The sequence below is a fragment of the Xiphophorus maculatus genome, chromosome 15, assembly GCF_002775205.1.
Source record: "Xiphophorus maculatus strain JP 163 A chromosome 15, X_maculatus-5.0-male, whole genome shotgun sequence".
Lineage (NCBI taxonomy): Eukaryota > Metazoa > Chordata > Actinopteri > Cyprinodontiformes > Poeciliidae > Xiphophorus > Xiphophorus maculatus.
The window spans coordinates 19,009,597-19,081,685 of NC_036457.1; the positions used below are offsets into that span (position 1 = coordinate 19,009,597).

The 72,089-nt window shown below is 40.5% G+C and overlaps 3 protein-coding genes and 1 non-coding gene across 4 annotated transcripts; 3 read left to right on the top strand and 1 right to left on the bottom strand.

The window, feature by feature from the left end:
• Positions 1-3,454: 3,454 nt before the first annotated feature.
• On the top strand, positions 3,455-22,042 carry LOC102224964 (potassium channel subfamily K member 13-like). The gene is made up of 4 exons (XM_005809926.2): positions 3,455-3,495; positions 3,626-4,073; positions 16,222-17,009; positions 21,850-22,042. Exons 2-4 carry the CDS (start codon positions 3,734-3,736, stop codon positions 22,006-22,008), a joined length of 1,287 nt encoding a protein of 428 aa, XP_005809983.1. The 5' UTR covers positions 3,455-3,495; positions 3,626-3,733; the 3' UTR covers positions 22,009-22,042.
• An 8,191-nt stretch (positions 22,043-30,233) lies between these two features.
• Positions 30,234-30,306, bottom strand: trnak-cuu. The gene has a single exon. It is a non-coding gene; the product is annotated as a tRNA-Lys (tRNA).
• A 73-nt stretch (positions 30,307-30,379) lies between these two features.
• psmc1 (proteasome 26S subunit, ATPase 1) lies at positions 30,380-37,820 on the top strand. Its single transcript, XM_023347193.1, has 11 exons — positions 30,380-30,429; positions 30,936-30,989; positions 31,502-31,598; positions 32,637-32,761; positions 32,848-33,033; positions 33,116-33,244; positions 33,482-33,578; positions 34,522-34,711; positions 35,315-35,466; positions 35,941-36,095; positions 37,480-37,820. Exons 1-11 carry the CDS (start codon positions 30,427-30,429, stop codon positions 37,612-37,614), a joined length of 1,323 nt encoding a protein of 440 aa, XP_023202961.1. The 5' UTR covers positions 30,380-30,426; the 3' UTR covers positions 37,615-37,820.
• A 3,911-nt stretch (positions 37,821-41,731) lies between these two features.
• Positions 41,732-60,654, top strand: calm1 (calmodulin 1). The gene is made up of 6 exons (XM_005809927.2): positions 41,732-41,879; positions 50,033-50,063; positions 50,765-50,908; positions 57,661-57,767; positions 57,929-58,064; positions 59,518-60,654. The coding sequence occupies exons 1-6, from the start codon at positions 41,877-41,879 to the stop codon at positions 59,544-59,546; spliced, it is 450 nt and encodes a 149-aa protein (XP_005809984.1). The 5' UTR covers positions 41,732-41,876; the 3' UTR covers positions 59,547-60,654.
• The last annotated feature ends 11,435 nt before the right edge of the window (positions 60,655-72,089 follow it).

Here is a 72,089-nt window from a genome sequence, read left to right on the forward strand (position 1 = left end):
CTGTGGTGGCGCAGGGGGTTAGCACGCCCCACGCTTGGAGGCCTTAGTCCTCGACTCGGACGTCGCGGGTTCGACTCCCGGTCCCAGCGGCCTTTGCCGCGTGTCTTCTCCTCGCCCTCTTTCCTGTCTGCCTACTGTCACAAAAAATACGAGCCACTAGCGCCGCAAAAAACTCTCTGGGGAAAAAAAAAAAAATTAAAGGTTTTAATGACGCATATTTCAAGCTAAACATTTTGTGAAGCTTTCGATTTTGTTTTCTGAGATACCTCAGAAACAAGTCGGCATTTTTGTCAGACCTTTTTTATTTACTTATTTTTTTGTGGCTTTTGTATCTTAAAACATCCAGGTTGGCCAAACTGATTCTCTGTGGTAAATATTTTCTTCCAGCAGCTGCACACGGAGTTGCTTTTTTTTTTTTTTTTGTAAAGTTCACACTACAATATAAGTGAACTTGTATGTAGTCAGTACCTGCTTTCAACAGGTACTGACCTCGCTGGTCAAGATGAGTAACAGAAGTCTAGAATGGAAACTTCTACGGCAAAAACTAGCAAAAAACCCCAAAAACAACTGAGAATAAGGAAAATAACCTTTTAGTTTGAGTACAGTGATTCAGTGGGGAGAAGTAAATGTTTTTGACAAAATTACCGGTGCCGTTTTCAATGGCTTCCCTACTGCTGCTGTTATTTTGTTTCGCCAACAACAACACCGCTAACATTTAGAGAGAGAGTGAGTTAGTCTCATCTGACTGAGGGAAGGATATTCAGTTAAGGCCCTGTGAGAGTTGAGCAAACTCCACATGTTTACTTTTGTTACAGTAGTTCAGGAAACACCCTTTGTTGTCTCAAAGGCTTTTAGATTTAGAAATCATACAATGGTTGTTATGGCGACCTGAAGCTGGCACTTTTTGCTCTAGTCCTCTAGCAGTTCCTTCTTTCCCATCCTTGTCGCTTTCCGTAAATGCAAGATTCTCATGGGTCCTCGTCCATTCTTGTCCGCGTCTTCATATAAACTTTTAATTATTTCTCTGGCCAAAGATTCGATCAAACATACACAAGTAGCTATTTTCTTCTGTATGTTCAACAAATATCTGCCTTACTAGGATGGCGTCTTAGAAGAATAATGCCGTGTCGTGTCACATTTACGAAAATGGAAATGAAAGTTACAGATTAGCTACTGATTAAAATTGACCAAACCCCCCTGATTGACCCAGAAAGAGAAATTAAAACCACTTAAATGCTTCAGATTCACTTTGCCGAAAGAGTGGGGTAGGTTTTGCTGAAAACGTTTCTTACTGTACAAGAAACTGACTTGAACACGTAGCAAACCATTAAATGAATTAGTTAGATAAGACGTTCGTTAACGTTTGGGTTCATTCAGTAAACATCAAGATGTTGTTGGTTTTTTTTTATCAGCGCCTCGGTTGTTTTGTTTTGTTTCTGCGTAATCCGACTGAAAAGCGGAACAGGCCTCGTCCTTTGGGATGCTTGTGTTTCAAACTCCTCTGACCTATCGACCTGACTCCATCATAAAAAAACCCAAAACAAAACAAAACAAAAAAAACCGCAGTGTCTTATCACCGCCCGCCGAGGGGAGTTCAAAGGTCACGATAAGCGCAACAATTATGCTGGGGAAGCTGGAAACGCCGCTTGAGGAAGTTTCACTTTGTGTGGAAACTCAAAGACCCGAGAGCCCTGCCGGTGCGTGTGTTAGCAGTGTGTGTGCGTGTGTGTGTGAGGGGAAAGATGAGGGCATGGGCTTAATCATGGTGCTTGTAAACAGGAGTGAAATGATGCAAAGTGCCTTCTTCCAGAGTTTGGCGAAAAGAAGAATCTAAATCTACGGATAAAAGTCAAATAAGGGAAAAGATACAACAGACCTGCTACTGTGGTTGCAAAATGTCTTAATTTCCCCGAGTGCCATGGAAACGGACATGCTGCCGACATAAACGATTAGCCTTCGTCTCCTCCGTTGATTGGCCGTTGTCAAAAGGCTTCTGTCGACTCACGCAATTTATTGAGACAAACACAAATATAAATGTTTCTTTATAAGTCTGGAATTCCAACACACAAAAAACGGTTTTTTGTTGATTTTTTTCGATTCATGCTCAACAGAATTTCTAATCCTTGTGCGTCTTCCTGTTTGTTTGTTTTTTTCCACGTCAGAAGCACAATCTTAGGCGTATTTTGTTGGGAATTTATGTGACAGAACAACACAACGCGTCACATGCTTGTAGACCAGAAGGAACATATGTTTCTGTTCTTCCTTTTTTTACTAAAACAAACAGATCAACTTTGTGCTGCCGCACCAGGCATTTCAGAAGAAGGATCTGACAAGAGATGCTCAAATCCTGGGAAGATGATTACTGGAATGCAACATAGGGAAGTCTGATACATAGCGTACACAGGAATCGACTAATTGCCAATCTGAGTTGAGTTGTGACTCTGAATCAGGAGTGATAAACACAAATCCATGCGACAAGTTTGAGATTTTTATCTCTAAACAAAATTTATTCTTGAACGAAAACCGAGTTTTATTTTTGTGTCCACGTCACAATTATGTCTTACTTTGTGTTGGTCACTAATATGCCGTAAAAAAAAAAGAAAGAAAGTACACCGACGTTTAAGTTGGTTTCATAAGATATGGAAAAAGTACTTTGGCAATTGTCACTTTTTGTTATTCACGACAAAAACACAAACTCCTACCAAGTTATTTTGGTTTAGTTTCTTGTGCAAATATCTTAAGACAAAACTAACTTATAAGTAAATTTTTAGCAAAATATAGAGGCTTGTTTTGAGTCGATAACGATGAAAATATACTTTATAACTAGACATTTTTCCTATTTTATAAGTGAAATAATCTGCCAGTGAAACAAGCACTTTTTCGTCAAAATTAAGAAATGATTGTCTTCTATCTTGCTGAAAAGCTACTTATAAGTTAGTTTTGTCTTATTAAGATATTTGCACAAGAAACTAAACCAAAATAACTTGGTAAGATTTTGTGGTTTTGCAGTGTTACAACAACTCCCCCAACTTAAGGACTTCAAATTTCAATCCACAACCTGAGGTAGAACTTGTTATCCATAAGTCCGTTGGCTCCTGGCTGTTTAGTCAGATCGTCCACGTTTCCAGAAATAGCTCTTTGGGTGCCTCTCTCTGATCCTGAATAATTTATTTCCGCGGTGACATTTGCTCACGCGGTCCCGGGGTGAAGATGCGGCGGTCATCTGAGCTCCGCAAAGGTCAAGTGTTATTGATCCCAAACACGCTCTATAATGTCGGAATCAAACCTCCAAAAGTTTGGCTCGGGTCAAACATGACGGAGGTGTTGCGTTCAGGCTCATTATCTTGTCTCTCTTTCGCGCGCGCCAGCTGAGCAGTAGGTGATCAGACTCTGGTGCGTAAAAGACGCGCTCCGGGGCGGGGACAGCTTTGGAGACGCATCGGTAGGAAAAAAAAAAAAACCAGAGCACAACAGCACGACGCGCTGCGTGTACAGGTTGTTTCTCTCATATCTTCTAACATTTTCTAATTCTGATCAGATCCAGACTCTGGAACTGCTGCAAACATCTCGCTTGTTTGACTTTCTTTTTTTTTTCTTTTTTTTTTTTGGAACCGGTTGTTGCCAGAAACGCAATGAAAGTCCACGGCGATGGACTTTTCCGTCTCCTCCGTGGAGCGCGTACGGTCCCCCACAGCCGCCGCCGCTCCTTCGCCGCGGTGACAACGGCAACATAATGGCATGCAGGAGCGGCTGCTGCTGCGGCTCCTCCAGCCCCATCAACGAGGACAACGCGCGGTTCTTGCTGCTGGCGCTCTTCATCGTCCTCTACCTGCTGTGCGGCGCCGCCGTCTTCTCGGCGCTGGAGCAGCCCAAGGAGCGGGAGGCGAAGGCGCGCTGGGCGCAGAGGTTCGAGCACTTCTCCCAGAAGCACAACCTGAGCAGGAGGGACCTGCGCGACTTCCTGAGGAGCTACGAGGAGGCGAACGTGGCGGGCATCCGCGTGGACACGGTCAGACCCCGGTGGGACTTCACGGGAGCGTTTTACTTCGTGGGGACCGTGGTGTCGACAATTGGTGAGGTTTTTTGCAGCAACCTGTCACGCACCGGCCGGTCGTTTCAGGTCAAACGCGTTGACCGAACCGTCTTTTGGGTCAATGTTTGTTTTTCACACTTTTCTTTTTCTTCTTGGGATAAGCACAAACTTATCCCAACTGTGAAATGTGCCGTCTCCTCTAAATTCAAAATGTAAATATGTAAAAAAGAAAAGGGGAAAAAAAGTAATATTTTCTCTCACTCTCTCTCGTTTCTGTTCATGGATTGAGCAAACAGAGAAGCACAGAGAAAAATCTGTTCGTATCCCTTCAGAACTGCACAACCAACAGCATTTTCACCGTATTTGCAGACCTGTCGCAATAAGCAATTAATCGATCAATCGCAAGATAAATTAATAATTTCCATTTAAATGGTTAACCGTTTTTTTTCTCTCCCTCTCTCAACTCTGCAATCATGGTGCTTTGGTCTCAACTAGCCTTTTTTAAGAACAATTTTGTTTACAGAATGAAACGTCATAAAAAAGATATTTGTTGTTTCTGTTGTTTATTTGTTTTAGATATTAATAAGCTTCCTGCTCATTGTAAGATTGCCCCTACCTTTAGTCTATTTAAAACAAGATTAAAAACCTCATTTGACACGACCTATTCTTAAATTTTTTAAATTCTATTCATTCACTATATTCAAAATTTTAATGTTTATTTTTAATCTGCTTGACTTTGTTTTAAATTTTCTTGTGCAGGCACTTTGAATTGTCTATGGCTGAAATGTGCTATATAAGTAAAGTTGCCTGGCCTTGCCATTTAAAATGTCTTCCAGTTCCAGTGATAAATGTTAATTAAAATTGTAAGTTTATTGATCTTTGAGCAATATTCTGCCACTAGCATTATTTTTACTTGAGAACTGTCTCAAAGCAACAATATCATCGTTTATCGCAATAACTTATTGCAAAATTAATTGTTGTTGCAGGTCCAAAAATGACTCAGCTGAAGTTTAAGTGGTTGAAGCAACTCAGATTTTTAGCTATAGCATGCAGCACAGACTTGTTCAAAAACAGTAAAACATTCCTTTAATTTGTGTTATAGTTTGTTCCTCGTTTATGCAAATTATGGAAATTATGCAAATTTCCTGTTGACATAATGAAATACTCACTTTTGGGATGTAAGGCGCAACTGATGTTGTGGAAATCTTGTGCCACCCCCCGCTTGCTGTGCCTCCCAGAGCAGGGAGCTATGTCATTCATTCGTTGACAAAGTTGTGCTGCAAATGTATTTTTTTAACTTTTCTCGTCACATTACTGGGGAGGAGAAAGCCTGGCACAGCTGACAGTGACTTGGAAATGAAAAGTCACTCTCATAAATTAATTCTTGTGTCATTAAATGCAGCAAAAGTATTAAAACATACACGAGTAATTCAATGGTTAACAATCAATCCGACATAAATCGACAGCTCTGAAGCATCTTGACTACTTGTCAAACTGTCAAATTTGTCAGAAAATAACAATATCAGTTATAATTGGTTATAATTTTGACTGTAAACGAGAGGATATTCTGGTTTGCTCACATTGGTAGTTCTTGCATTGGTCTCGACCAAAGTTCTGGGATTTTATTTTGCTTTTGGTAAACACACTGCTTCTCCTACTGTGAGGTTTCCAAAGCTTAGTGTAAGGCATTAAGTGGGAATTTGGTCTCGGCAGAGATGGGGCTGATCTGATCCAGCACTGGTATCGAATGTTTATTTCTGAATGCCTGCTATATCTTCTGTATTTCTGAATCTGATGTCTGGCTGATAGGGTGACTATCACTGACCAGATTATGCAGGTTAAACTGTCAGTCAGAAGCATTCTCACACACTCCAATAAACATAATAATCTCACCTTTTATTTTATTTTTTACATAAAATGATTGTTTTCATTGTATAGTGTTATGTACATTGAACAAATTACGTAAAGTTCAGACCTGCAGATGTCAGACTGGTGTCAGAGGGCGTACTCTGCCTGTTAGCATTAGCTTTGTAGCATATAGTTTGGTGTTGAAATGGTGAAAGCTTAAACTAAATGTTTTTAAAATGTGTTTTATGGAAACATTTCAAGCATTATAACCTACCTCAGATTGTTACAGTAATAATAACTGACATTAAAACTGTAGCTCTGAAGAGGAGCAACAAGGAGCGTTAGCTAACAGGAAAGCTAACCGTATAACAGAACTGCTTCCATATTCATTTTTTTTTTTTTTACATTTTAACCATTTTCTGCCACAGTACAATAAGTATGTTGCGACCAGTTGGAAGGCTTTCACACTAGTTATAAAAATTTACAATGTAGAAATTACATATGTAGACGTTTCTGTTACAGCTAGCCAATGCTAACTTCAGTAATTAGCAATAAAAGTTGTTAGAAACTGCAGCGTTACTGATCTTTTTTGTGCAACTTCACTCAATCTAATGTTCATACATGCTCTGATGAATAATTCATTCCCTGTAAAGAAAGATTCACCAGCCTCCCCTCCCGGCACAGTCCACAAAGGAATGCATTTTTTTTTCTACAACAGATTTCAAAAACACCAAGTTCCACACCGTTTCCAGAAATCTTTTCGTCCACATGGAAACGCAGAGAATGGCCCAGAGCAGTATTTACTCCCCCCAAACCAGAAGTGGTGCGATGCTGAGTAGATAATATGCGATTGTTGTTATGTATGACTCGTTTAGGGTTATAGATCAGATTAGATGTTGGGCTAATATACAGTATATAAGAGTTTTGGTTTTTTTTTATGTGTTTTTGCTGTCCACATTAGAATGAGAGGGCAAAATTCTCACTGTGGAACGTATTTAAACCTCTTCGTCATTCTCCCCCCCCCCAGAAAAACAGTGTTTTCCATGTAGACACAGGGGGGAAATGGCTAAAAACTATAACTTTTTGAAAAAAAGTTATAGTTTGGATTCTGTTCACACATTTATCAACTCTCTGCAATAATATACACTGTAACAAATGGCTGTAAAAACTACAGCATGAAAATACAGTAAGGTGGCTGGGTTTTGAAAATACAGCTCTTCACTGTGACCTGAAATGCCTATGGAAAGTATATGGGACGTGATTGGACCGCTGGATCATGTACGGAAATTTACGGCTGTACTGTAAACTTTTAATGTACAGTTAAATTGACAGTAAAATAAAGCAATTTTAAAATATACATGTATATGTTTTAAATTAGAAAAGCAAAACAGTTTTTGAGAGTTTGGTAAATTATGTTGCAAGTTCACATTTAAACTTTTTAAAGCTAGCAAAGGATGCAGTTTTATGAACTACTGTAAAATGACAACGTTTTGTAATTCTACTACAATTTAATTTAATGTAATTTTATTTTGGTAAAAATGTGATGAAATCACAGTAACCATGTTATATAATTACTGTGCTATTTTAAAGAAATTACAGTAACACTAATCAAATTACAGTAAGATAGTAATAAAAATTACAGAAAACCTGCAATAAAATTACAATAAAACTGTAATAGAATTACAGTAAGGCTACTGTAAAAAATTACCGTAAAGTTACTGTAATTTCTTTACCGTAAAAATCACAGTAACTTACTGGCAACCCTGCTGCCAGTAAGTTACTGTAAATTCTACAGCGACATTTTTTACAGTGTAGGAATGGGAGGATTCTTCTGAACCCTTTTTTTTTTAGCAATTAGCAAATAACACATGGGAAGATATATGTGCATAAATTTTGCAAGGCCTGTGTTCTGTTGTATATTGCTCCATACAGCAAAAGAACAATTACTACCCATAAAATGTGTTCTGTATTAGAAAACATTAATAGTGGGAGGTTTGTAAATAATATACTCATTGCCATAACGTTGTAGAAATACAACCGTTAGAATAAAATGATTAAAGTCCAGTCAAAGTAAAGTATCAGGTTTGACGTTGAAAAGAGGAGGGAACAGTCAGATTATGCTTAGATGTAATTTGTACGTGGAAACCAAAGTACAAAGACAGAGTCTGCTCCTGTTCTAACAGTCTCCATCCCGTAACGTGGTGGCGGCAGCGTCATGCTGTGGGGAGGCTTTTCTCAGCCTGGTTGATGGGAACATGGGAGGATGGAAAACCTGCTTAAGGCCGCAAAACGGATTCAAATACGCACCGCACTTTCCAGATTTTCAGACTTTGTAAGATGGTTGCATTCAGTCAGAGGGTTCTTCAAGAGTCGCTGTAGTACAGACTGCTAGAGGAGATCCTTCCTGCCCACAGCAATCAGCATTTAAAAACCTGGGCTAATACGAGTTACAGTAACATGTCGATTCCCTGTCTGATTAATCAAATATTTCTGGATCTGAAATTTATAAAGCAATTTGGTTATTTTGTATCGCAAAAACACTCATTGCTCATTCGTAATTTCAAGCTTTGGACAAAAAAAAAAAAGCCTGACATAGAAAAAAAACAGAATTCACAAAATCAAAGTTTTTCAATGCGCTCTCCACAGAATAGCTTTTATTTTATTTTATTTTCACAAAATGTGTTGCTCAACTCTCCAGGGACAGGGAAGAGTCGGCCTCTGGTGCACAGCGCTATCTCTCCTCAGCACACAGCAACAGTGGACAATAAGTACCATCACTAGTGCTTATTGTAGGGGTGTTATCACCCCGGCAGCTAAACGACATGTAAATTGGAACGACTTGATTCTAAATATAGAAGGGTTGGTGTTTCAGATGGACCCAAACAGCCCTGACAACAGGAACGGTCTGTGCGACTATTTGACATCGAGAGAGTTATGGAAATTTCTCAGGTTACTCGAAAAGAGGAACGTGGATCAAAGACGGCCGCAGAATGAACGCATTGTGAACAAGTTATTAAATCTTCTCTTTGGATATTACAGTCGGTAATTGACGGCCACACAGATCTATAAATAGGTGCACATGTACAGAAGTATGGAGGCATTTGTATTCAGAGTTCTGGGTGCGGACTGTAAAGACTGTAAGGGAAACCGAATGAAACATTTACCATTTAAAAAAAAAAAACAGACCAATTTCTCTTTTGTTTTCTTGTTTTTGTAATATCATCAGTGTGCTTCAGTATGAGACACACTAACAGTCGCCTTTACTGCATGAAGTAAAATGGACGCAGAATGAGAATTTGTCTGAACTGCATTTAGCCGCATTGCTTGGCAACAAAGTCTAAGTGAAGAAGACGAAACCAGAAGCAACTTTTGTGTTCAACAGAGTTAAGATTTACAAAAATAGATGCGGCCAAAAAGAGAAAAGTCTTGTCGGAGAATGTGTTTCTGATTTCCATCCAAATTGTGCAACTTTGATTTAAAAAAAAAAGTAAAAAAATATTTTTTTTCTTTTACACTTTATAAATAAAATACTGCAGGTTGAAGGCAGATTGTTTTTGGCACTTCGGTTAAGAAGAAGCTCGTTTTGCTTCTTCAAACAAGTATGTGTGACGAAGTATCTGCTGTCAGGTCAGTTATATTGTATCACGATTAATCTGGTAAATTGTTTCAGCCCTGCAGTATTGTACAAGGTAGTCTATTAGTATAATCTGGAATGGCACAGTGCAGTTTTCTAACTATACGCATCTTCCTTTGAGTTCTATTCTTTCACACTTTTCCTTTTACAAACACCGTCGTTATCCCAGAACTAAATTTCTACCTGAATTCAAAATGAAGAAAAGAGAAAGTTTCGTCATTTCTGTCCATCCATGAAATCCCCTTCAATAGCTCAGTAGCAGCCAACAAAGGAAGATAAGATAAGATAAGATAAGATAAGATTTATTGTCATTGTCATCAACCGATTACAACGAGATTGAGATACAACGAGATGGAAAAATGACGCATTTGTGTAAAATTCTCAGAACTGTCAGCCTCCGTCAGAGTCCTGGGTTCGCTGGTGTCGGTGTGAGACGGAGACAAAGCCCTAAAGTCCTTCAGATCTGCTCAACCCAACATAACTGTCACTATTGATCCTGTGTTGTCACAACATCTCCTCAGATTTGTGTCTCCATTTCGCTCCAGCGCCATGGTTGGAACAAATTTACGGTCAGCGTCAGACGGCGTGGCAGGACCTCTGATCGATAGCAGGCTCAGGGCGTGTATGAGGGAGAAATCCATGAAGTCATCACAATTTCTTCAGAGACATGTTGCGTCACACGGTGTGAACCCCACAGATTCATGTTGCTTAAGATGAGGAAAAAATCATTCTCTGATGAGTTCATCGGTTAATCCTTCAAACTTGTTCACGCGTTGCCGTTACAGCCCCATCGGAAAGGGATCAGCCGAGATGGATGTGCGAATATGTCTTGCACTAGGCCCAAACCGTCGCAGCCTTGGTTTTCGTCATGATTGGTGCTTTATTCAGCTACCTGTGACTTCTGTCAACTTTGACAAGCTCACATATTCACTCTTCAGAAAAGCATCTACTTTGGGTTTTGAACGTATACCAAGAAGTCCAAATTTGGCTTACGGTACATTTTAAAATGTTCCAACAGTCTCCATCCCGTAACATGGTGGTGGCAGCGTATTGTATTTACTACGACATTATCGGCATGATATTAGCATCGGCTGATGTTGGCTGAAAATTTTAATACCAAACATTGGCTATTCAGGTCAAAATAATTCATCGATATACAAGGTGCTGTTTTTATATGACAAACCAGTGACAATGATGCCTGCAGCACAGCACAACGTTATGACACCAAACTAATCTGATCACGGCGGGAGAGCAGGACCAAGTGAAAATGTCAGCGGTGTGGAAGTTCTTTAAAATGTCGGAAACTGATAGCAGAACCGCTATTTGCCTCGACTGCTCAGCATCGGTGATAGGAGGAGGAGAGACAACAAAGTTGATTAACCATCTCAAGAACCGCCGTGCCGACCATTACGATGAGTTCATGGTGGCCAACGAGAAAGTAAGAGAGCGGTTAACCAGGGAGACAAAAAAAACCTCACCAGCGGTCCATTCTACAAGCTTTAGATAAATATCAGTATTGGTATTGGTTATAGGCTAAATTAGTTTTAGTATATAGGCGAACCGAATATCGAACAAAGATCCAATATCGTGCATCTCTAATATTTATGGTTTAGGTTTCCAACTGTATTAAATGAGATGTAGGCTTCTGGATAATTACGTGACTGAAAAGCAATTGGATGCACTGGATTTTATTTAGTGATATCACAGTGAAGAGGGGCTGCCACTGTGATTTATCGGCCGGACGATTTCCTTAATTATTGGGATATCGGTGAGCGGTCGATTTTTACATGTGAAGCGGATCTTATCCACCGTTCTTATCTTCGTCTGCAAAGGTCTAAAAATCAACCTCTGTCCTCTTCTGCTCTCCCGTCAGAGAGGTTTGACTGACGGACCGGCCCACCAGGTCATATCTGCACGTTTACAGTCAACAACAGTCACCCCACTGTTGCCAATTCAGTAACTTTACTGCTATATTTAGCGACATTTCAGACAAAAAATATATACTGTATATAAAAAATTGGTATTGGCCAAAATCAGAATCGGCAGGTTAGGCTTTTTAAAAGATCGGTAATCGGCGATCCAGCCAGAAAACTGCAATCTGTGCACCACTGGCTGCCACACCCTTTATATGTGCCGCTTTTACTTCAGAATTATGCCCTGATAATGCATGTTGTTCTAATCACACAAAATCCCAGCAAAATAAGTTGAAATATGAGGTTTTAATGTGACAAAATCTGAAAGTGCTTTGGGAATACTTTCACGAGGAAGTGTATAAAGCATTTACATTAAGTTCTCAGTTAAAAAAAATAAAAAAGATGTTCTATGTGTGAACAGAGAACAAAATGCTTGTGGGGCTCAGACAGTGAAAGTAATGAGGCGCTCAGTATGTGACGGCAGAGTGGTCAATTTTATCTTTTATTCATTGTTCCTTCGTCTACTCTTTAATCCCACGTACCATTCTCACTTCGTTACTTTGATAAAGCCTTTTTAAAATAAACTGCCATATTGGATCTTCTCTAAAAGCACTGCATGCATCATGACAGGCTGATGTGCCATACAGTAGCAGAGTGCTGCATTGTGACGGTATCATTAGTGCACAGAGCATCTCTTAATGCCCGTGCATTTCCTCTCTACCTCTCTACCTTTCTACATTTTAATGGAGAATTATCTGGTTTGGAAACAATGTTATCCCCATTCGCTGCCAATTTAGTTGAGGTGATATGGAATTCATCCACCCGTTGTCTACTGAAGGCCATTTCAAATGACAACCAGCAGGACACACTGGCGACCAGAACCCATTTCCAGTCCATGAATTCTCTAGAAAAGAAAAACACAAACAAACATAAAAAGCCATGTATTTTCGCCAAGCTTCTGAAAATCCTATGTAGATGAAAATTCCTACATTATTAAGGACCACGAATGGAACACCAGAGCATCTTGTTTTGTGTCTTAAGTTGGGATGCGTCGATAAATGTGCCAGTCGATTAATTCGTCTGTGTACATAATAAAAAATAACGTATGCAAGTTATTTAAGGAGTAAGTTAAGACCGGAAGGTTTCAGTTGCGTCAGTCTCATCAGCAAATATTCAGCCTGAGTTTGTTGCTTTGACCTTTTCCTTCCTGTTTCCAACTTCAGATGGCGATATAACAATGCGGCTCGGGACTCCACCGGAGTTGTTTGCCATGGATTCTAAATATTGGAGTGAGACTGCGCCGAGTAAAAAGCACACTGTGTCTTTGTCATGAGCAATCCACTTTCACGGCTCCATTTCAATATTCGGATTTGAATCATATCTATTGTCAGAATTTGTTATTTTCATTTCCAACCTTGCAACAAACACGTCGGTTTGTGAAGTCGCAAGCATGAAACAGGGAAGTGATTAGCTGTGCAGAGGTTGTTGCTGCAACCACGACTTATTAAAACAAGTCTATTTATCTAGTGATATTTTCGACTTCTGTTTTTGTTGCAGATTAAAATAACAGCAAGGGCTTTTTGAGAACATGGTAAACAAAGGCGATGAGTCACAAGGAACTAAGGCGCTACTGTTTCCTTTCCTCCACAGGCGATCTAATCAAGTTATTATTCTAAAATAAACACACAGAAGTTAACCATTTTGTCATTCGTTTTATTCTGAAAGATTGCCAGTGAGAATACTAAGCATAGTTTTAAAGAACTAAAACACTGTTGATCTTTTCTAAAGTGTTATCTGGTTGTTCATAAGAATATGGTAAAGATGTGTAAAAGTTGTGGACCACATGCAGCAGTATAAACTCCATGTGTTGTTTTTTTAAAGGGGGAGTGTTATGTAAAATAGATTTTTTAAAGATTTACATCATGTTATAATGTTATTTCCTCATCAAGCAACCTTCCACACTCAGCTCCTTCAGACTAGCCAGCAGCAATTAGTGCAGTTCCACCAGGTGTTTGCTATCAGCTGAGCTCATTATAGGAGCTACTTCTCTGGTAAAATGTTGTTAAAGGGTTAATAGTGGAGCCATGTTGTGATGACTTCTTGAAGGCGGAGTTTCAGAAAGAGCTGGAGTTGTTAAAGGGACAGAGGCCCAATTTCAAGGCGTTAAATCAGGAAGTAGAATTTCTTTTAAGCCACATTTGATATATGTAGCATTTTTATAACACCAGAAGGTAAGATAGTTCTGATAATATTTAAAAATGCCTGGAAAACACACAATACTGTCCCCTTTAAGTGTCAATGTAGTGACATTTTAATAAGAGTAAAAATCTAAGATTTTTTTTATTTTTTATTTCTCATGCAAATTAACTAATGCTACATTAATAGGAGCTCAATGGGCTACTATGCATTAAATTTAGCAAAACTAACTCTAACTAACTCTCAAGCGGGACTAAGATTTTTTTAAGCATTATGTGTTTATTATTGGTTTATTTCCTGTTTGATCGACGACTCTGGTGTTTTTATCCTTCATTGGTCGAAGCAGTAGGATTTAGAGCCACACCCTCTATCTAAGTATTAATTGTTGGTGCATTGTTGTTTTTAGTGTGACATGCTGTAAAATTAATTGCCCTCTGGAACAGGAATTAAAATCTGTATCTAAAGCCGAATCATAGACGTATATTCAAAGTCTAAGATTGAATATATGTCTGAAATATGGCCATTAGGTATGGCTCTTTTTGTCCTGATTATGCTATAAAATATTATGCTATAAAATATTCTGTCAACTAGATCTAAGACCACTGATTTTATCACCTGCTTCTACCATTTCAGATTATTTTTTTCTTCTGGCCAACCACAACTTTAACCGGCCGATCGATTTGAAGATTGGTTTTCAAACAGTTTATGACCTCAGTGGCTGCATGGAAGTCTTTATTATATGGCTGTTGCTATTTCTCTGTAAAAAATCTACAGCTGCCTGAAAAATACAAGTTAAAGCTCGAAATGAGCCCCATGGTTAATCTTTGGTATGGATGTTAGGACGTTAGCAGCACAACTCAGAAACCGTCACCGACAGCAGCTAGTTTCATTCTGACTCGTGTCATAATGCAGTTCCTTTCATGTCCGTCTGACTGCAATATTATTATTACCACCACCGTATCTTAAATGGGTCAAATAGCGTGTGACATTCATGTAAATGACATCTTGAAACACAAAGAGAAGAAAAACAAAGTCATAAACTCCAGCTCATTCAGCTTTATCGTCGTGTTTGGGAGAAAGCTCTGGCTCAATTAGCACCTTGACAACCAATTTGAATCAAGAGGCAATCAAATGCTCCCCAAGAAGCCACCGTGTAGCGCAGCCAATTAGTCAGGCTGAAGCTTTTGTTTTCCGTCTCAACGCTGAGAAAAAGAAAAGGCTGCAACATTTAATTTCCCTTTTTCCATCCGAAAAGGCCTCGTGCGTCGCACACATTCACAGCTACTGTACCTGTTGACGTCAGCAAAGGTGTTAGATGGCAAAAACTGCAAAAAGTACTCAATCATATGACATAAAGCTTCTTGTTAATATACTTCAGTGTACTTTATAGCTTAGCAAATACTTTGTAGAGCCATCTGTCAATGTAACTGGAGCTACAGGTCTTTAGAGTGTGTCTCTACCAGCTAGAAGCTGAACATTTTCCCCCATTCTTCTTCGTGATGAAGTTCAAACTCACTCAGGTTGAGCTTATTGTTCTCCTTCAACTTTAAAGACTCGATTTAAAATCGGCCTGGACTTTAAGTGGGCCATTCTAACACCTGACCATGCTTTGACGCATTGGATCTTGTTGGGATCCAGTAATGACGAACTGAACTACCTACGGGGACCAAAGAGAGAGGTAGGAAAACGATCAATCCCAGAATGCACTGCAGTAATCCACCTTCAGTTCTAGGATGAAAAAGGAGGAGTTTCACCGTGTGGAAATGTGACATCGTGTTTTAGCAAAAATTTTATCTGTCTCTTTCCACTGCAGATTACTGCAATGGTCAAACGTTCACTTTGGTTCTCACCTGACCAGAGCGTCATCTGCCACCTGTTAGCTGCTACTTAGATAAAATCATACATATTTGGACTCAATCTACGAATTAGACGGCTTCAACTATTACCTTTTGTTGCTCTGCTGCATTCAGTCCCAGTGAAAACACACTGAAGTTTGTGGCTGTAACATGGCAAACAGGGAAACGGTTCAAGGAGTTTGGAAATTCTTTCAAAATACCGTAAGTCTGAAACAAATATTTTTATTTAGCTAACAGAATCCAAATAAGTTCCAGAAAACTGGAATCCCACCATGTATTAAAGAGACGAGCTTTGACTCAATCACATTAGCCGTTTTAGGTGCTCGTCAGAATCATTAAGGGAAGCATCCAATTTAAAACTTGGAGGGTACCTAATTGTAACTGGGTAATTGTTTTCATTGCCAAGAGATTTTATGCTTAGTTCAAATGACAAAGCAACAGGAAGTGGTTATATTTCTCCTCTGCTATGTGCAAGTAATCAATTTATTTCCTAGGAGCGCAGCGATTCATTTGCAAAACCGTGTGCGTGAATGAAAATGGAGGTTTTTTTAGAAATTGTGTTTGTCTAGAGACAGTAATGCTCTTTGTTCTACTCTCTCTCTCTTTTAGTCTTTTATGTATGCTGTGGAGAAACAAAGATTCAAATTAAGCTACCACCCCTCCCCTTGTCTCACTGATAGCTGTACAATCCTTGTAATCTGGATTAACACTCACTACTGAATGTCTTTGTGCGTTTGTCAGGGTTTGGGATGACCACTCCCGCCACCATTGGAGGAAAAATCTTCCTGATGTTTTACGGACTGCTGGGCTGCGCCGCCACCATCCTCTTCTTCAACCTCTTTCTGGAGCGCGTCATCACGGTCATCGCCTTTGTCCTCAAGTCCTTCCATGAACGGCGCCGCAACAAGGCCGTGCTGCCGCAGAATGGACGCCGGGCGTCTGACGGCGAGAAGGCGGGCGAAGCCGAGGCGGGCGGAGTAGGAAAGCGTGAGGCGCTCGCCGGCTGGAAACCCTCGGTTTACTGCGTCATGTTCATCCTCGGAGCGGCGGCAATCTTGGTGTCCTGTTGCGCCTCGCTGATGTACTCGGCGGCTGAAGGCTGGGGCTACTTGGACTCGCTTTACTTCTGCTTTGTGGCCTTCAGCACCATTGGGTTCGGGGATATGGTCAGCAGTCAGAGGATCTCCTACGAGGGTCACGCCACGGCTGCGTACCGGGTCGGAAACTTTTTCTTCATCCTCACTGGCGTCTGCTGCATCTACTCCCTTTTCAATGTCATCTCCATCGTCATCAAGCAGGTCCTCAATTGGCTGCTCAGGAGGTTGGAAGCCTCTTGCCACTGCTGCTTCTATAGGAAGGGTCCTCACCCACACCGGCACCCTCGCCGGAACGTGGTGGCCCCGGGACATCTCCGTGCCCGCAGGGACCCCTCCATTGAGACGGACGCCATCAACGAGAGCGAGACCGACCCGGGCCGCAGGATGTCTGGAGAGATGATCTCCATGAGGGACTTCTTGACTGCCAACAAGGTGAAAACCTTATGACAGGAACAACTTAAGATGCCTCACATCCGGTCTTGGGCCTTTAATGGAATCACGCTAATCTTAAGTCAGATATGTGGCAGGTTTGAACAGTAGAACCTGGGTAGTCTCAAAGGATTAGGAACCACAGCTCCCCATGAATAGCTAAATACTTAAGACCTTCTCTAAAAGTGTTTCTAACTGTCTATATTAATAGTTAAAATATTAAATGTATCTTAATTTGCATTATTGTGCAGAGGGTAAATCATCTTAGCGCTTAAGCTAACATCTAAGGTCTTCCTTACCCTCTTGAGGGTACAGCCAATCAGTGGCAAGGAAAATAAATGGGACTTCTGGATTGGCTGCTTTGCAAACACTAGCCAATGACATGTCAAGTAGCAGTTTCCTGTGGTATTTCTACTTCCTCAGCTGAATCTTCCTTCAAATATTTTTGAAATGCTGTCGGACAAAATTCATCAATAGGCGGAGACGGATTTCCGCAAATAGTTTGGAGTTATGATCCACAGAAGAATAGGTGAGTCTGCGAATACTTAGCCACAAATAGGCAGGGGTCCACTGTACTAGCTATATTGAAGGGGTGTTGAGGATGGAGGTCTCTTAAGGTCAGATTTGAGTCCAAAACTTTCCCTCTGTCTTACTTTAGGTATTCACAGTTGAACCTTCTGGTGTGCTTTGACTATTTATCCTCCTGTATAACCCTACCGCACTCTGGCATAAAGTCACAAACTGAGCAACAGCAAAACAACCCAAGTATTGTAACATAATGGTGGAAAATTTTGGAAAGATAACAGCTGTTTGCTAATGTTAGCGAGGTGAAAGAAAGCTAGCATGTCTGTTGCCAGCATTTTAGGTGAATTTCTCCTTTCTAGTTAATTTCTAATTTAAGTTTTACCTCAAAAAGACAAATCTCTTTTTCTCGTGGAATACGAGTTAATGCTTGAAGGTCACTCTAGCTTTAATTTAAACAGAGGAACAGCAGGCTCTGATGAACAACAACCTCACTTACCGGGAAGGGATTAAAGCCCGCTCACATCAGCCCACCTCCCACACAGAAACAAATCTGGTCTCATTAAAGCTGTTGTTTCTCTTATTATGTTTTATCTTATTAAATATTTGTTTAAAACCGTGTGAATAGACTCAATTAAAACACATTCAGTGCACCACCAACCCGTCCCCCGAACACAATTTGCTGCGTATTGATTTTCAAAAAGTCATTAGTGAGAGCAGCGACAACTGAAAGCAGCGTGAGCATTCAGAGACGTTTTTTTTGTCCAACACCTTCGTTTTCTGACAAGACCTAACAAAAATGTTGTTGTTCTCTAGCTTAATTCCTTGGTACTGAGAGATACAAGTATCACGTTTAATATCCTAAGCCCAATATTTAACTAATGTTAGGCTTAAGAAAACTTAAAGCTGCAGTGTCTTATTAAAAAATAAATAAAAACATTTTTTTCATATTTGTTAAAACTGTCACCTGGTCATGTCAATACAATATGAGACAGATAATCTGTGAAAAGATCGATCTCCTCCACTTCCTTCCCAAGACACTGTCACGCTCTGAAGTCGTGCACCGCTCCCTACCAAAAACAACCAATCAGAGCCAGGGGGACGCTCTTGACTTATGATAATATTTTACGAAGCAATAAAAAAAGAGCTATTACTTTAGTAAAAATAAATAAAAAATCCTTATGATGCTCAATGAGAAAATATGACTTTTGTCTGTGTTGATAGATCTTGTAGTAGTTGTTTTCATATTTTGAATGTAAACTAAGTTTCACTCTGTGTCCCAAGCTCTGTATTATTTTTGAAAGGCAGTATTACTGTAAATATACAAGAAGTTTCCGCATTCTCAGTGAAGGCCCTTTCATTAGATTCAATGCTTACATCGAGGAAAACAACATCGATTTTGTCCTTCGGATGTAAGAAATACGAGCTTGTGCACTTTTGATTTTCCTTCTCTGATATTGTTGTTTTGAACACTTTTACGTACGAAGCGTTGCTTTCTTTAACGTGTAGTATTTCAGCTAGAAGCATTTGAGCCATCCAAAAGTATACATAAATACCTCTGACCTTTTTCCATGTTTTTTGGCTCTAGTGGCCTTTATTTGAAAGTGCCATGATGGGAATGTAGTAATGAGAGAGAGGGAAGACATGCAGCAAAGGTCACCAGGCCGGGAATCGAACCTGCGACGGCCGCGTTGAGGACTACGGCCTCCTTATGCGGGTTGCGCTTGACCCCTGCGCCACCACAGCACCCCCCTTTTTCATGTTTTGTTACATCGCTACCCTCAAACCACCCGCGTATTTCTTTTTTATTTTTATGATAGACACAAACACAACACTTAAAAAAAAAAACTAAACCTAAACAGTGTGTCATACAAGGGCGTAGGTTTGGTCTACGTTTTGGTGGGACCTTACAACTTACTGACCAACCAACCCCCCTCCGCACCGACCATTTTTGACCAGTGGGGGGGAGGGGGCAGACTTTACAACAAACGCGTTGCGTGATAGATATCTAACTTATGGATCCACTCACTGTACTTACAGCCGAGGTAGCGAAATAACTTCTAATGTCTGTCGTCCTTTTCTTTTTTGGTGGCGACATGGTCTCGGAGACTCATAATAAATGTCAAACTCAGAAGGAGACGCGTTCACTGTCAGCACCATGGACCGAGCTTCCGTTCCGCGTGTGGCCAGCTGGCCGCCGCCTGTTGCAGCTAATCAAAGAACGTAGATCCACGTTCTGTGAGCCAATAGCGGCATGGGTCGTCATAGTTCATAACAGTGAATTTTAAAATGAATGCTACCACTGCGTAGTATATTGAAATATTAAACTAATCAATGTAGATTTTCGTTTATTTATTTTGTTTTTGTTAAAAAATACATATGTTTGTTTTTTTTTTAATTAATATGGCAAAAATTGGTCGGGACCATTTTATATCCCTTGAATATTGGTCGTGACATGTCACGACCGTCCATACCCAAACCTACGCCCATGGTGTCATACATTTTTAATGAGTCTGTATTTTGAGTCATACTTTGCTGCTGTTAAGTTGTAAAAAAGCCGGCCGGTTCTTCCTCTCCGTAGTTAATTCAGGCAATGTGTAGCGACCAAAAACGGATTCACAGAGAACCGTTCAAACGTGTCTCTGTTTGCATGTTTACACCATCGCCCTGCCTAATGGATTCCCCTTTACTTAGCTCCATCAACTCTGCCCAGTTTCCCTTATGATGCCGGTGGGGAAGAGCGTGTTCATTTTGTTCTACTCTTAGTGTTTTGTGTGTGGACAAAGTTTAATTTTCATCACAATTCTTTAATTAAGTATCGTTTCCAATACCGTTTAAGCTAGTTCTCAGACCAGGGGCTAAACGTCACCCCAAAGCTTAGCTCCTTCTGCAGCAGAGAAAAAAATTGACTTCTGCTGGTGTGATATTTAGGAAAATATTTAGGATATTTTCCTAAATATCACTCAAGTCTTTTTGACTTTCATAAATTCCATAAAAATACAAATTGGTAGTAAGAATACGTAGATCCTTAAACAGATGAGCAGAAGGACGATTACAATTCTAACAAAACCTTTTCGAATACTTACAATTTTATGCAAAGTTGTGGGCAAATTATTTTACAATAAGATAAATATGGGTGTATCAGACTATAATGAAGTGTAAGCAGCGCATGTGTACCTTATTAAATCTAGCCTAGCCAGGTAAAGCCAAGAAAGAAAAGAAAAAGCCAAGTTATCTTCTTTGCTCACCTTTTTTTTATTATTATTATTATTGAAATTCCAAGCAGAGCATAAGCGCCTGCAACAAATGTCACGCTGCCGGAAATACTTTTTATGAAACATACGGGGAAAAAAATGTAAAGGTCAGGTGGAATGCAAACTAAAGACTTTCCCCATGTGGTCATCCTGCCGGCTCCTCTTAAACATATTCGTAAGGAAGAAATGAGCGCCTTGTTCTTCTCTATGTGGAGCTACGAAACGTTGCCTTGTTGAACCGCAACTTCTGGTTGCCTCTGCTGACGCTTGTTCAGCATTTATCACCTTCCTGTCTAGTCAGATCGTCGCACCTAAGCAAAGAAAAGATCTGCGTACTTTATATATCTTCTGTGAGAACAGGACGTGCTATGTGTGAACACTTTGTATTCATCTGCTTCTGCAGGTGTAAAGATGAAGTGGGTAACTTTTATTTTTAAAAATATCTTTTTTACGTTATTGTTAAAATTATTGTGTTGAAGAGTATAATATATTATCAGATAATCTGAGAAAATCAAGCTCCTCTGCCTTCTCCCAGTGCTCCCAGTACTAACTGCAGAAATACACCAGTCAGTCAGAAACAACCAATGAGAGCCAGGAGGAGGGTCTTAGCGCTGTCAATCACTCTCATGCTCACACCCTTCCTGTTTGCTCTTTGCTAATCAATATCTGGCTCACCATAATGTAGTCTGCTAACACTAGTTAGCTAGTTAGCATAGCCCTCGATGACGGCAGAGAAGCGGTTTCCCTGTAACGGTAAGTTGTTTCTCCGCCATTAGCACACAAGTTAGCATACATGAGGTTGATTGACAGCGCCAAAGCCCTCCTCCTGCCTCTGATTGGTTGAATTTTTTTCCGACCTCAACAGTAGCTCAGAGATTACCTGTCTCAGAACGTCCATGCTCACAGTTTTAATAAATATGGCGGGGGGTAAAAAACAAAACGTATTTTTGTAAAAGTTACATACTGAAGCTTTAACAGGAGGATGTTGCAGCCTCTGTACATAGGAAGCAAGCTTCTTTTTTTTTTTTCTTCCCCTCCCGTGCTGACCAGTTTCTCCTCCCCCGCAGGTGAACTTGGCCATCATGCAGAAGCAGCTGTCGGAGATGGCGGTCGGACACCCGCGGCAGTCCGGCGGCTCCTGCTCGCATCAGAACGGCTTCTCGGGAGGGGTGGGCGCCCTGGGCATCATGAATAACCGGCTGGCAGAGACCAGCATGGACAGATAAGGAGTTGTTTAAAAAAAAAAAAAAAAAAAAAAAACAGATACAGAAGATTGAAGAGGAAGAGTCCGAGGCGGGCGTGGGCTAACTGAACCCCTCTACCCCCAGCAGCCTCCTCTCAGCAAGCGCAAGCGAATCCATCTCTGTCCGCTTTCCTTTCAGGAACTTGACTCCGTGTCAGTTTGCTGAAATCTTTCATCCGGACCAGAGTGCTGGAATGTTCCCTGGTGATGAACCCAGTTTCCATGGTGATAAATAAAAAAAAGGAATAAGCCTGCCTAGAGCGTCGTTTTCTGAGCTCCTTCTCACCTAAACGCAACATCCTGGGTTTGTCTGTTTAAAACATGGTTTATGTTCAGGAAATGAAATGATGCCGAATACAGCCATTGGGATGTTATGTTCAGATATTTTAATGCACATAAGTAATTTGTCTATTGGCATTTTTTTTTTTTTAAATCTATTAAAGCGAGAGAAAACTGCCAATCCTCCTACACATGACCTAACTACTAAACATGAACAAGTAATGTTTGTTGGGCCAAACATTACTGATGGTGGAAATTACTTATAATTATATAAATAAAATAGCATATCTGTCAGGGGCGATTCTAGGATCTGACATTTAGGGGTGGTTAGCCCCCAGCAGGTCTAAGACCCATGAAAAGATATTCGTTGGTGCGGTTTTCTAAATCTAACTGCTTATTGACATACATTCACAAACAAAATTAAGAGACATGTTGTCAGTAATTCATAGAATAAAAGAACAATGTTCATTTTACTCAAACATATACCTATAAAGAGTAAAATCAGAGAAACTTTAAATTTTTTCCAGAGGTGTATAAACTCTGTTTGAAACAGAATCTCTAGACCACATCATGCCTGCCAACATCTGCCAACATTAATGAGACACATGCAGCTGTGGAGTGACACAGTCCTAGTGGGGTCTGCTGCCCCGGAAATTAAAATAAAATCTACTCAACACTATGCATTTCCAGTCATTTGAAGAACATTTTACTAAAACCAGTTTATTATCAAGGTAGAGGTTCAGGTAAATGACTCGTGAAAGTGAGACATTAATCTCAACTTTATTTGAAAATCATACTTGGAAATTGCATTACCCTTATTTTTATCTGAATGTTATGTGGCTGTTGGCCTTTTTTCTTTATATGGGAATGTTTGTCCATCTATGGAAAAGCAAATTCAGGTTGCAGATCCTGATCTAGCAGATGGAAAGTGGGATCCTTCCTCGATGCAGCAGCTAAAAGTGCAGCACTATAAGTTTTAATTCATTGTTAAAATAAAATTGTGAAAGTTTAAAAAGTATCTACCACTGAATATTTGAAAAAGACATTTATTTAGTATAATTTCTTTAGAGCCCCCCTTAGCCCCTGGCCTGCAAGACTGGTGCATTTTTGCTTAGCATGTTTTTTCTTCATTGATAGGAAGTCAGATTATCCAAACTGGTAAACCACATTAATAAAATATTTATGAAGTTATTTAATACATTAAATGACCACTGGACAACTATTTATAAAATATATCAACATTTTTGAATAAAACACGCAGAAAGTAATGTAATGTAGAAACTATTTAAGTATTTAGTCTTAATCTATCAGTATGATTTGTTCTTTAAATGGCCACTTATTTTGGCTAATGCTATTATTTATTAAATATCCAAACTCAACATCCTAAGCAATAATAATCAAACTAAAATCAACTAAAATCACAATAAGAAACTAAAATCATAGCTAAATGTTCTGTACCATATCAGCCTCAGGAGATGATTGAAGATGAAGAGACGGTTCTGACGGGTCTGCAGTTCCTCTCCTGATCCATTCTGTCCAGCACACTATGCCACGACGGACCCATTTTTTTTTTTTGCCTTTCGATGTCCACGGTATCCATCCTCTCTGAAATTGTTCAGCTCATAATGCGCGTCCTTTCACTCACGTCTGTATTTTTGAAAGCGTTTTTGCTTCTAAGAACATGGAATCCGTTAGTGGACGTTTTAAAAAGACGCGGGCTGATAGCAGCTCACCGCGGCTGTGCAGTGTTCGTCTCTAGGCAACCGTGACGTTCAGCGACGGCGCGCGGCGTTCTGGGGTCCTTTTAGCTCCCGCCACGAGAATGTAGCTGACCTTAATATTCCCTGTGTTTTATTTTGGTCATTATTATTAAACATAGTGTTGGTGTGTGTATTATAGGCGTGTCTATCGGACAGTTATGTAACGGTTCAATACGGGACGCACATTTAACGGCCAAATATGGGACAACTCCGTGATTGCGACGGCATGAGACAGAGTTGCGACAGTTTCTAGCCCTACAACAGGGCTAACCCTAAAGGTACACAAGCCCCGCCTCCTCCCCGCCCGCTCTCGAACCGTACCGTCTACTTTCCTCCCCCCCACGCGCGCTCTTACGGTACTCTACCCACCTCGCTCTGACTGTAGCAGCGGATGACTAAAAGCTTCCGGTATTCTAAAATCCAAAACTTAGCAGCACTCTTACGGCCATAATTATCCACTCCAGTGAGTTGTGTTGAAGTTCTATTTAAGAAATGCGTCCAGTTTTGACACGTTCTGACAACGTGGCTCTCCGTTGGTGAGAAAAAGTTTTGTAAACTCCGTTAGGCATGCGGGCGCACAGAGCCTGACTCCGAGTTGACCCGTCAGAAATATTCCAGAAAGAATACAGGCATGTCAAAATGAGCTCAAACCGCTCTCTGGATATTATTGGCTCAGGAAAAGCCATTTCAAAACATTATTGGTTGAATGCGGTGTCAATCAAAAGGGGGAAGCTCTAGGCTGCCATATAAAAGCGTCATAATGGACACTGGCAGAGTTGAAAGAGGAGAAAAATCAATGGGAAATCTAAAATGAACTAACTATACTAAATTTCCCTCAGAATTACATATGGCTGTAATTCATTTACAGCCAAATGTAAAGCCTGTGTTGGTTTTCTTGGAGGTTTTCTACCGCTTCCCTGAAAGCCTTTTTAATGGACTGATCGTCTTCCATCGAGGCTAAAGTCGGTTTTCCATTGTTGTCAGTACATTTCTCTCTATTATCGGCGTCCCTGCCTGCAGGAGAAGGAGGATGTTCTTTGCCTTGTTGCACACCTTCAGCAGGTCCTTGAAGATGGCCTTTCCCTGGTGTGTAATCTTGTCAAGGCTAATGGTGAGGACTCTGGGTTTGGTTTCAGACCAGAGTTTCTCAAAGAGTCGGTCACAGATAGCATTATATTCCTCTAGAGGTAGTATTTGTGTCCTGACTTATCAATAATCTTCTTGATCACATCTCTGACCAGGCTTCTCACGGCCATTTTTCTCATCTCTACCTCTTCAGACTGGCCTTCCTCTGGTTTGCTGATGGACTCTGTTTCTGGTTCGTTTTCCAGCAGATTTTCAGTCAACAAGATCACCGGATGAAAGAAGGCTTCCATGGATGAGATTTCAACCAACTTTGGCTTCCCTTCTATTTCCTGTGAATCTTTGGTTGACTGAGTCTCTGGTACAGAGTTCTCCACATCTGCAACATCAAGAGGAACGAACGGCTCAGTAGGTGAGATTTTATCAACCTTAGGCTCTTTGTGTAACTCTGCGGTTGCCTGGACTTCTAGAGGAATAATGGCTGCCATGGCCGTAGTTCTGTTGTTGTCTTTGGCCGGCCGAGCCTCTGCTACACATCCTTTAATGTCCGAAAGGTTGTCGACATCTTCCACCTGGATGCTCAGCGTGTACTTGTTTTCAGCCAGAGAGGTTTTTGGTTGCTCCTGGATGATCATTGGAGCCACCTTCGATGAATGTTTACCAGTGAAATTTCTTGATCTTCCCCATCAGACCTTTAATCTTAGATTTCGGCTCACAAGTTTTACCGTCGGCTGGTTTCTTGAATTCCTCACCAGATGCGCGCAATCTATCCGAAAGGTCCTGCATGACCAAATTGGTTTCATCAACCATATGTCTGATTATTGACATACAAGGTGCTTGCTCAACATGATCTCTTGGAGCACCTGAGTCCAAGCTGTGATTGACTCTAGCCAGCAGATATTGCACAATGAGCCTGTTTAAATTCTGTGTGTGCTCGGTACTGATGTCTTCGTCGATCTCCAGGACTTTAGCGAAGGTTTCGGGAACTTTGTTGCCCACGCCCGCCTTCAAGTCCTTCATAGTGCAGCTTTCCTTGTGGAGACTATGCAGAATGTTGCATGTAAACAGCTCCAAGATGTCTCCAAAAGGCTCACGCAGAGCACAGGTGGTGCTGGTGTGACCGGTGGACTTCTGCGTTGTGTGTTGATAGGATAAACCACAAAAACACCGAGTCTGGGTTTGGAGGCTCTCCGTTTATTCAGCCTGTCAATCGGGAGATATTAGCATTAGCACGTAGCATGTGCTCCAGTTCTCCAACCCGATCTCTTCCCAGTGGAACGAGTAACAAAAGGGCGCGCTAATATACCTGTCAATCGGGAGATATTAGCATTAGCACGTAGCATGTGCTCCAGTTCTCCAACCCAATCTATACAAAACAATAATGTTAGCATGCATCAAATCCTACAAATGCACAATAGCAACTCGAATGGAAATATTAAAACACCTAACATTAATACAGAAGGAAAAAAATAAACATTTGGACAATATAAATGAAAGGATTACAATAGATTTTAAAACTTGCCTCTTCCCAGTGGAACGAGTAACAAAAGGGAAGAGGAAATGAACAACTTAACATTTATAATGATGCTGGAGGACCCCAAACAAAAGAAGAAGAAAGTAGGGCGGAGCTGGAGGACCAAACCCCTCATAGCAGACACAGAGGAACACAAAGACAGACATGTATAAGAGGACAAATAAATTAAAGAAAACATTTTGTGAAAATATACAACTAACAATATAGACCCAGTTACACTGGGTTCTGGGTTTCCATCTGCTAGTCCCAACCACTCCTTCGGCGTGATGTTTCTGAAAAACAGGTCGACCGCAGCCATCAGGGCTTCCACGGTGACGGTCTGGGTCTCTACGGATGGCAAACTCTGTCTACTTGGCATGATTATTCCTCAGGTTTGAAGTTAAGATTTAGGTTTTCTGCTACAACAACCGGCTCTGCGAGGAACGAGTGCGAAGTGACGTTTAGGGAAAGAGAACGAGCAAATAAAGACCCTGAGCCTGCTGGCGGCTCACGAGGAGCCCAAAGCCCCAGTTGGTCTGGACTCTAACCCGAGCTGGCAGCATATATATGTATATGTTGTATATTTGGTTTGAGCTCTGGGTCAGATTTGTTTTATCGTTCCCAAAGATGGATGACAAACGTCTCCTAAAGCATCATAGGAATAATAATTCCTAAGTGCTTGAACAAAACAACTTTCTTAGTTCCTCAAAATGCCACCAAAAACTGTAAAAGAGTTTATGTTTGCATCTGTCTGCTCTTCATTTCGTGGTTTATTTTGGTGACATTTCATTAGGTTCCCTGTGTAACTAGAGCAATCGATGAAAGTAATGGCAGCCATTTGAGGTGCAAAAACTCCTCTATCCCGCCACACAACACCTTTTGTCCAAGTGCTTCAGGTTTATTTATACGATCTGAAAACCTGCACAATCTATTTGTCACAACTATATATATACAGTGTATATATATATATATATATATATATATATATATATATATATATATATATATATATATATATATATATGTTTGTTTTTTTTCCAGTGGCCTCGCTCTGATTGCAGAAAACCACAGAAGACCCCGATGGTTGTTAAAGTGTCAGTGGAGTCGCTGACCGCAAAAAAATGGAAAATGACTTGTTGACACTTGAAAGAGCTGGCGGCACAGTTGTCTTCATCGGTCAAGATGCTGAAGTGACTTGGACTGGACCATTTTCCAGCCGCCGTCGTTTTGCTTTTCCAGCTGAGACTTGAGCTGAAGTGCTTCTGATTACCAAAGAGCGAAAGCAGATCGTCGGACATTTAATAAAAATAAATACCTCAAATCTATCCAAGTATTTTAATATACATTGTGATTGGATATATGGCATCATTAACTTATTGTCTTAATATCTCTCTCTGAGGGGGAGGGGCATGTTGTGTCAGAAACGTTTAAGAGCCTTGTTGTTCCGGTCAAAAAAAGAATTCAGTTCTCACTACAGCCTGTTAGGGGGCGATAATGCCTGGCTTATATGCAGTGTTTGTATAAAAAAAAAGGAGAAGAAGAAATGAGTTAACAAAAAGGAATAAAGTGATTTTGCACCATAATCTCTTCTTCTCATGAACCTAGTTTTTTTTTTTTCTTTCTGTTGCTGATGATGTTCTGATCCTTCCATGTGAATGTCATGTAAGTAGTTTTTTTTTTTATTTATGATTTGTGTAGTTATTTCTATGTTTTGGTGGATTGTTACTACAATATATAACTTTGAGAATCAGTAAAATAAACAAGAACTGGGTGCACAACAGAAGGCTTTCTGTTTTCTTGGTCTTTGTCTATAATTAGTAGAAAACTTGATAAATATATAAAACTAAGCTAACTCACAAGTACATTTTCAGCAAGATATAATAGTTTGATGTAAGTGGAAAAATTCCTTAATATTGATGAAAACGTACTAGTTCCATAGGCAGATCATTTCATTTATGCCAAGAAATGTTCCCATGTTTTAAATGAAATAATCTGCCAGTGGAACTAGAACTTTTCCATCAACATTAAGGAATTATTGACTCTAAACAAACTCCTGTATCTTGCTAAAAAGTTACTTATGAGTTAGTTTTGAATTATTTCAGGTGAACTAGGATGAAACTAGACAAAAATAAGACTTCGTGGGTTGTTTTTTCAGTCTTCTGTCAACAACAGTGGAGGAAGAATTGAAAAGGCGAAGGTCGATTCTTTGTTAAAAGTTGCCAAATGTTTGTGGCACCACTTTTCACAAACATCTGACATCTGTTTGTAGTTGTTTTGTTTTTTTAAAGCTACGTGTCTAATGAAAAATGTAAAAAAATTCTGATAACATCCATTTTTAAACAACCTAAAATTTCAACCGTACGCTTGTGCTGTGTCACATTTGCTCTGTTCCTCAATTGGCACAAAATCGTTCCTAATATTTGGACGCCCCTGTCCTTAAGCCTTCTTTGCTGCAGCTGAATCTCTGCACTCGAAATGTGTTCTTTCTCAGGAGCAGCAATTTCCAACACGACATGATGCCCTGAGTGAAAGCCGTTATACACTTGTCTGTGGAATCAACGGAGGCGTAAGACAAGACGACAAAGATTTCAAGGACAATGCTGAGCACCTGTCTTTACGGACCGCAGTCGCAAGCTGTCAATGTGAATCCCTGTCGTTTTTATTCAAGTCCAAACTTTTTCGCAAACTTTTCTCTTCCTGCAAGCACAGAAAATTTGATACATTTTTCAGCGTTGACACCAGGGCACAAACGCCCCGAAATAATTTTAATTCTGAAAGATCCCCTTTTCACTACGGAGACAAACTCTTTCACACGGAATAGCTCAAAAAATATTCTTAACAGGGAGTCAGAGAAGCAGTGCCTACACAGATAATAATAGCTTTGAACCAGTGCCTGTGTGCTGCTAGCTCCAGTTTGTGTGCAATGAGCATGTCATGTGCTAATGCATGTATGCATGTGGGACAGCGGAGACTCGGACTGGCATACAAAGACTCTTTTGTTGAGGCTCCATTCTGAGACACGGCAGCACCAAGAGAGTCACTGATAGCAGGGCTGCATCCAATATGCAGGGCTGAAACACACACACACGCCCACACACACACACACACACACACACACACACACACACACACACACACACACACACACACACCCCAATAGGGGACACACTTGTCAATACCTTGAAGTTTTCCTCGTTTTTGTCAATTCTCTACAGAAAATGCATTACAGCGAGTTGCAAAAGACTTTCATGCCCCTTTAATCTTTTCCACATTTTAACTTGCACCCAGAGTGAACAGAATTAAGCATACTTAGTACAATCCTGACATTTATGTTTGAAATATGGTTTTACATGATCTTATATGATACTCTAGGTTTCTGGGACGCTGGATTTGGAGTTTATTATCTGTAAGCCATAATCATCAAAATGTCAAGAAATAATCTCAAATCTTTTTTAGACAAACCTGTCTTACTGGGTTTGAAAGAGTTCTTGTATTATTATTATTACCTACGGTACTATTATTTTATCAAGCTAACAACATTCACAACATAATAAGAAATTTAAAAAATGCAGTCGCCCAACGTGGGGCTCGAACCCACGACCCTGAGATTAAGAGTCTCATGCTCTACCGACTGAGCTAGCCGGGCTTGCGGTGCTGATACACACACTGTTTCAATACACACGTGGGCTGACAGGACGGGCGCCTTTTTTGTGTGCCCTGTGTTGTTGCCGTATGCCGTGACGTCACATTCAGTCGACAAGCAACCATGGTAAGTGAGCAAGCAATTTTTGCCACGGATAATTAATATATCAGTTGTGGTCTAAAACCTACTTTTGTGACTATGGCTTCACTTTTAGCGTCACAGTTTACACCGCGTAGTCGATATTTATGGCTGCGTATTTTATTTGTGAAGCGGCTAGCTATTTTAAAGGCAGCAAACGATCATTTAGCCTAAAGCTAGCAGCATTAGCTTCTTTTTAGCTACCAGGGTTTGTGTTTCTCTTTTTCATGTACTAAGTTATTAATTTTTAAACTACACTTATAATCTGTTGTTCTACTTTTATTAAATTTTCTGTTTTCGTTGATGTTTCTTTAATAGTTTTACCATTTTTATAGTTTGCATTTACAAGTCAGTGTCGCTTCTGACTTGGCAGGTTGCAGATAGCAACGAGCTAGCTTTCTCAAGGAAAACAATGCTTTTAGAAAAATAACACATTCATGGCAATTCATTCTGAATTTAATTACTGCTTTACTGAATCTTGTTTATTTTCCTAGGGTCAAAGCCAGAGTGGAGGTCACGGTCCGGGAGGAGGCAAGAAGGATGACAAGGTGACTTTTTGCTACCAGTTGTGGTAGATATTACTATTTGGTGCACATATCAAAACTGTTATAACAGCTGAAAATCGCGCACATTGCGGTGTTGGCTTTATTTAATCGCCAGTTTAACACAACAGTTGTGCTCCGAAAATGAGCTTCAGAATCGTAATACATGTGGACAGCGTGTTGAGATGCCAAGTCCTGGTTCTGAACTTGCTTCAGCACAAGAACAATAACAGAAAATTATAGAGTAGACTCTCGTCATTGGTCGATTAATCGACCACAGTAAAAATGATTCCACTTCCATTCAGTAGGAAAACACACAACATAAAAAATGATTTAGCAAAATTTTATATGCAGAAGATTTAATTAAACAATCAATATAGTAAATCTACAAACAATAAACTGCTTATGTATCTTTGTTTTTTTTTGTGAAGCGTGATCACTTAAGTACTTCATTACTACATTCTGTTGCCAAGTCTTTAACGTTTTTTTATTTTGCTGTCATTCATTTCTATTAAAAGGATAAGAAGAAGAAGTATGAACCTCCAATTCCAACCAGAGTGGGGAAGAAGAAGAAGAAGACAAAGGGTCCCGATGCCGCTAGCAAACTTCCACTTGGTAAAGAAGTGAAAACGCACTGTTATCTGGCAACATGTCCGTTTTTGGCATTATGTACAAAAACCTGGCTGTATGCAGCATTACAATGGAACGAGTCCGAACTAAAATCCAAACTGTCCATCCATATAAAGTAGGAGTAAACCATTAAGTCAATATCTGGGTGATCTATTCTGTCGATTATTGTGACGATTAATCAATTAATTGGATTTTTTTAAAAATTGGTACGTTCTTCAAATTTTTATACAGTATTAGAAATGCATAAAAATACAAATACACAAATAATTTCATTGCTTTTTAAAATAAGAAAATAAGCATTTTATTGCATAAAATGCAACAACAGCATTCATTTACTGAGTGCTTGATCATTTGTAGCAAAAAAACAGCTAAGAAAGACTTCTAATGTCAAAACGTTCAGCCCTCTCCGCCTGACTTAACATCAATGCAGAGCAGGGATGATCTGTTGATTCATTTTTGTATTAGCTGATTAATAATTGGATAGAAGAACGTGCTTAATAGGATTAAAAAAATTTTTACACAGTTTGGACCAGGTAATGCTAAAAATAAGCCATTTGCTAAGGTCTAGGTAAAACATTTACAGACGAAGAAGAGTTTTTTTTTTTCTATTTCTTTAAATGTAAAATGTATTTATTTTGTACAGTTTTGACTTAATTGCTGACCGGAACATGTTGTTCTGTCAGCAGTTGGTTATGTCTTTTTGTCTTTCTACTCCATTTAACAATTAATCGCTAACAATTGATTCATTATGATTACAATTTTGGCTTAAATACTGCTCTAAATGTGTTGTCCTTTCAACAGTTAGTCTTTTTTGAGTCTACGAACACCAGTTAACAATTAATCAATATCTAAATTAGTAGATGATTGTTTTGACAATCGATTAATCACGATTAATCTCCAGTTAACAAGTAATTTATCATCAAATCAGTTTGCAATTAATTTGACAATCGATTCATCACGATTAATCGGATGAATTGTTTCAGCCCAGTTTATTTCACACAAAGCGGTCTGCCTGTGTTCCAGTCACACCTCACACTCAGTGCCGCTTGAAGCTGCTGAAGCAGGAACGGATCAAAGACTACCTGCTGATGGAGGAGGAGTTCATCAGGAACCAGGAGCAGATGAAGCCTCTAGAAGAGAAACAGGAGGTCAGCCTTCGTTCCGACGCTCGCCTCTTGTCTCGTCTCTCTGGCGATCACGTGTGTGAGTGTTTGCTCCCTTCCTGCTTTAACAGGAGGAAAGGTCAAAGGTGGACGACCTGCGAGGAACCCCCATGTCGGTAGGCACCCTGGAAGAAATCATAGACGACAACCACGCCATTGTTTCCACGTCGGTGGGATCGGAGCACTACGTCAGCATCCTGTCCTTCGTGGATAAGGATCTGCTGGAGCCAGGCTGCTCCGTTCTGCTCAACCACAAGGTGAGGTGTGGGCAAAGCCTCAGCTGGTGTGTATCTATGTTTGTTCCACGGTAAAGTAGACGCTAGTTGTGTGTGCCTGCAGGTTCATGCTGTGATCGGGGTGCTAATGGACGACACCGACCCCTTGGTGACGGTGATGAAAGTGGAAAAAGCTCCCCAAGAAACCTACGCTGATATAGGAGGACTGGACAATCAGATCCAGGAGATTAAGGTTCAGCTTGGCACACAGTCAAACGAACGTCTTAAATACACAAAGTTATTTTTTTGTCGTGTCTTTTTAAGCTAGGCTCCTACTGCGCTTAAGCAGAAAAGGAACAAATTTGAATTGAGTTTGTAGCATTTACCTTAGCCCGACATTACAAAAGGGAAAACTTTTTGAATCTCTCTCTTGTTGTATGAAATATACTCTATGAATAAAGCTGTCTTGACTTTGACTGTTTGCTGTTAGGAGTCTGTGGAGCTGCCGCTCACACACCCTGAATACTACGAGGAGATGGGCATCAAGCCTCCCAAAGGTGTCATCCTGTACGGACCTCCCGGCACAGGTCTGTTCATTTTAACATTCTTTGTTGTTTTTGGCGCAAGGAACCAACACAAAATAATTGAAAGAACCTGGGTTGATATTTTTTATCTTAATACCAACCCAGTTTTTCAGTACAACCCTGTAAAACAAAGTCTAAGTGAGGGTTTTGTGATTTAAGCTAACTTTTATTAACTCTGTAATCAGTCGATACGGACTTAAAGTTTTATCACAATATTATGTGATATAGTTGTGATAACGATTAAAGTAGCACTAAAAACCATTTATTATTTTATGTTTAAGGTCACAGCCTCACAAACACAAATTTACCACAGCAGTCACACAAACAAGTGTGATTTGTATCAATACAGTGACTGCGTTCAATCATATTTTCAAATCTATTGGTATTGACTGACAATTTTATTGAACAAACGCTGGGATAAGTGGTAAAAATAGAAATTGTGACGAAACTGACAGTTTGGGGATTTTTTTTTAAAACAATGTAATTTGAATTTAATGGAAAAACAATGAATCAAAATTCTTAACATGATGATAAATTTATCACATTAAATGTTAAACGATACGATAAACGGGTGTGCCATGCTCTTTCCTTTCTCAGAGCCGTTCTGGGTGAGATGTTCACAGCTTGTGATGCGTTATGCTGTGTGCCTTGGTCGCCATGACGCTGATTAATTTAGCCAAGTTGATTTGTAGAGCACATGTCATCAACAAGGCCCTTTACACCATAAAAACACAACACAGTAACTGCGTCAACAAGCAATAAACTTTACATTTTGTCAAATGCTTTCAGCAAATATATTGATCAATGTTCCAGTAGTTATTAATCAAAGGGAACTCAGTGTTTCGACTGTTTTGCAGTTTTCTGGAAGTTTGTCCCAGATCAGAGGAGCGTACATCACACTATTGGAGTCAGGATTTGTTTTAAACCTCCGTCCTGCCGTTCCCAGGTAAAACGCTCCTCGCCAAGGCCGTGGCCAACCAGACGTCGGCCACCTTCCTGCGTGTGGTCGGCTCGGAGCTGATCCAGAAGTACCTTGGAGACGGACCCAAGCTCGTGCGGGAGCTGTTCCGGGTGGCGGAGGAGCACGCGCCGTCCATCGTCTTCATCGACGAGATCGACGCCATCGGCACTAAGAGGTACGCGGAGGTCTGCTGAGCGCTGACTCAGACCGAGAGCGGTAATGAATCACCTGCGCTGATGTCAAGGTGCTGGATTGGTGTCACAACGTACCGTCTCTAAATAATCTCTGTGTTTGTGTCCAATTCTCAACAAGACGAAGTGATGCAGAGCGGAAGCGTTGTTCTTTTTATTGTCTTGTTGAAGATATGTTTATGCCAAATTCAACATTTGCTAAAAACATTTGAGTATCCTGGTCAAAATCTCTGTTTCCTGGATCATTTATAATATAAAAACCTGCCTTGCAGCATTTCTGACATTATAGGCTAAAGTTATATTGTTTTTGATACTGAGGAAGAATTTTAAATAAGCTTGCACTTGTATCTTGAAATTCATATATATATATATATATATATATAGATTCATATATTAATTTTCACAACTGGTATCTAGAAATATTTTTTAAGAGTGGAAGAAACAAAGCAAGCAGAAGGCAGAGCTGGAAGTGTCTGAATATTCATGATTTTATGAGTTTTGTACCAAATAATTCAGGCATCAGCTTCAAACCGAACCACGCCTGGTACGCCAGATATTTGTAAAACATATTTTCTGTCTTTTTCAAGGTACGACTCCAACTCGGGTGGCGAAAGGGAGATCCAGAGGACCATGCTGGAGCTGCTCAACCAGCTGGACGGCTTCGACTCGCGGGGCGACGTGAAAGTGATCATGGCCACCAACCGGATAGAAACGCTGGACCCGGCCCTCATCAGACCCGGTCAGCACACCGTCTGATTGGCTCAGAGGCTGCCCGGCTCTGGCTCTCATATCTGCAGTACTGTAAATCTGTCTGGCACTCAGGAAATGGCTCCATCCTGCTGAGTCATGGCAGGGAGGGGGAAATTGAAATGTCAAGTCTTTTTTTCTTCTGCTTTTCCCTTTCTCTGCTTTGAGATGTGAATTTATAATGCATGTTCCCTTAAGGCAGCGCTCCTTTAAACAAAGATTGTCACGTGCACCAGGAATTACATTCACTTGACATTATCAACAGCTCTCTTTAAGAGAGGGAGGTAGTTTTTCTTTCTTTTTCCGCAATCTAGTCACAAAGAGCAAAATCCTGCAGATTAAATAGCAACCCCTTTAATCTTGTTTATTTCTTAGATATTCCCCAAAAGACTCAACGCTAGTAAATGCACCGTGTGCGTAAAGATGTTATTAATCCGTTTTTGTTTCCTGTTTCTCCCACACGCAGGGCGAATCGACAGAAAGATCGAGTTTCCTCTGCCGGATGAGAAGACCAAAAGGAGAATCTTCCAGATCCACACCAGCAGAATGACGGTGGCAGACGACGTCACCCTGGACGACCTCATTTTGGCCAAAGACGACCTATCAGGAGCAGACATTAAGGTGAGACGTCCTCAAGAAACAGGAACCAGACACGTCTGATTTCCTGTCACAATAACCTATTTTGCTGGATGATAAATTGTCCTAGAAACTATTGCGATAAATGAGAATATGGTCATTTTGAGACCATTTTCATCTAATATAATAATAAGAATGGCACATTAATGTGAGTGCACCCTCTCAAAGATCAAAAAACACATAAATTTCTAAAAAATACGTTCAACACTGGAGCTGGAAAACATTTTAAGTACCCCAAATAAATAAAGAAAAACTGCAATTATTAAAATGGATTGCGAAGTCTCTGTAACCGAAATTGCGTCTCAAACGTTTTAAATCATTGAGATTAGACAGGAAAAACAGGCAAAAGTGGCAGGTAGGACTTTTGCCAAACAAAAACAAAAAAAACAGTGCAAACTAATTACTTAGTACTGAATAATTTAATTTCCCTTCAGGATCAATAAAGGACATTTGAAGCAAATCAAATGTTTTGCAGCATTTTTCAAAATTTCAGCAATATGAAACGGGAGCATATGTCCCGGATGGAAATAATCCAGTTTGTTCTAATTTATCGTGCGATTAACTGACTTATTGCTTATAAACTTATAAACTAGGCGGAACTGTCAGCATGTACTGCACCATAGCTGCACTTCTTCAAATTAAAATTTAGCATCTACATGGACCTCCACACAAAATTGAAAAAGTCCAATGTAGAAAACCTTTCTTTCTACGTTATTTACCAGATTGAAAGTTATGTACTTTCAGTCTGGTAATCTGCAGGGATTTTTCAGCCGGAATGTGTTTGGTTCTGTATTTCCTGCTCTTCCTGGCGGGTTTCTGCTTACCGCTGCAGTCACTTATTGATTAGATATCCCAACCTCATCCAAACGTAGGGCGGGGAGCAAAGGCAAAGTTGCTCAAACGGAAAATTCTAAGGCTGGCTTTGTAATTAATTGATGCCAGCAGTTAATTAGGTGAAGTGAACTTTCCATTCAATAGCATCTCTCCGCTGGAGCTCAGGTCGCTGCTGTGGCTTTGCTGCCATCTCTTGGCACATGTTGGAATTACAACAAATAAAACCGAAACATTTAGGAATTTATGTGTGCTTCATACAGCTTTACTGAACAGGTCAGTAGTGTTTTTGTTTCAACATTTCAGCAGGTTTTTGCACAGCTGAGCCTGCTTGAACACGCTAAGCTAACCATTGTTCCTGTTGTGGTAGTTCATTGGAAAATATAGAACCCCCCGCGCACACACACATCCGGCTATGTTTCTGCATTCTGTTTCACATCTTTGCTGCCTAAAAAAAAAAAAAACAACAACAACAACAAAAAAAATCACAAGACAAGTCTGACACTTTTCCTCTCCTGTTTCCTCGTTTCTCCTCCAGGCCATCTGCACAGAGGCAGGCCTCATGGCGCTGCGTGAGCGCCGCATGAAAGTCACCAACGAAGACTTCAAAAAGTCCAAGGAGAACGTCCTGTACAAGAAGCAGGAGGGCACACCGGAGGGCCTTTACCTTTAACGCTCCCACCTTTATTTGTTGTTTTTGTCCCTTTATACCCCCCCCCGGCCCTTTTGTCATTTATTAGCGAGTGGAAGAGTGGCAGCAGCTGACTCGGCTCGTCAGCGAAAAGCTTTGATACGTCTTGTGCACGTCTTGCTCCATCCCCTCTTCCCTGTTACCGTTATGTGTTGAAACAGTTAATAAAAGTGATGAATAGAACCAGGCGTGGGGTGTTTAGTCATCACTTTTTAACAGCTTCGGTCGCAGGGCAACTTCAACCATCTGCTGACGTTTACGTCCTGCATATGGAGGATTGCATCATTTTCATACATTCAGTTTTGTAGAAAGTAGTAACTGTAGCCACTTCCTTTGAACTGTTTAACATTTTGTCACGTTATAACCACAGATAAAACGAATGCGACGTGTTTTATTGGACTCGTTTAACCCAAAGAAGTGGTGCCCGTTTGCGTTTCTGTTGCAATTGTGCGCGAAACTTTGTCGATGTTCCCCTAATTTTGGAAAAAACACAATTTCACGCGTGAATAAGCTCATTCACGCAATAAGTTGTTAAAATCCAGTGGCAACAACTGGTTGCTGATCCTGTGATTCGTGTCATGCCAAAAAAAAATATTGTTTTCATCGCAGTTTTGCAAAATTTGTGGCCAATTTCAATATGGCCACAAAAAACACCTCATCCCATTTTTTTTAAATTGGCATGTTTCCAATTGGCACATTTATTTTTGAAATATCAAATTGCTGTAATTGTACGGTGATTCAAAACGCTGCAACATACATCAGCTTACCAATGGGATTAGAGATAGAAATTAACCATTTGGTTATAAGGCTACTATGAAATGTCCCATTATAAAAAAAAACAAAGAAAATGTTGAAACAATCAACAACAAATAAATTAATGGCCGCTGTAGAATAAAAAGGAAATTTTTCGTTGACATGCGGTGTGTTTTCTGTCGTAGTTTTGCAAAAAAAACGCCTCATGCTAGCGCAAACATTTATTGATAAACATGAGATCTAAAAAAAAAAAAAAAGGTCCGTTTCCAATAAGTGAATTTCTTTTTGTAATTCCAATTTGCTGAGTTTTATGGTCAATGGAAATGTAGCTACTGAGTCATTTCTGGAATATTTCATATCACAGCCATAAACTCAATGATCGCATGTAATTTAAAAACTCGAATCCACCATTTCATCTAGTGGTTACCTACAAGAGCTGCATTATGTATGTCAAAGCATTAACACTCAGATGTTTACAAAGGGCTGCTTCAAAGAAAAAAAAAAAAACGCAAAGATTTTGTGCATGTTTCCATTTATGCGCGCAATTACAAGCAAGTAGGCGGATGCATAACATCAGTAAATCCAGCCAAGCTGCTGTTGCTGCAGTCTTGACATGCGGACAGCGGCGGCGTTGATTTAATTCCCCCTGATGTGGAACCATGTGGAACTCAGTGCTCAGCAGAAAGTGGCCCCATGCAGCAAGCGTCGGGCCAAGGCGCAGGGCCGGCCTTGAGCCCTTGCTGCTGCACTGCAGGACCCTCATCCAAAAATGATCAGGCATTTCAAATGCAGCACATTCAGGACAAAAAAATAATAATAATTCAAGCACCCGTTAGGGGTAGCATGTTGTAACCCAGCAGCTGCAACAGCTTTGTTGGAAGATGGGGTTTGGTTCCAACGAGGCGTCTGTCCTGCTGGCTCAAGGCAAATTTTGGGACTTTTATAAATCACAACAAGTTCGTCCTCGATTACTTCCTAAATGCCTTTTATTTGAATTAGTTAGAATAAACAAAATGTTGATTATTTGCCTCACTAATTCTCCACACCAGACTTAATTTTTTTTTTTTTTTTTTTGAAAGTCTCATCAAGGGAGCCAAGATCCAGTTCAGACCTTTCTAGACGTCCTTGGTTTTAAGGAAGGAGAATATAAACCAAGATGTGGTCATATCGAATATGTGATGGTTACTAACGGATCCGTGCTTCCAAATCTGTACGGCAGCAAATAAACGAAGGAAAACGGAATCATTTCAGCAAAAAGTTCTGATTAGTTTTCAGCAAATTAGCAGAAAAAAAAAAAAGTCTTAACCTGAGTTAGCAGGCCTGATAGCAAGCTAGCAAACTGCTACATATCAGTAGCTGTTTGTTTTTTTTAAATAACATTTTTAAAAAACTGAAAACTGTGACATGCTTTTGCATTAACCCCTCTTTCCTCAGATAGCCCTAAATAAAGTCCTTCAGAAGTGGATTCCTTGTGAGGAACTGAATCATAGCCAAAGTGACATGTCAAACATCAAGATCGACGCATTTCTGTGTGTTAGAATGGCCTAGATGTAAAAATTAATGTTTACAGACATTCTTCACCTAGTCTGGCTGAGGCTGAGCAAATTTTTTGGTTTGTTTCAAAGAGGAAATGTGGCATGTTGCTTCAACTTTGCAATCAGCAGCACTGCTTTGTTACTAAGTCACATAAAACAATAAAATACGCTGAAGTGTGTAAAAAGTACACAGCTAATAGAAATTTTTTGCAACAAACAAGTATCGTATGGTAATATTAAAGATACATTATCTTTGGGATGCAGCAGCAGAAATCTTTTTAGCTCCTTGTTGCTTATTTAGGAATGCTCCTCACGGTCCATTAGATACTAAGGCGCCCTCATTTTAATGGAGACGCGGTAAAGCTTCCATTAATTTGTCCGCTAGGGGGCGCTTTAGTCACAAATTGTGAGGGGAGACATTACTTTCCCCTTTTCTGCATCGTCACTCTACCAATCCAGGTTACAACCTATGATTGAGGAGACTGGAAGAATTACCATTTCCATAATTTAAAAAAGGCTCGTTTTTGTGTACCATTAAGCTACCAGCAGTCCTGCCGTGGTTTATGGCTCGTTTCACACCGCCTCGCCAGTCCAAAGTGAATGTGCGCACTTCTTTCACCGAGCCTATCAAACACAAGACCTGTCGCATTCCTATCCGACTCCGTTATAAAAACATTAACATACTATAAACAGTCATGGATATTGCTAATTAAGCAGTGTTTAGCTTTTCACGTAAAGAAAGGGGAAAAAAATCCAGTATTTTTATTTATTACGTTTCCATCAAGTACCACTGCCTGGTGCAATGCAGGTCCCGTGTAGCCAATCGATGCGTCCGGCACATAGAATGTAATATTGCAGGTCTGCACTGGCCAATCAGAGAGGTCCTTACATACAGGCGCAGCAAAATCTCATGTGTCAAGCGCGCTCCTTAGATTTTACGTTATCCTTCCGCAGCTACGAACTAGTGCCTTGTGTCAAGAGATTGTAACTTCCAAAAAAAAAAAAACGCCGAAAAACGTAGAAGTGGTTGAAGAAACTCAATTTCTCTCTTTTTAATCTCGAAAGCGAATGATATTTATTTAAATGTGGATGTTATCACTCAGTTAAGTTGCAGGAGTTGAAGTTTGTGATTAAAATGTAAAGGAAGAGATTGTTTTTTGTGAGAAGCTATTAAGTAAAATACAGCTGCAAAAATAAGACAATTTAGCAAAACATGAATTAATATTTAAGTGGTTTTTTTAATGTAATTAGAAATAATCCACAAAACAAAAGTTGTTCCAGATGTAAACAACTATGTGCTAGCTATATAGGCAAACTATTTTAATGAAATGTCAATGTTTACCAAGCAACCCCAACAAGCAATATTAGTTTTTATTACTGAGAAAATGAGTCACTATATTGAAAAAGTTTACATTTATTTTAACTTATTCGGTGTCTAGATGCATAGATTAAAACATTGCAACAAGTTTGAACTTGATTTATATCAGATTCATTGGTGTGTTAATAATAAGAAAACTGCTCAATAGATCACTCCTCCTTATCTCAATTCAAGCTTCTTCGTGCTGTTATTATGTGCTCTATTTTCTGTATAATCACGAGGAAAACACAGTCCAAGCAGGATAATTTGATCAATAATTAATTACGGGTCAAAATGAGCGGCAGGATGCTCCTCTTCTGTGCACTGCAGACGTTTGAGCCGCGCTGATTGGCGCGCCGGGCTGCTGGAGGCCCGCGCGCGCTGCCGCAGGCGGCTCTGAATCGCAATAAGGAAGTGAGTGATACGTGCTAGCGTGGCGGAGGGATACACAAGACAAACCCGCGTCCCCCTCCTCCCACCTCCCCGCTCTGGCCACGGCCGATATACCCACTCCAAAAGCCGCCAGTGGAACTCCATCTAAGGAACGAGCACACTCCTAGTCTGCTTCCACAGACCAACAAGCACACAACCCGTCCGACATGGTACGTATAGTCATTCATTCTTTGCGTTAGGGGAGGGAAAATGGCGCTTCAAGTGTAGGAACACCTGCTGGCTGGTCGGAGCCTTTGCTTTATAACTCAATGTTCACTCATTGATTCCTGTTATGAGCAACTCGTATCCGTACAGGAGGCGCATACTGTGTTTCAGCCGATTCGAATATTAAAATGGCCTTAATATTCGCCTCTTTTTTTGCCTTTTCCTTGCGGGTTTGTGCCTGTAAATGTGCTCTACTTCATATGTGGACTCTATGCTTGATAACTGCGCAATTAGCTAGTTCCTCCATGCTGCAGCTCACATTCAAACTTGGACGACATTTGGAGGTGTCGGGAGAAACTGGTGTGCTATTCTGGGTTATAATGGGATAATTCTGTTCATGAGCGATACGGTACTTTATTTTTTTGGTCTTCTTTTTTTACAACGCGCCTCCCGAACACAGGCGTGTTGAGAGAGTAAAAAAAAAAACATCTTGAAGCCACACGCTGGTATTTTTCCTTCACATGGATTCACAATATATGCTTCATTTTTTGTTCTCTCTTTCTCTCTCACACACACACACACACACACACAGTCTGGGTGAAGAAACTGTTTGGTTTCCACTTTTTGTTTTCTTTTTCTTGGGGTTGCACCATCGCGCCGCCGCCTCCTAGCTTCGCTTCGCCTTGCCGCGCCTGAACCTCCGCGCTTCTCGTCGCTGTTCCGCAACGGAAATTGACCATAACTATTCCGTACACTTGAGAGGTCACATCTCCAGCGAAGGGAGCGGGAGGAGGGGAGCTGTCGGAGCCGAAAACGAGTCGCTATCGGACGGTGTTCCGCAGCCCTGCGAGGCTTTATCGCAGGCGGGCTGGGTTATCTAGTTGTGCTTATGTCTGCTGATTTGGTTGCCTCTTTGCAAATTTCTCGATGTTATGCAAATATGGCACCTGTGGGACTCGTGCAAGAAGCTCTGCGTAAATAAATACATGAACAGAAGGTGGAAACAAGTTAAATCAACTTTTTTGTTCGTCTTCTTCTGCACACCTAGCTGCCACCCTGCTGTACAGTTCCTAATAATTACGTATTCTGCATGTCACTCTGTTGCAGCTGACTTTCTGGTCATCTCCGTAGGCCTCAGTGACTTGCAGAAAAAAAATTCCTTTTTTGGTGCACACGTTAGCTTGACATCTGCAGCACAGGAACTGGAAATAATCTGCATATTGCACAGAAGCCTCTCCGAGCCTTGAAGGAGTCCAGAAGCCGTAAACCTTTCAGCTCCACCGCGATCAGATGACTCACGTACAGTATCAAGCTTCCAATCAGGTTCACGTTGCAACGCGCTGCAGCAACCGGAGTATAAACCCACCAGCATCCATGAAAAGTTTCATTCCAAACCCCCCACCACCACCATCATCACCTTATCTGAGCCCACTCAGGTGGAAACGCTCCAACCACCCACCCCCACCACCAGCATTGAGGTGGAAGTATTGAGTAAGTGTGTCGAGGCCCTATCTTGTTCCTGCTCGGCTCTTGTTTGCTGCTGCATGTTTAGTAACTCGCAGCGCATCCGATACGCCGTGGTGAATAATTGATGCATTTGGCAGCAACACCTAGCCCTGCCCTACACCTTCCCCCCCTTCCTCCCCATGCGTCTCGGAGCGACGGTGTCCCGTCTGCGGCGCGGAGAGCCCGTCACCTGCCACCACAAGCCATATGGTGCACCGGGTCTTGTCGCTGCGCCCTAGGACCATGGTGTTGTTTACACCGCACACCCCATCTCTCTCTCCGTCTCTCTGTGTGCGCGTGTGTGGCGCTGCTTGGGCCTGAGGCCTCTTTGTCTTTTGTCCAGCTATGAAGAGAATTGCCCCACAGTGGAATGAACGCCCTGCCGCTACTACCCCCCCACACACTTGGAGTCTTTGTTTCCCTCCTGAATGTTTCAGCTCGTCACACCCATCTGTCTGGGCGATGGCTGCTTTGATCCAGCTCAACAAACTGGTCGGCCACCTCCATAGTAGATCACAGAGAAAGAAAGGACGATCCATGATTGGTACGCTTGTTTTCTAAAGGAGGAAATGCCAATTACGTAAGAGCAAAAGAGGCCTGGGATGGAATGTGATTCTCACAGTGTGATAACGTCACCAACATACCCTGGTGTGTAATGGTGTTCACACAGATTCAGACCCCAGAAAACTAGCAGGATTCAGTCGGTTTCATGTTCAACAGAATGGGAACACATTTCCCTACTGCTGCTAAAGTTATCTAACATTGATGTTTTGTTGTTTTTTGTTATTTATTTCTTCCTGAACGACACAAATTCCCGTTTTTCTTTTCTTTAGCTAGCTGTAACAAATTTACAAATTTTGCCAGACGATAAATTGTTCCAGAAGTTATTACGATGAACGACAACCTTGTCGTTTTGACGCCATTTTTGAGTAATATAACGGTAATGCCAGAATAATGCGAGTACTCCCTTTTAAAGATCTACAAACTTCAGTTTTGTACAGAACAATCCACACTGCAACTGGGAGACATTTTATATGTTCAAAATAAAACACAACAACCAGAAAAGCAATAAATAAAACGGATATAAAAACCACACACAGAACCAAAACTATAAATAAAATGGGTTCTTAAGGTCTTTAAATAAAATTGCCCTTCAAGAAATATTAATAATCAAATTATCAAGCTCATTTTAATGTGTGATTAATTGCTTATCACGGCAGGCTTGCCCGATGCGATTTTTTTGCTTCCCGATACGATACTTTGAGTAATGGCCGATACATTCCCAATACAATATCAACATCAATCCAAAATACTTTTATTACATATGTTGTGTTGATTGCTAGAAAAAGGCTCGATCAAGTCATATTACTCAGAGAATAATGGTGAACAATAGATGTGACAACAACTGACCCATTCATTAACAAGTGGATCAGTCTGTGGGATACAAGCACTGCCGAATAGAAGTGCTGGGCCGGACTAAACGATTATTATACCTGATATTTTAGATTTCTCCCGATGTAATCTGATACTCAGTTTTCATGCCGACAACAAAAACAATGTTTTTGTGTGCTTAAAAAGAACTGCATGTTAAAAGGATGAACTGTGCTGCAGTTTCCTTGATCGGAGTTTGATTAAAAACAAAATAAAACTAGAGAGCGAAAGAGGGAAAAGAGCATCAATGCAAGTCTTTGTTGATGTGTTAACAGGAGAAAATGATTGGCGTATTTGAGGAAATAGGAAATATGAGTTGTCAATCACCGTGAAGGGAAAATTCTGGTTTAACAAGCAGATGTTTGCTGGTTGGTTATTGTGGCTATCTGCTAAGGTGTTAGCTTAGCTTTACAACTATTGAGTGGCTGTTGGCTCTCCGTTGGTTTTATGAGCTGAAATATTTCCAAATCACGGAAAATATCAGGAAAAACAAACAAACTGTAGTTTAGTTATTTTATTTTGTCCTCCACCGGCTGACCTGGATTGTGCAGCTACAGGAGGGGGAGGGGCTTATCACTGTATGCTACGAAACTTCCCAACAGCTCCTTTGATATGTCTGCGAAAAATCGATAATATTGCTTAATCAAATTTTTGGTTTCTGATTGGTTAATATTTGAAAAAAATAGGATTTTGTTTTTTACCAATGCACTCATTACCAATTCAGGAAACACGGGTGCAGGTTAGTACGCCCAAGGTCGCCATCTTGTTTGACGAGCATTTTTTTTTTTTACAACTTCCATTTATTTAGACTTTGAATTCAGGTCAATTCTGTGATGGAAAATTCGTGGCAGATTTCGGGCTAAGATTTGGTTTTCTTTTAAGTCGAACTAATGCAAGAGTGAAGTCATAATACCATCAGTATAAATTGGTGATATTATAACAATGAAGTAGAACTCAACACGAAACACAAAAAAATTAAGATGAGGATTTTTGAGCATCTTGTGAAGTGATACTTTGCTATACATTTTACAGATGACACTTTTAACACATCAGCATCAAATCATTATTGGTAGCAGGACTTAAAATAGTGCAAACAACTGTATATGTCAAAGAGAGAACTACATGAACCTGATAACCACACATTTTTCTTCTCATCAACAACTTTTTGTCTTGTAATTTTAAGATGTTTTTTTTTTTTTGTCTGGTAAAATTGTTTCTTTTTTTCCTCCTCCTAATACAATTATTCAAAAATTCTCGTAGCCTGGCCCTAATTCTCCGACGTACAACTCGGAGAAGGGGTGACTGAAACAAAACAACTTTTTGAAAATGTTTTCTGTAGTTTTTTTCTTTTAAAAAAGAAAAATTTAACTTGCACTGGAAAAAAGAAAATCTGACATTTTAATTTTAATCTGTAGCCCAGCCGCAGATTAAAGCAAGAACTTTTAGACCTTGGAAAACCTTAATAGGAACCAACCAATGCCTGTTCCCTACCGACTCCTGGAGCTGCTTTCTGCCTGTTTGGACTGCTGCCATGGGCAACAGGGTATGCGGTCGACCCACTCATGCCAGCATCCACAAACACACACAGATTCCTGTTCCCCTACAAGCTGTTATTTAGGCCGACGGACGGTGAATCACAGGGAGTTTCCTCTGAACAGTAAGAGCCACCGCCACACAGAGAGGGGAAAAGGGGGGAAAAAATAGGCCCGGCATTGCTGCGGCACCAGAAGCCCTCGGCAGCTTGGGTCACAGCCAGGGGAGGAACCATAGCGCTGAGTCACCAAACTCCCCACCCCCCCCTCACACACACCCTGTTCAGTTTTTTAGAGCCAGGTAGACGGAGAAAATACACAGATGGAATCTGGTTTGTTTCATTTTGGCTGCATGGAGATGGAGCAAACAGTCACATTGTTGTGTTTATTGTAAGTTCAGATTGTCCTCACCCTTAAGTTTTAAAGTCATGTATCTAAAATTAAGGGCTTAAAATGTCTTAAATTCACACAAAAAAAGTAAGATGGCCTTAAAAACTTCAATCACAGGTCCTAAAGGGGCAGTGCTTTTTTTTATCTTCACATCACAATATAATGTTGTTCCCTCAACAAAAACATGTTGTCTTTGTTTTTTTTCATGGATGTCCTTTAGTCTCCCGTAGCAACCATTCAGCTGTGCAAAACACCTCAGTGGACCTAGCTCCACCTTCGAGGACGGGAAGTTTCCAAGCTTACAGAGCATCCCTACCCCGCAACTCCCCCACTCAACTCCTTCAGACTAGTCAACAACAATTAGCACTTGGTGGAACTGCGCATCTGTCCATTATAGTGTATAGTGCTCATTACAGGAGCTACTTCTCAGTGCAAAGCTTTTAAAAATGTTTTCAAAGGATTAATAGAGGAGCCATGTTGTGATGACTTCCTGAAGGTGGAGGTTCTCAAAGAGACACAAGCCCAATTCCAAGATGAAAGAAAATTTACTGCACAATCTAAGTCATATTTGATATAGACATCATTTCTATTACAACTGAAGTTAGCATAGCTTTTGATTATGTTATAAAATGTCACCATGTAGCTCTAAAACACAATATTGTCACCTTTAAATGTGGTTGTGGCATCTCATAAATGCAAACGTTGGAGTCACCTGTAAACATTATCATTGTGTTCGGAGACTTGAAGCAGTTGCAGCTACCTCTAAGTAGCTGCCATAACCTAGCCAGCTGGCTTGTTTTGCATCTATCATCAGTAAAGTGCAAATGTATCCCAGATGTTTGAGCCATCAGCTCACTTCTGTTGTGCGATGCTGTTCATACAGTCTTGCTCTAAAAGCTTGAAACTACTACTATATAAAATTTGTGATTTTCTTTTGTCCAATTCTGTTGTGATACAAATCTTTAGTTTAATTGTTAATGGTCTCAGAATATACTATACTTTCCTAAATTTGCGTCGGTGAAGCCTGCAGAAACCCTGGACTCATTCAGTCGGGTCATCTAATCATTCGAAACTCGACTACATGCCGATCGATACCTGCCGCCGCCCGGTCCACCGCGACGAGACGCCTCTCTGTTTGAGAGGAAGCAAAAGGTCAGCTGGCAGCGCGGTCATGTGGCGCTCTGCTAAATGCCAACCCAGCCTAAACTAATCTAACCCTTATGCAACAAATTCAATTTGCTGACTTAATTTCCAAAATGGAGCGCCGCGCTGGTTACGAGGTTCTGGTCTCCGGGAGTCACAGGACTCCGGGATGATTTCTTCATTGCATCAGCCTGAGAAACACTCCATAAACACGCAAACGTAACAATGGAAGCAGGGCTGGGCGCTTCACAGGAAACGCAGGGATGGAAAGTATTGGTGTGGAGGAAGACTGTGTGTGTATATAAAAGAGTTGCTCTGTGTGTGTTCCCCCTCTTTACTGCCAAGCACACGGATGTCAGTCAGACTGGTCTGTTAACAATGATAATAAAAATATCTTCAGAGTCATTTACACCAGTAGCTGTTTCTTCACACTTCTATTCTAGTCTTTTCTTTCTTTTTTTGATGAGATTAAAAAGAAAGGGTGGGGCTAAGTTGGTTTGGAAGCATTTGAGGCTTGATGCATGATGGAAGCCATAATGGTCAGGGTGAGAGGGGGGGACGACCAGGCCGGCCGGTTGGTCTGGAGGCAACGCTTTATCCATAAGCAATTCATCAATTAATCACATGATGAATTAAAATGAGCTCAGTCGTTTCCACTGTCGTGATTAGTATTTTTGGAAGGTCAGATTTTGTTTACAGACACAGTCTGTTTTATTCCTGGTTTTGTTTGTGTGTTTATTTTTTGTTTTGTTTTGTTTTTTGGTTGTCCTGTTTTATTTATTTTGGATGTTTAAAATATCTTCCAGTTACTGAGTTAAAGTTCTTTACAAAATTACGGTGTTGCGTTATCACAGTAATTACTTGGGTTATGTATTGTCCAGCAAAATTAGTTCCTGTGAAAGGCCTACTTAACAGCTTTGTTACAGTATCTTGAAGTGTTGCCTGCTTGTTTTTTCTTTTTGATTGTCAACATCTACCTTTTCTTATCTTTTCGAACAAGACAGCTATTCAAAAACTGCTTTGATGAGCCTTTACTGTCCGGGCAAGCCAGGTCCGATAACTGATTCTGCTTTATTATGCCAACGTTGGACTGGAGACAAATTGTTTCAAAACGGCAAAAATACCTGGCACTGGAGGAGTTAGTTTTGCCTGGAAGCACTGCCCCACCCCTACTTGTTGCTGTGCACTGCTAGCTGATGGAAAGCTTCTATTATTTCTCCTTTGCTTTCCAGCTGCTTGGAAATATTTGGGGAAATGGAGATGAACAACAACCAAGTCGTTTGTCAGGCTCTTGATTATTGCTGATTTGAGACCAAAAACAGCCCAAAATGTAGGGCTGAAATGATTGATTGTGATTAATTGACTATTGAAATCGTCAACTAATTTAGAAATTGTCAATTGGAGTACACAAACTCCAAAACAAGGATATTTGCTGAAAAAATAACATACCTCAGAGCAGTAATTAAGCCAAAACTGTAAACATGTATACACATTTTCCATATAAGTTTAAAAAAAATAAGACTTTTGTCTGTAAATATGTTCTACTCATTAAGCATCTTTTGCTATCCAGTCATTAATCAATGCATCCTTTTCTACAAATGATCAGGCGTTCACTAAATAAATAATGTCATTGTGTTTTAGGCAATAAAATGTTTATTTTCTTATTTTTGGGGGGGATTTTTAAGTGTATTTTTAATGCATAAAAAAGGCTCAAGTGGTTAAATGAAAAATCTTGCAGTTTGCGCCAATTTTTATCCGATTAATTGTCAGAATAATTAATAGTCTGAATAATCGCTTACTAAATTGTTAGTTGCAGTTGCATATAAAACTAATACTTTTGTGGCCTTTATTTTGAAGCAAGTAGGTTGAGTGAAGATATTTTGCTCTGACCTGTAGCCTCCAAATATGAGAAATCCATGCTCACCGCTACGGCTGGAAAAAAACTAGTTTCTTTCAGCCTTGTTAAAAAATATTTGCTTTTGTATGTGCTTGACCTCCTTAAAGGTCAAACACATACCTCTAAGGGCCTCCTTAGATTGCAGTGAAGCCGGTCAGGCTGGGGCTTCATGAGGAATTTCTGTTATCTAAAATGCTTTCCTTGTTGACTAACCCGTCTCTTCTCCCTCTCTCCCCCCCCCCCCCCCCATCAACCACAGGCTGACCAACTAACAGAGGAGCAGATTGCAGGTAAGAACTCCCTCCACTCCCAACAAAACTTTCCTCCTTGTTGTTTTGTGTACCAGCTCTCGGTGGATTAAATCCAGCTCCGCGTTATTCAATAAAGTCCAGCAGTCGTGTAAGGTAATGTCTCTCATTAGGCGTTCTGCTGCTTCCACATCACATGAAGGGAAACAGAACATTGAAGGACTTGGCAGCAGGCTGTCCTTTCCCTTCCCTTCTCTTCCCTTGGCAGATCATTAGCTGTTCAAAATGAGCAGGACATAAGGGGATGAAGAATTCACAGCAGTTATGAGTCACAACTGCAACCTACAAAGTTGCACTGAATAGGCACTTTTCTGTCCAGGCCTCTGATTGGTTTCAAACACAATAAGCACCTTTATGTTCTCACCATAGAGACGTCTCTTTGGTCTAAAACTGGAAGCTCTTGTTTCTTTTCAGCCGAACTCTATTTTGTGCTTAATTAGCTGACGCTAACACCCCCAAGGCTAAAGCTCCATACTGCCTCCCTGCTGTGTGTATTTAGTTGTTTTTAAAACTTTCTGTCACAATGTCAGCTGGATTTCTGGGGACAGAAAGTCAAAGCTCATCAGATTCACGACAGCGTTCCAGACGATCCCAATCGGAAATCGATTAGCCGCTGGAAAGCCCTGGTGTCTCCTGACTGCGTTTGCCTAACTCAGACACGTTTCCCTCCTCTGACCCCGCAGAGTTCAAGGAGGCTTTCTCCTTATTCGACAAGGATGGCGACGGAACCATTACCACCAAAGAGCTGGGCACCGTCATGAGGTCGCTGGGCCAGAACCCCACAGAGGCCGAGCTGCAGGACATGATCAACGAGGTGGATGCTGACGGTCAGTGGCACACGCTCGTTTTGTTTCAATTGTCGTTACTCGTTCTCAAGTTTTTCCTGGCCAGGAACGTGCTGCAGATTTTGTGATGGAAGTTTGGAATCACACCGAAAATGAAGAAGTTACAATATGATTCTTATTCATTTATCAAATCGGATATATATCTTGGTACACTTGAAGTAAAACAAAACTTACAAGTATTTTTTCAGCAAGACAATAGGAGCTTGTTTTAAGTCAATAATTCATTTATATTGATGGAAAAACAATAGTTATAATGGTAGATTATTTCACTTATAACTATTACTTTTTCATCAGCGTTAAGGAATCATTTACTCAAAACAAGCTCCTACATTTTGCTGAAAAGTTCCCTGTTATTTTTGTCTCATTTCAAGTGTACTAAAATATTTACGCTACAAACTAGACCAAAAATACATTGTAAGAGTTTGCAGTGTAGTTGGAGCATTTATAGACTGAAAATCTTAGTTATGATGTATTAAATGGACAGGAAGGAAGGGTTGATGACTGGAGGCAGTTATAGAAAAATGTCTGGTTTCATTGATAAAAGTATCCCTACTGTCATTTTGTAAGCAGAATTTCACAATTTTCTTAATCAAATTAATAAAATGACAATCATCCTGTTCTACAATTGAATGTCTTCAGTCAGAGGCTTCAGTAGAACCCCTGTAATAAAAACTGTTACAGGAGATCCATCCTGCCCACATCCATCAGCTTCTACAATAACTCCTTAAAGAATCTTGGCTAATATGAGCTATAACATCTAATTTACCTTTGGGTTCAATAAACTGTTTAAAAATGTTATTAAATTTGAAAATTTCAATTTTGGAGTTGTAAAAATGAACCAAGTTATGTAGGAGTTGAAATTTCCTTGCAGTTTTCGCCAACACCACAATCCAACATGGCTGCCTTGCATATAGAAAATAGACACAAAGTACTGTGTAGCCTCCTTTAATGAACATGTTGCTAGTGCTATTAAAAGTAGTTGACCATATGAAGAAGCGAATCCCACTGGGTTTTTTTGGGAGCTGGTTCATTAAAGTTGGTTTTGATGTTTTTCCGAGAACGTCTGAATGCCGCTGCAACTCGAACTCAGCAAAAGTTGCCACCAAAACTCCTCCTTGGTTCAGTTCATCTGTTCACATTTACCTTGAAAATAATTGATGCCAACATTTTTCGGCGCGTCGGGAACCATTTGGGTTCATTTGCGTGGCTCATGTTCAGTCAACCAAAATGTGTTGCAGGAAACGGCGAGTGCTCTGCTCTGGCCCACATGCTGGCAAATCCCCAAATTTACTCAAATTTTGCAAGCGAAATGGAAGGCTTTTTAATATTTAGGTTAATATGATGCTCCCTCGTTTTTAATCTGCAAAACGACCGTCAGCTGCTACAGGAGCGCAGAAAGTGAGCGCTCCCAACCCATTTTTCTTCTTAGGAATTAATTTGGGTTGCTGCTGTTGTCTGAGGGATACGGCTGTGATTTTTCTGTCATTGCGTGACTTTAGTGGTTAAACCCCCCCGTTACAGAGAACAGGGGATTAGCTGAGGCATCCATTATTGTCCTGCCTCCAAACACATCAGCTGTGTTGTTGCCCATCTCCCTGCGTTTCTCTGCCAACTGTTCGCCAACTGTCCGAGCCAACTGGCGGGCCAGCTTTATTGTCAGATGACGTATCCCTCTGTGTCAGCAGTTTAGTCACTGCGCGTTCGACTCCATCCGAGTCCACAATGTCATTGATATGGATGAGCAGGTGGAGTTTTCGGAACAAGCCATTTGTCAAAGAGTCGGCGTTGCTTCTCGGCGCCGCACGATCACAGCCGCCGTGCTAGGAATTAGCGCTTTTAATTTATAGGAAGGCGTTAATGGATCGGCCAGAGATCAGTTATTGTGATAAACGATAATATTGGGGGGGTTTTTGAGAGCATTTTCAATGGCATTATAATTCTCAAAGATCAATAAATTTTAAATTCCAACCAATGTTTAACACTGGAACTAGAAGACATTTTAGATATTTAAAATAAACTAACAAATAAAATGAATTATGAAGAAAAAGGTGTCCTTCAAAAAAAAAAACGCTAGTTGAGACCAAAGCACCAGATTGAGGATTTTAGTCAAACAGTTTTTGGTAGAAAGAGAGAAAAGAGAAAAACGATAAACTATGCAAATGGGAATTATTGTGTTTGTTTTAATTTATTATGCAATTAATTAATTTATTGCTTATTGTGACAGGCCTACACTCAAACTATTAACCGTAACAAAACTAATCTATGTTCGGTTTATAAACACTTCAAACAACAAAAAACATGAACTCAACCAAAAGGTGCTCCAATTAGTTAATAAAAATCACTACGTCAGATTTCAGTAGTGCTGATTAATCATGATTAATTGATTATTGAAATCGTCAACTAATTTAGTAATAGATTAATTAACTGGACTCAAAAAGAGGTAATTGCTGAAGTAACAGCCAGAGCAGTAATTAAGCTAAAACTGTACAAAAATACAAACATTTTGCATTTAAAACAAGGGTTTTAAAAAAAACATACACTAAAAGAATTAAGTTCTTTATTTGCGTCTTTTAATGTACTTCTAATGCATAAAAAGGCTGAAGTGATTTAACGAGAAATCTGCAGAATATGGCAAAATAAATTCAGAATAATCATTAGCTGCAGCCCTGAACTTCAGAGAATGATAAAAATTATTTGAAAGACAATTGGTGGAGGTCCAGCTGATCCATTTCTACCCAAGTACTACGTTTAAACTCAACATGTCTTTGTGCAATCGATCCATCAGTGGATTCGTAATCGAATCTTAGTCTTCTGAATTATGTCAAATCAATTGGCAAAATGCCTAAATTCCCAGAATTTCCTTCTCCGTTTTTCTAAATGGCCAAAATTCTGCTTTTCACTGAATTTAATTAAAATAATTACTTATTTTATCTATGATTTGCCGTCAATGTTTCATGTTATCATTTCACCCATCAGTATTTTGGTTTTAAAATCGATTTTTAGGAATGAAGAAGTACCATTTCACAACTTTCTGCTTTTAACTTGGCTAAATTCCCAAACAATGATCCACTGCTGGTGATTTTGATTTATTTTTTTTGTTTGTCTGAATCTGCATTTGCTGCAGGATGCTCCAATCGTCTTTAGGCAGGTACAAGGGTAGTGGATTCTGAGACAGAGCAGGCCCAGGTGCCAAAAACCACAGCTAAGCAAATGTCCAGTTAAAGCATTATGTTGTGAATCCAAAACCAACATTTTGTACCCAGATATGCAGAATGATACAAAAACTGTATGAAAAAAGTAGGGAATGTAGAAAATGAAACATGCCAATTCCCCAAACGCGTTCGCCTTGCGACCGCTTATAGGAACCACATTGATCAGAATGAATCAATTGCCCCTTTAGTCATAGATTATCCTGCCACCCTCACGAGTTGCATTGAAGAGCCAACACACACACACACACACACACACACCATCACATTCCCTTGTTCTGCCTCTGCCTCCCTTGGCTGATGCAATCTAGGTCAGACGGCAATGAAGCTAGTAATGGAAAATAAAAGTGGTTACATAAGGCCTCTCTGCCCGCTGTACATCCAGTACCCCATTGGATGTGAGCCGGTCCGTTGAAAATCAGCTTTATTTACCAAACAAGCGGACGATGACGAGCGCCAAGCAAGATGGACGAAGCGGCGCGATGTTAGTGGAAAACGTGATCTGGGAAGAAACGCGGACGCTGGTTTCTGACCGGTTTCGGCCGTTCTGTTACACAACCTGCTGTTAACATGCGATAAAGCAACATGCACCCCAAAACGCATCACTCTCTATTACACAATCCCACCGCTCGGGGGGAGGGGGGTTAGCTCGATGACCACACATACGGGTGTGCTGAGATGTCTCAACCATCTATAGTTTGCGTCAGCACCTCTTATGTGTAATCGCACCGTCTCCCACTCGGTTCACTCCTTATATTCTCTCCTCTTCACATCTCTGTCGCCCACTCACTTCCTTCCGCCCTCTCTCTCCTTTTTTTTTTTTCTTTCTCTTCCACCATCTTCTCTCTCTCCTAGTCTGCCTTCTTCCCCATCTTCATCCTTCCTCACCGATCCAGATCAAACAGCGAAGCGTTCCCGTCTCCCTTCCTTTCCCCTCAGATTGTGTTTTTCCAGTTGAGCTGGTACCGTTATCTCCTCACCAGTCTTCCCAGTCTTCCTCGTTGCTACGTTTCAGACAATCACCCCGGGCCATAAGATCACCATCTGCCCCCCATCACATCACCGTATTCCTTTTTGTTCCACACACAAACAGACACACACACTCTTTAGTTAGTTACTTGTATGTCTTGCAAAGATTGCTCTCATTGGTTAATCAGCCAAACAAACCCACCCCAGAACCAATCGTTTTGGCTCCTTTAATTCATTCGTGTTCCAGACATTTTACCTAATTCAGGATGTCGATGCATCCTTAAATACTTTTATCTAAAATTAAGGCATTAGGACATCTTGGAATGCTGTTATTGCATTTTAGATGATAAAATGTTTGTTGTTCAAAAAATGAATTGAATTGTTTGTGTATTCGTATCTTTTAATGCATTTCTGATATTGTATGAAACGGGCATAAGTGGTTAAATGAAAAATCTGTAGAATGTGTCAATCCAATTAATCGTCAGGATAATTAATAGAATAATCGGTTACTAAAATAATCTATAGTTGCAGCCCTAATCATAGATCTTATATTCTGTCATGGTAGTGTTGTTTAATCTAGAATTATTTTTTTTCCCCTGTCTGGCTAAAGTTTGAGTCACGCAAAAACATCTTTATTGCATTCTGTGACTCAACTTGGTTGATGCTAGCGCTAACTAGCTGCTAATCTATTCTTGCTAACTAGGTTTTTTGCGTCTGTCATGGGAAAGTGCAGTTTTATTGCCAGTTAGCTTGATGACGTTCATAGCCCATACGAAGCTAGGTGGATTCTGTGCAAAAAAGCTTGGCAACAATGATTAAGGCTGTAGAGAATCGCAAAATGGAGTGAAACTTGTAAAAATCCTGTATTTCTGTGCATTTGTTTTCCATTTATTTATATTTTATGATGGTTAACAGTTCCAGGTCTAGATAAAAGGAAGCTCTCATTAGATTCCCCCTCCTGCCGTGGAGCCTATGAGCTCCTTCCAGTCAGGAGAGTCTGATCCCAGTTTAATCCTGTTGTGACATCGGCTACATGGATATTAATCCGACAGTACACACATATGACACTACCGGCACAGCAGCTGCCGTTAGGGCAACTTGAAGCGCCGCCACTCGTTCAATCATTCTGGCTCTCGCATTGATATGGAAAGACTCGAGGATGTGTAGCTGTAGCATCTGGTTTGAAGTGCAGAATCCTGTGTGCGATGATTTGCTCTCCAGATCCGATTCATTCAAGACCCTTAAAGGAATACACATAGGAATGGGCGATAAATCTAGTTTATTCATTAATCAAGTTTTTGGTTTTTGAAGATTATATTTTTGGAAAATCTGGATTTTTTTTTCACTAATGCACTGCGTGTGTTTCTAGACGTCTGAGGGATTTAATCAAGCCCATCTTGACAAGCCTGTTTGTTTTGAATTTTAATTCAAGTCAACTTTATGACGAAATACAAGAGTCAGGCCAAAATGGTTTGTTTTTCATAATGCAAAAATAATGTCATGTTAAAGGAATGGTGTTGGAATTACAAAATTTCTGTGCGTGTCAATCGGAGTCCAGCATTTTATTGCTGAAAATTAGCTAAAATGCTATGGTTAGCTTCAATTGTGTCAGTAGCATGTGTCTGACGTGTCTGTAGCAAGTAAGTCAATACCAATGTGGACGCTCATCGACTTGCTCTATACAGTAAGCTACAGTATATGTGACTAATATATCAACAATTAGCTAAAATTGTTATTTTAGCTGTTATTTGTTATTGTTACTGTTGTTGTTTGTTATTGTTATTGCTATTGTTATTTAAGGCTAATGTTAGCATGGGGCTATCACTAGCATGTAGAGCAACTAGCACATCGACTAAAAGTGACTAAGATCACTCAGTATGCAAACATTTGTGTATAAGCTAAAATTAGTCAGGCCAGGGTTAGCTTAAATGCTGTCAGTAGCACGTGGGGTATCACTAGCATGTTGACGTACTCCATTTGAGTATAAAATAGTAATTATCCAAAATGAGTATTTTACCTTTAATACTGAAATAAGCCAAGGAAAAAATATTTTGTTATTTAAGGTTGTTTTTTTTCCTCCATACGACTTTCTTGTAATTTCCAGACATCCTAATAAATTTGCGTCTTTATTCTTTTGATGCTATGACTAAATTCTCATAATTAAAAAAAAATAATTAACACAGCACGGCTCGTCGTACAACTTGCACAAGGGACAATTAAAGCCACTTTTTGAAAATATTTTGTCATTTGGAAAATCCTTTTAAAAAAACGAGGAGATTTAAAATCAGATCAGCCAAATGCAAAAGAAAAAAAGCATGCCACACTTTTCAACATTTTCAGAGCAGTGCGTCGTTTTTCTTCCAATTCGCAACAGTGATGGATCAGATCCAGAGCTGCGGCCTCTAAAGAGCTAAACCACTGGATGAACATTTTCAGTTGGCTGCTTCTCATCAGCCAAATGCTGATATAATATCATTATTTCGGCTGATCAGTCACCTTTTAACTGATTGCCATTTTTGATGATTAAACAGGCCTCCTTGACTCACTCCTTTCCAGGTAACGGAACCATCGACTTCCCTGAGTTCCTGACCATGATGGCCAGAAAAATGAAGGACACAGACAGCGAGGAGGAGATCCGCGAGGCTTTCCGGGTATTCGACAAGGTACGGAAATATCGCAAGGAGAACCTCTGCTGGAATGCTGTGACTTGAGGAGAAAGAAAACAAGAGAAAAAGTTGTTGGTGTTTTTGTCATGAAATCATTGCAAACTTTGTCTTTTTACTAAACAATAAGCTGTAAGATGAATTCTGTCACTTCCTTCCAGGACGGGAATGGCTACATCAGCGCCGCAGAGCTGCGCCACGTCATGACGAACCTCGGGGAGAAGCTAACAGACGAGGAGGTGGACGAGATGATCAGAGAAGCAGACATTGACGGAGACGGACAGGTCAACTATGAAGGTATGGGATCACTGAAAATGAAACCCACAAGTTTTTAACAAACGGGGATCAGACTGAGGCTCATCTCTCCAAGCTAACTGTGACCTGAATCCGTCGTTGGATGGAAACTGCCGCTCAAAGTTTGGAGAAAAGCCACCATGTTTTCACATAACCATAGAGTTTAATGGGATTTCATGTTTTCTATACTGATACAAAGTAGTGCAGAGTTGTGGAGGAGGAAGTGGGAATCTGGAAAGGGTGGCAAGATTTTTAGGTTAACTCGTTTTTTTTATGGGGGGGTTACGCTGATATCAATAAACAAAACCAAAAATGTGAGATAAGTACAAACCTCACAGTAGTAATCTTCAACTAAAATGTTGGAAAAGGAGCGTTCTTAAAAAGTAACCAAAAGGATTGATCTTACCTTCTCCACTGTAAAACATGGTGGTGGCATCATCATGCTGTGTGAATGATTTCCTACAGCAGGGACAAGGAAGCTGGATGGAGCTGAACACACACCTAAGTTTTAACCAGGGATGCATCGATCCACTTTTTTCACTTCTGATACCGATATCTGATGTTTGGTATCGACTGATGCCGATCCAATACAACAGTGCTGGATTAACTTAAAACATTTCCTTTATTACAAATTTATTTGATAATCCTGCACCAGTACAGCACACTTAAATACACCAATAGCTTTATAAGTTTGGTCCAACATGTAAAAACAGCTTTAGTTTTTTCAGTCAGTTCAATTAGAAGTATAACAGCCAATGGAAAATTAATAATAGAGAAACTGAAATTGACAAAAATAAATCAAAAAAACTGTGTTGACTACTTTGGTCAAACATGTAAACAAACAAGACTGCAACAAACCTTGTAAATAGTTCAGAAAGTCCAACTAGGAATTCTAAATATAATGTAAAATAAATAATGAATGACACCACTCAGAACAAACCATAGAACTAGACTGAATAGATCTGCCAGACTCTGTATCCAATACAGATATCGGTATCGGATCGGTGTGTCTCTAGTTTTAAATATTATTACTTTTCAGAAACCAAAGCTTCACGATTATGCACTGCTTTGAGTTTCTCTGTTGCATAACATCCAGATTACAACGTATTGTTTGTTGTAACGCGGCACCGTCTCAGCAGAGTCTCGCCGTATCGGCGCACGTTCTCTACGACGTTTATTGTTTTAGCTCGTGTGTGTGTGTGTGTGTGTGTGTGTACCCCCGCCGCCCTGTGCACAAAGCCCTGCATTTTTAATCATGGCGGTTTAATGAGCCGAACGCAGAAGCTGTTTGGAAGAGGGGGGGTCAGTAATTAGGATGTGTGTTCTGAACCTGCTCAGCTTGATTAAAAAATTAATAAAGCATTTAAGAATTTAGCAGGTGACTGCCCATCGCGGCAGAGCCGTAAAACTGGTGACCTCATTGTCCGTTTTTTTTTGTTTGTTTTTGTCTCTGCAGAGTTTGTACAGATGATGACCGCAAAGTGAAGCTTGCCCGCCCCATCCTGACCCCCCCTCGCCCTCCCCTCTTAGAAGAAAACAAAACAAAACAAAAAACATGGAAAAAAAAAATGTTTTACTTACCTCTTGGAAGAAAATGTTCATTTATTCATACTGTTTCTGTATAGAAAATAATTGAATGTTGACTTAAAATATCCTTCTGTCCACACAGGAAAAATATATATAAAAAAAAAAATACAAAAAATGCATGAAAATGATGGTTAGTGATTCTGCCCTCTCTCTCCTGTCCCTCCCGCCCCCCAACATGAAGATCAGTTCAGCATCAGTACGAGTAAAAACAATAACAAACCCTGTAACTACGACCTTCAGACTAAATTTAAAGCATCGGGCCAACTCCTCCCAGCTCCATATGCTCGTGGTAACCGTCTGGGCTGGCCGTCTCTCTTCTTCTTCTTCTCTCTCTGTTTTCTGTTCTTCATGCATGCAGCTTGAGACCGGAGCACTAACCCCCTCCGCCCCCCGACCCAACTCATCCGTCCTCCTCCGGACTACCAGAGCGTGCTGATTCCACTATAATCTGTTCTCTTGTTGGTTTGGTACAGTTTTAGTTTTTTTTTTTTTTTTTGTATTCGCAGAGGAACCCTGTACTGTTAGTTGAGAGAATATACCAGGTTCTAACTCAAAAGCATTAAAGTGGAATGGGATTTAATTGTATGCTAGATAAAAAAAGGAAAAAAAAATGTACAAAAAAAATGACATTTTAAAGCGTTTGGCATGTTTTTATGTTATTCGGACGGCCATCTTAGTAGTCGTTTGTCCTTCCCTACGCAAAAGGAGGGGAGGAGTTAGTCTTACAGTGAGCTTTTTTTTCTTCTTCTTTTCGCTGAGATGGAGTGTCTGTCCTCTTTTTCTTGCAAGAGAGAATCACTGGCCTTCACGTTTATTTTGTTTTTTTTTATTCTTCTGTTGTTTCGACTCAGACGGGGAGCATAGTGAGGGGGCGGCGCCGTGTTCGCCGGCACCGCACCAGGTCTGCGCGACTGTTCGTCCTGAGTTCAGTTTACATTCATTCCAAGTTGTACATGCTAGTCTTTAATTTTTTTTTTTTTTTTCAAATAAAAGACCATAAACTTTATCATGTGTTATGTCATTTTTCTTATGCTCGATTATGAAAGCGATAACTGAAGACAGCATAACAAGTCTGTATGTTTACTTGACTAGACAAATGTGTCAACAATAAAACGATTACAATCAGCTCCATGTGTCTGGGTGAGCTGTGCTGTGTCAAACTATGAAGGGAGTGTGTTTGCCTTCGCATTCAACTGTGGATACACACACACACACGCATCTATGCCAGCTCTCTTCCCTTTTAAGAAGACCCAGCTGGTTGCTAGGCAACAGGAGCATGCTGGTACTGGGATGTTGAAGGAGGAGTTGGGGGGGGTGGAGAGGTTGGAAAGACAAGTGGGAGTTTGAATAAACCTTCCTGCTTCTGCTGATGACTCCATGTTGGCTTGTCCTAGTAAGGCAAACCAGGCCAAAGCACTACTGGGTTTGCGCTTCGTCATTATCCTCCTTTCTGCACTGATTGCAACACTTGCAGGGCATTACACTTAAATATCTACAAACTTAAAAGAGTCGCATCACTTTCGCTGTAAAGAGAGTGTCGTTTGAGCATGTGTTGGCCGGCTCGCCACCCACGCCACGGTGAGAAGGAAACACATATGCCTTTAAGAGAGGAAGAAAAGCCACCCAGAGGAGAGATTCGGCTTTCAAGGGAACAAATATGGATTCTATGATCTCTAATACTTCTGTCAAATCATAGGGTGAAGGAAAGGGTGCCTGTGTATCCTTGAGTTTTAAATTCTTTTTTTTAATTCTTTTTATTAAGTGTCCATTATGTTTTCCAGTCACATTGATTTTCATATTAAAATTAAGTAAAAAGTCAGTTATAAAAATGCTACGTATGTTATGTAATCAAAAGAAATTTGATTACATAATTAATTGTCCTTAAATTGGGACTTTGTCTCTTTAAAAATTCCTGCTCTTTCTAAAACTCCGCCTTCAGGAAGTCATCACAACATGGCTCCGCTATTAACCCTTTAACATTTTTACCAGCATTTCAGTGAGAAGCAGCTCCTATAATGAGCTCAAGAGATGTGCAGTTCCACCAGTGCTAATTGCTGCTGGCTAGTGTGCGAGGCTACCGCTAACTAGCTGCCAATAAATCCTTGTTAGCTGCTAGCTAGCTTTTTATTGCGTTTGTTATCGCAAATAATTGCAAGTTGGCCAGACCACCTTCATCTTTGCCACTGGCTCACTTCTGTTGCCAGGAGCTTGGTACTACTATATAAAACATGACATTTTCTTTTGTACATTTTTGCTGTATTAAAATAAATTCATCATGGTCTTTTAAAAAGTGTTACATTTGAGTCAATGAGACCCGCAAAAACCCTGCATCCAGTAATTTCAGCCATTGGGGCAATAGACTAACACAATGAGCTTCCCTTCTATTTCAGTCATTTCTTGACCACACAGGTTGGGCAATAATCAAGCCTGGATGTATCTTGTCAACCTCAACACTCCTATGTAGCTCCTGTTTGGACTCATTTACCTTGTTAAGTGTGAAATTCAAGTAATTTCAGAAACTTCTGCAACACTAACACTCCAGTGAGAAAACAGTATGCGGTCATTTGTCGGCTCTTACAAACACAAACACATGCTAGAACCTGTACAAAAAAGGGTGTGCCACCTCTCTCAACCACCAGCTGCTCGCACTGACCAGCAGCAGCCAAGCATTAAAAAAAAAAAAACCCAAACACAGCCCGTCAACCAATGAGGGCTCAGACAGGGCGTGGTTTTTGGTAATGAGGCTATGGGTTCCCTGGAAAAGGCGTCCCTTCCTTTCAGGTGAGGAAGGGACATCTGAGCACCCTGCGGGTTAAATTAAGAACATCAATATTTCATGTGTAAATGAAGCAGCGCACTGTGGAGGCGGTAACGTGAGAGGGACTGACCGGGCAGGGCTATCGCGTAGCAGCACCCCTGGAAAGAACAGGCCCGCTTGCGAGATGACATATGGTGTGACTGTGTGTTGCCTGTGTAGGACACATCCTGCAAATAGTACACGTGTGCAAGAGAGGAGGGTGGAGTCGGGGACTGTTGTGTGTGTTAGAGACGTGGAGCTCTGTTTGTTGGTGTAGCATTGGGTTGCTTTAGCGTGTCGAGGGAATGCATGCATGAGGATGATCTCAGACAGTCAAAGCTTCAAAACAAGAGTGCGTCTGGCACCTTCTACCAACCTCAGCGCAATGGGAGAATACAGTAAACAAATACCATTCTTGTAAAGGTATTCATACTTTATGGAATTATCAACATTGTATTGGGACTTTATGTGAACAACAAGTGGAAAGAAGATGAAATGTTTTGCATATGGACAGATTTTTGCTGTACTGTCCACAAGAACAGTTGGGTGGCTTTTACGGACAAATGGCAAGAAGCCATAAAAGAAATGCTTAACCACAAACAACAGAGGACAGAGCAAACACGTAGAAGAAGGTTCTCTGCCACATGAGACCCAGATTGTACTTTTGGGCCTATAAAACTTTGAGTGGCACCAGAATCATCAATATAGGACAATAGTTGAAGCAAACCAGTTAGAGGTTGTGGAAGACTCGAAGGGTGGTAAGTTCACCCTAAGCATATGGTCCAGACTCCAACAGAACGATTGGTATGTATGTATGAGTGGATTGGAAGGACATTTTGAAGTATCTTAAGACATTTCAAAATTGTGAGTTCTGTTGATATAGATTGAAGATATTCATCCAGCAAAAAGGTTCACACAACATACAGACCTAAATCCAGTTGAGAATTTGTGGCAAGACTTGACAAGAGACGTCAACTAATGCTCTCTACGCAATCTGACTTAGAAGGAGCTAATTTGCAAAGAAAAACAGGCAAAAATGTCAGTCTCCAGGAAGCAGGTAGGCAAACCCTGAAGGGCGCGCCCCTACAAATTCAGCAAATGGTGGTTTTATAAACTGTAGGCCTGCACTGTTGTCTTGCAGCAAGAAGGTCCAGGGTTCAAATCCCAACGTGGGGGTCTTTCGGTTTAAGCAGGAACTCTGTGTGGGTACTAAATTCTGAAGTATGAGTGTTTGTCTTTATGTCTTAAGTTATCTGTTCACCCTTAACTTCTGCAATGAGAACTTTACCCAGCATCACTATCATATTGCATCTTCTTTTAAATTCTTCATGATTCTGTGTTTTACTGCACCTTTCATGCTAAAAGAAGAAGAATGGGAGGCATTGTCAGTGGTTAGCTGGTGTGGATGATTCTGCAGCCTGGCAGCTTCTCTTGGTCCTTGGAGGGTCGTTTTCTCCATGTTGCGCTAATGACAGCTGTAGAGGTGGTGGAGCAAAGCACCGCAGGGGTTTGGCACGTCTTGCTTGTCGTACTCTGCAATGCAGCGTGGCCCCCTCCACCTCCACCCTCTAAGCTCCCGTCATGGTGCCTTTGCAAGTACTGGCGGCAAGCGTTGCTCTCTCCCAAACACTTTCCCTAACCCAACAAAAGCTCCGTCTCTTGCTTTGGTGTGTTTGAGTTTATAATCCGACCCCCTGCCGTTTCCTCATGTTTGTCTTCATCTCTTGCTCTGCTTCCCCCTCTCTCGTCCTGTCCCTTCCTCTTTCCCCCTCATTTACCTTGCTGCCTCATCTCGGCCCGCTCTATTTGTCTGACGGTGCGCTTTGTGCGCGTGTGTGTTTTTTTTTTATAGATTCCAATCATTCTTGCTCAACCTCCAGCCCGCTTTATGGTTGCGTCAGTGTCGTCGCCGTCACCGGCTCCAGGCCTCACTCTATTTACCTAGAACAATAGGCTCATCCATCTTTGATTGTTGTGAAAAATTACTGCGTTGTCACGAGAACCGAGCGTCTCGGAGCCTCATGCAATATTCAGAGGCGATGATATAAGATTCCTGCTAATGAAAAAAAACAGCAGGCAATACAAACAGCTCTTTAATAACGGCCGGGCAGAACAGCCTGCTCCCTGTTGATCTCGGGAGTGCAGTTAACCGGCGCTGGGCAGAAACTGCGCGTCCCCGTGACTCAGCGATGGGCGCCTGACTGCGAGGGCACCACCATTCACCGACTCGTCTGCTCTTCAGGCCGCAAATCCACCGCATTGGTCCAAAACGTAGACAAGTACCGCGTGTCACGGCTAGTGACAAATACAGTTTGACTAAAGATGAGCAGTAATATCTGGCCAGGGAAGGTTTGTGGCTGCTCCAACTGCTTTGATTGTGGAGTTGAAATCAGAAAGGTGGATTTAGACAGTTTAGGAAGCACTTTGTCGAAGGAATGAAAAGGGAATCTATGGTTTGAAATGCCTTTCAATCTGCTGCTTCTGGCTGACGACTCACGCTGCAGTTATCGTTTTGAACAGCAGATGTCACTAGAGACGAAATCTGCCTCTCAACCATAAGTGCAAATTAGCAACGTTTTTTTTGATACGGCTAACATTTGCAAAGCAGCCAATCCAGTTGACATTTTGAAAATAAATTCACATACTGGAACCAATGGCAATTTGGAAATAACCAACTCACTAAAACATTTTTGCCGCTATAATGGTTTTTTTTGTTTGTTTTTTTTCTGGCCATATCGAAATAGATTTATTTCACAAAACTGCAATAGAAACACGTTTTTTGCATCACACTAGTCACACGATCAACAACCGGACATTTCCACTGGCACAAACAAAGAAGTTGGAGGATGATGGAGCGGCCATGTTGATTAACGACTAATCATGTGAACAAACGTATTCATGTGTGACTTTAATTGCGTTGCTAATTTTAATGGAAACGCCGCAATTACAAAATTGTGTTTTTTCAACATTATTGACAAGGTTTTGCACACATTTTGTAATCAAAACGCAGCTTACAATATTTAGTAAGAAGACGACCAAATCACACAGAAAACTCACCATAAAGGAGAAAAGCGGGTAATTAAACAGTTGTTTGTAATCTTTGCTCTATCATTGCGCAATAATTCTTACTTTAAATCAATAATTAAGTTGAACGGATTTAGCAAAACAGCAACGTTAAAATTAGAGCTGTATACTATTAAGCTACACTAAGCTAAACAGGCTAATCATGGGACTGAAAAAACTAGCCTGTGTCTTAGGCCACTGTAAAAAAAAAAACAAATCTATTGCATTGTTCTTGCAGGCTGAACAGATCCATGTGTTTTGTTCAGGTAAATAAATAATTTTGTATTGAAGTTTTGGTCACTGATCATTGTAATCTAAGTTAGATTAGATTTCATTTAGATGAAATTGCCATTTTAGTGTGACACCTTCAACAGTTTGTGCCTCTACCTCGCTCCATTAAGGAAAAAAAACAAAAACAAAACCCGGTCACGTCCCTGGCTCTGTTTCATTTTGTAGTCAACTGGTATTTCCTATTTGTGGACAAACTTTGAGGGGGTGGAGCCAAGACCGAGGGTCTATCACCAACCCAAATGATGAGCTCAATCCGGCTACAATTCTAACACACAGGAAAAAGAAAGCAGGGAGAGAAAATGAGGCTGAGTAAGAGAAGAAGGAGGAGGAGGAGGAGGAATGTGTCAGAGAAAACGCTGAGATGGAATCCTCCTCCTCAGGATTTCCTCTCTATGATGAACCCTCTCCCCTTCAAGTCCTCCCAACAAACCTTTTTCATCCTCTTCTTCATTTATTATTATTTTTTACTGCAACGCAATTGTTGCCAAGCTAATTGCTTATTTCCTCTCCAATTCCCTAGCACCATCACCTGTACAGGCTACCCAAACCCTGTCCTTACCGCTACCTTTACGCCTGGCAGCTCACTGCCGATCCCCTCCACCCCCAACACACACACACACACACACACACACACACACACACACACACACACACACACACACACACACACACACACACACACACACACACCCAACAGGCTGGCACCGGCCTGACAAGGGAGAAGAGGGGGAGACGTAGAGAGGGCAAGAGAAAGACGGAGGAGCAAAAACAGGGCCAGGCTTGCAGAGGCAGTGCGGAGGCAATACGATGCAAGTGCAACATAATGCAGTGGCTTGGGGTTGTGGGGGTAGTGGAGGGGAGGGGGCCTTGCAGATGAGACACGGCAAGGACGTCCACGAGAAGGAAGCTGCTCACCGAGGGCCCCATAGGGTGACCTTGGTGAATCTAAAGGAATAATGCACGCTCCTTATTAATACGTAATTGAAATATGCAACAGAAGCCGCGAATGAAAGAGAGAATGTCAGAAGACAGGCAGGTCGGACATGACATCAGAGCAAACGACGACGACGACGACAACAACAAGCCCTCCTTCCTCTAAGCAGTACATAAACATTCGGCGGCTCTTAAATGCTGCCTCATAAAATCTGCACACGCGGGCCTGGGCGTCTTAATTATTTATGACCGCCATCTGAACGGCAAGCAAGGAGGCTCAGATGAACCTCTGGCAGAGCAAGTCACTGCCGCAACATGGGGACGGCTTACAGAAGTCAAAGGGGTGGTAGGATGTAAAACTGACTCGTTTGTTATAATGTTGTTCCCTCATCAAAAACCCGGAGTGTTGCTTTGATTCTTTCATGCATGTTTGAGAAATCCTTGAATCTCCCATGAGTGGACCTAGCTCCGCCTTCAAGGTCGAAGCTCCTCCTCTGAGCTGCAGTTTCTAAGCCTATGCCTGACAGAGTGGCTCTGCTCCCCCACTCAGCTCCTTCAGACTAGCCAGCAGCAATTAGCAAACACCTGGTGGAACTGCGCGCCTGCTGAGCTCCTTATAGAAGCTCATCTCACTGAAAGAGAGATGAGCTTCTCTCTTTCAGAGAAGGTAAAAATGTTGTGAAAGGGTTAATAGAGGAGCCATGTTGTGATGACGTCCTGAAGGCGGAGTTTCAGAAAAAAGCAGGAGTTTCTTAAAGAGACAAAGACCCAATTTCAAGGTGTTAAATTACAAAGTAAAATTTTGTTTACGTCATATTTGATGTATGAAGCATTTTTGTAACAACAATATACAAACTACTTGTGGGCCAGAAAAAAAAAATATATAAATAAATAAATAAATAAATAAAATAACCTAAAGTTATACTGAAAAGTATTTATTTGCTAAAAAATAAACTAACTATTTTATCTATAAATGTATTTAATTAATATGGACAATACAAACACATTGGTGTAAACCAGATCTCTTTAGGCGTGATAGCAAACATGCTGATTTTCAACAGGTAGCTATAGGAAACTTTTGCATATGAATATATTTTAATTAAGCGAATAACTCTTTGGTAGGTAAAAGGACGTGCAGGTCGGTGTGGACCCAAAACTAAAATACTGGTTTGTGTGTTTATTGCATGAAAAGGAGAAGGGGTGTTAGTGAAAACATAAGCGGTTTGCCATAAAATAGTATTTATAGAAAATTATGTTAAAAAAGAAAAACAACGCATATGGTTGAATACAGTGAGAAGAAAAATAACATGTTTTCACAAATGCAGGATCTGTATCTTTAGTGACAATATTTATTGAAAAATTGGTTGTGTTTTTGTCATCAGAGTTATAAAGAGCCGTTGTGGAAAGTCAGGTAATGACTTTCTGCCGCTGAGCAGAGGAGAACAAAGCCTCTTCTTTTTGTTGTTGTTTTTACTTGCTGACGGTTGACTTTCCGTCACTCAACACAGCTTTGGATTACGACTGACGGCCGGCTGGCTGACTGACCCATCCGGGGAACGAACGCCGTGCCCTTCCCATCCTGTCGCCTGTCAGCATCTTTCCCATAAAATACCAGCCAAAAACTCAGGGGCTCTGCATTCCCGTCACATTTCTCCCCGCTGTGCCTCTGAGCGACCCTCTTTGACAGCAGCTTTTTCTCTGTTGTTTTGTTGTTTTTTCTCTCTCTCTCTCTCTACCTTCACACAGCACAAAATGTCGCCCACGGTTGGTCACGGCCAATAAGAATAATATATATATAGATTTTTTTTTTAAAAAAAAGGTCTGAGTCGGACGGTTGTCTCTGCTTATTTTGGAGCGCAGATGTACAGTTAACGTGGAATTAAGAGACGGAGGTTCTGTCGGCCATAGAAAACAAGACAAATACAGGATGTAAGCAGAAACCAATCTGCCTCGACGCGTTATTTGGATCATTGAATCGTTCCTGGCAGCACTGAGAGAGCGCAGGCCGTTTTATGTTTGGCTTTGCTGAATTATTAAATGACAATAAAAGGATGTTAACGTTTAACAGAACATTACTCAGACTGATGCGCGTTTTTAGGGATTGGCGTTGCAGAATAATAGGTTATGAATAACTATATATAATTGTTTAGGGCAATTATCATCAAAATCAATAATTGACAATAAAAGCATCTTATTGAATGATATATGGTAATACAGCAGCTCAATATGAACATATATGCTTGCAAATGCCAACGTTTATATTGAAGAGTTTGAAAATAAGGCGAGATTAGCTTCTAGCTAACAAAGATTAGCTTTAGACTAAATAAAGAACAACAACTGGAAAACAACCAGGTCACAATGAAAATAGAAGCGGAGATAAAAACATTATTTTAACAAAAGTACTGTTTCATTAAATAATGAATCTATTTTAGGATACTGAGATGGCGGCTTGAAGATGTACATCACACTGTAGCTCTGGCTGCTAGCTAAAGATATCTAATAGGTGAATTTCTACTTCGGTTTCAGGTGTTGTTCAGCTTCTCAGGTTTCTTCCAGGATTTAACTGTTTATATTTCTTTAAACATAAACCAGCTTGTTTTAGTATGTGTGTTTTTTAAAAATAGGTTTTATAGATGTTTTAAGTGGCGTAGAACTGCATCACAGCTGTAATGTGACTGTGACTCTGTACTGTACACTGAAAAAAGCAGCAGCAACCTTTTCACCATGCAGCGCCACAGACTCATAGGTCCAGTCACCAGGTGGGTGGTGGGTGGCCGATTGTCCACACCGTCCCAACGCCATGAAATAAATCAGGATCAAGCGCACTGAAAAACCACAACTCAGTCAGTAAGAAGGAAGGTGAATGTAATGATGTTTTACACAGTCATCCCATTTTTTGTTCTTTTTTTTTTACTGTATACAAACCACTTTGTAAACACATTCTCTTTTTCATTGCAGTTCAGTGTTTGCATAAATTATGGAGTTAAATGGCCGTAACAACCTAAGACGTCGTCTATAATTGAATTCAGTTATGTGATGGAAGTCGCATGTTTTCAGGGAAGATTCATCCTAAAATATGCAGTTAGAAAATTTGGACCATTGTGGAAAAACAGTCACATTTAAAGAATCAGCAACCACAACCTGGCGCAAAGCAAAAACAAGAATTTAGTTAAAGCGTCAAATTGGTTGACTTAAATGTAATAATATTCAGTAATCTGATATGACTCCAATTTAACAAAAAATAGAAATGACATTTTAGCCGACAGACTCAAGATTTCTATCATAAACTTTTGAACTGGCGTCTATTGTTGCGGTTGATGTGGCTTGGTACATTTACGGACTGTGTTGCCGCAACCTTTGTCCAACATAAATTTCTGCCATGGGAGACCAATAAAGAACCACCGCTGTAAAAATGAACACTGGGTGGCCTCAAAAACAAAGTTTCTAATTACATCTAAAATCTCTGTAAAGTGACACAGAAAAATCTGCAAACACTTCAGCAGTTCAACATTCTCTCAGACCAAAAAAAGCTACAAATAAATCCCCTCAAAAAGGCGGTATCTGGCCCAAAGTTGTTCTTTTAAAACCGATAAAGGACTAAAACCAGTCTACAAAAAGCTCTACAGTGGCTAGTGTTCAACATCTAATGCTGAGGCAGCTTTGGTCATTAGTTTCTTTATCTTTCTGCAATTCATCTAATTACTGCCCAGCAAACTGATGAGGAGGATCCTTTCATTAAATACAAACAGCAGTCTGATCCTTCATTAGCAGCATCCCTGGCTTGTTTTTGTTTTATAGTGTCTAATAAAAGAAACATTTGGCAGCAGCCATTATCAGACTGATGGTGAGGGGCGTCTGGGGGGTCATAGACATCTTTTACCTTAAACTGTCCCCGTTTGCTTTGATAATACCGACCGTGAAGTGGAAAGCAGCGATACTACGTCATCAGGATTTAAGGTGGGAAAGGCTCAGACTCTTAGGGTGGCACTGGCTTTCTTAAAGGTACAGCGCACTCAGATGAATCCGTCTGTTACTGCAGCAGCATCGACTCGCATTGAAAAAGTGTGACAAGTCCAACCTTTAATTTGACTGCATTTGTTTAGTGGTTATAAATAGACCACTTAAAGAAATATGTATTACTTTTTATAAAACCACGAGCTGACCAATTGATTCCAGTTTAAACAAATGTAACCAAAGGATTTACTTTTATTACTATTTTATTTGAGAAAGCTGAACCATTACTACTATGAATAATTAGCTTTAGTTTATTGTAATGCTTGATAATTGGAATGTATGTGATTGAATTAAATTATATTGATTTATTTTAAGAATGTTTGTAATTAATACAATATCTTTTAAGTAAAGAAGAGTGTCTATGACTCTTCACTGAGAAATCTATGCCGGTCTGTTCTCCTGGTATATAAATTTGACTGTGTTGGTCATAAAATAAATAAAACAAAAAGGCTACTTGCTTGTTGCTATGAATAATTAAAATGTTTAAAACAACTGGAACTGAGTCAGTAAAGGACCAAAGTTTACCCTGCCACTAAAAACAGAAAGCAGAATGTCAATGCAGGTAAGCAATATCTTTATCTTTGCAAATCTTAAACACAGTTAGACTCAATTAACAGACGCTCGTGTGAAACTAATCATCTCCTTTTCACTGTTAAGTATGGTGGAGGATGTGTAATGCTGTGAGGCTGTTTTTCTTCCAAAACAAGTTATTTGTAGGAGTGCATTCAATTGTAAACATTTTGAAACACCAGGATGTTTTAGTAGAAACCTGCTGGCCTCTGCTGGAAAACTGTTCACCAGACATGATTTCAGCCTCTTTTTTTTTATGGCCGTCTCAGTCAAAACACTTACAATCTCTAGACAAACCCTTGGGGTGAGTTGAAGGGAAACGGGCTTAAGACAGAAGTAAAGACTGCAATTTAGAGAAGATCTTTATTGGCCATTTGTGTGGAATAATTGACACTGATCATATAAACATGATTTAGTTAAGTCATCATGACAACATGGCAACAGAGTTGGTGAGTGTTGAGAGCGCAGTGGCCTGGGAAACTAAAGCCGAAGCAGACTCAACTGACGATCAAAGACTTTGAACAAAGAGGATGAGGTAACTTTACTTTGTATTTCTAGAGGTCGTGCAGATTGTTTACATCATAAATCCACTTGAACACCTGCGGTGAGATGGTGCACCATCGTCAACTGACAAGTCTTAAGATCCGGTTAAGAAATTCGAGGCAGTGGCAACTCAGCAACCCCAAAGTTATCCATCAGCAGCTACGAGGCGGTCTGCTGGAGTCGGACAAGCAGTACATGCATGGAGCCGAAGGGAACCTCTGGATCCTGAA

Excerpts from the sequence above, each read along its gene's own strand:
- LOC102224964 (XM_005809926.2), top strand. The coding sequence starts at position 3,734 with ATGGCATGCAGGAGCGGCTGCTGCTGCGGCTCCTCCAGCCCCATCAAC. Across the intron at positions 4,074-16,221 it reads GACCGTGGTGTCGACAATTG|GGTTTGGGATGACCACTCCC; the intron begins GTGAGGTTTTTT and ends TGCGTTTGTCAG. Across the intron at positions 17,010-21,849 it reads ACTTCTTGACTGCCAACAAG|GTGAACTTGGCCATCATGCA; the intron begins GTGAAAACCTTA and ends CCTCCCCCGCAG.
- psmc1 (XM_023347193.1), top strand. Across the intron at positions 30,990-31,501 it reads GAGGCAAGAAGGATGACAAG|GATAAGAAGAAGAAGTATGA; the intron begins GTGACTTTTTGC and ends TTCTATTAAAAG. Across the intron at positions 36,096-37,479 it reads TATCAGGAGCAGACATTAAG|GCCATCTGCACAGAGGCAGG; the intron begins GTGAGACGTCCT and ends TTTCTCCTCCAG.
- calm1 (XM_005809927.2), top strand. Across the intron at positions 50,064-50,764 it reads AACAGAGGAGCAGATTGCAG|AGTTCAAGGAGGCTTTCTCC; the intron begins GTAAGAACTCCC and ends CTGACCCCGCAG. Across the intron at positions 58,065-59,517 it reads CGGACAGGTCAACTATGAAG|AGTTTGTACAGATGATGACC; the intron begins GTATGGGATCAC and ends TTGTCTCTGCAG.